A 71,302-nucleotide genomic window follows, 5' to 3' on the forward strand; every position below is an offset into this window, starting at 1 on the left:
TCATGAATGTGCAGTTCTTTCACTTTTAACACTAACCTTATGCATTCATTCATTGTGCACAATTTAGGGATGTTGGCAAAACGATTATGGGAAGATTTGTTTTCTCTTTCTATAAATGGGAAATTGTAAATATTGGTTCATGTCACCCACAGGCCTGTGAACAAAGCAGACTATCAGTAGATATAACTTTAGAGCTTCAACTTTTTCATTAGCACCAGTACTGTTACATACCTACCTATCGATGACTATTTTTAAGAATAAACTCTGTAGGATAGTCTGTTAGCTTCCTGTCAATTGTTGCCAGTTATACTTCATAAACTAGCACAAGAGTAGAATTCAATCACCAATTCTTCAATCCATATAAAAGAAGCTAAATTTGGAAGTTCTAAAGCCAGTCTATAAAGCCAGTCTCTAAGCACCAAAACACAAGACAAGTTCTGTTTGAATTGTAACATTTTAATGATATGTTGTACTATGTTAACATCATAATTACCGCCAGAAAAATAAATTACAGTGGAGCCACTGAACTGAAAACAAAGAATTCACACACACACACACACACACACAAGATGGTCACAATTTAACCTAAGCTACACATGTTTAAGTCTCATCAATTTCAATGGGAGAGTTAAGCATGTGCCTAAACCCCTTTATTTAAGAACAATAGGATCCAACTTTGATTGAATCTTGCCAATTGGCTCTTGGGCAGAGCCTCTTTCCCTTTACTCTTCATCTAAAGAAATAGATCTTGGAAGAGATAGGACCTTATGCTATAAACCAGCAATCTCCAAACTGTGGCCTGTTACGACCCCAGGTTACTTTTCTGGGCGCAGCAGTGGCGAAGGCTTTCTGTTCCATGCCACAGTATCCACTTTTTGCAGCTGATCCTCTCGGAAACTCACACTAGGCAGGTATTTCCACTCACAAGTGTTTCCTGTCACCCTGATTTCCTGGATGAAATGACTGCCCAGTGTGAATTTTTGAGAAGATCAACTGTGAACAATGGAGGCTGTGGCATGGAATGGAAAGCCTTTGCCACCACTGCACAGAGAGGTAATCTGGGGAAGCTAGATCTGATCCACAGGCTGGGGTTTGGAGGCCCCTGCTATAAACAAAATGTTGGGGCACAGTCCAGTCAAAGTTATGCATTTTTAAGCCCCCTACGAAAATTAAATATGTGCTGCATTTCTCCTTTTGAGGTATGGGACCTATACATAACTTTAGGCAGAAATGGGTTTTAAGGAACAGAGAGCTTCCACTAAAAGTAGTAGCCCCATATTGCATTTTCCCCTTCCCGATTCATATTGTCTAGCATGGTTTCCCCTGTATGTGATCATCAAGATGCTGGATGCCATTGGCAGTAAAACACACAACTTAGAGCTGGGATAGTAAAGAATTGTGCAGTAAAGGAATTGTGCAGTAAAGTGATATCGGAATATAACATGTGCTCTATAAGACACTACAAAGGAAAGAGTGGAACTCAAAGGGCTATGTTTTGGTGGCATCCCCATATTCCTTGTAATTTTGATTTCTACCCTTTGGCCAGATTGTGTCCATATGTTTCCCAGTTTTGTTTCTGAAATCACTTCTACTTCAGGTGGTATAATTAAGCTACAATCTGGAATATCTACTCATAGGTTCTATTATTTTAGTGGCCACAATTGCACTGTTAGAACTCAATGCTTTGGTACAGGTGTGGCAGACAATTCTTTGCTTTCTGTCAGTGCCCTTGGCTGATGAATGAGAACACTAAATCTAACTCCCTGGTTAGCTGCTGCCCTCACAAAGCCACTGTTTGCAGTCATGGTGATAGCCTTTAAAGCATCTCCTGTCCCAAAGATGGTCAGAGAACGGCTATTGATTTTGGAACTAGGCACTAGTTTTAAGGCACGCTCAGAGGGTTGGTCTGGCACCACATTGATTCTCTCCATAAGCAGTGCAGCTCGATTTTTCTCCCCTGGTCCCCCTAAAGTTTCTAAGATGACTTGAAAGTCTTTCACTGCTGATTCACAAGCAAACAACTCCTTATCCTTCATGAATTCCTCTAATACTGGAAGAACTCTTTCTTCTCTCTCTTGAATGGCCTGCTCTGTTAAGACTTTCTCCTTGAAAATGAAGTAACATCCTCCATAGCTAAGGGCAGACACATATGTAATCAAAGTAGTAATATCCAAGTTAACCCTATTGCACGTGTCTACTCTGATTTCTGTAGGAAAAGCAACTGTGGCTATTAAGTTGTCACGATCCACTTTCGTCACCTGCAGGTGCTCAACACCTTCTTCATCAGATTCACTAGAACTTACGTACATGTCTTTGCTAGCATGTTCCGTCAATGCATTCACAGCCACTATGTCCCCCCGCACAGATATTCCCATCTGTTTCAGCCTCTTTGCCATCGGACAGGATATTCCATTGTAGAAAGCAAAGATAATGTGCGGGTTGCTGTATTGCACTGGTTGCTGGCAGCTCGCCTGCAGGAAGTCTTCTGCCTGCTCAATTATGCTCTTGTCTCCATACTGACCCCTGCCTAGCCAAATATTGTGCAGGGCTTCAGCCTTTCGACCAATAGCTTTCACCCATGTGTGGCCATTGTTTGCAACAACATCCACCACTAAGCTTTGCTTTTCACCAAAGTTGTCCTCATAAGCAAAGACATGAAGAACACCAACAACTTCTTCCAAGCTTTCTGCTGACTCGATGATAGCTTGCAAGTGAGTGAGATTTGTACTCTGTAGATGAGAATCTTTAACGGCTACCTTACCAGCCTCCACCTTGTGCAAGAATTTTAACTCTGATTTTAGTTTGCTGCAGAGCTTTGATCCCCCTTCTATTCCACCTTTCCGGGACCCGGAAAGAGCTTCTGCTCTTTTGATTAGCTCCTTAGCAAAGGCAATTCTCTCACACAACAAGGACTGTGTAGACATGTTGATAACAATATTCCTGGGAGAGAGAGAAAAGAAAAATTGTAATTACTGCAAGGTAATCTATGATGCCATAGATGAAGATGCTTAATGTTTGAAGAGGAATTATCCCAGTGTAACAAAAGTCATTTAAATTCAGCAAGAAGAAAAGCAAGAGCCTATAATCCAAATAAATTTTAGGATATTGGTGTTCCTTAGAATAAGTTATGTTTTCTAATAAGACATTACAGTTATGCACCTGAGCTTTTGAAAAACAAGGCCTATTTTTCCCCACTGAGAAAAAGGCAAGAAATTTAGGAACAAGACACATGAAAATAAGACAGGTGCAGAGAAAGGGACAAGACAACATACAAGTGGGGTAGATTCTTCTATTACATTCTCTTAGAAGAGTCTAGTCATCTAACCTATGCAACAAGCACACTGAAGCTCAGTACCCTATAATCTTCCTACATTTGCTTTTAGCTTCATTTAAAAACACTACATATACTTACTGAAGCTTTATCTTAACACAGTCCCTCCAAGATGCATTTCATGAAATATTAGTTGATTATTTTAAGCCCTGATACAATAATAAGGGTTGCCCAGCTTCTCCATAGTCTTTTAAAAAATACATTTAAACCTTTAAAAGTTGCAGGATAGTAAAAATTTAGTTTGGTTTGCCACTGGATTCACACACTGGCATCCTTCATTCTCGAAAGACTATGGTATCGCGCTCTGAATTGCTGCATGGCAAAACTCATACATGCCAGACCTGCTTTTAGTCACACAAAACACTGCCATCTGCTGTCCTATTATCAGTCCAGCAATGCAAACTTTTTTTTAAAATTCTAACCAGTTGTCTATCCCAGCAGCAGCATAGCTTCAGTTCCAAGCTATCTCTACACTGCTATGCACCTTCCCTCCCCCCCCCCCCGTTGAAGCACAGGCAGAGGACTTGTTAACCCACTCACTTGCATGGAGAGCAGTAAGAAACTTTTGCAGAACCCTTCCATTATGCCCCTTAGTTGTTTAGTCCCATGCACAAGCCAAGGGTATTCCTTGCAGAGATGGGGGGAGGGGAAAAGAGAGAAAGCAATGTACTGTCGCTATATCTACAGAATGCAACTAGGATGCAAGGATGTAACAGTGATTTCTTAGACTGAATCAAACCATTGGTCCATGTAGTTCTGCAAACCCAGAGTGACAGGCAACAACTCTGGAGGTTACTGAAGAAATTTCTCACCTCTGTTGCCTATTAATGTTTTTAGAAGTTGAATCTGGGCCCACTACAGGGAGAAAAAGCACCATTACCACCAAGTGATGACTTCTTCCTAAGACGCATCATTGAGTGGCCTCAAATCATCATCCTGTAGTAATTACCAAAGATATTGGCTCTGCCCACTGATCCCAGCAACAACTTTATCAGCAGGATCTGTGGAGAGTTTCACTACAAAAGAACAAAGATTTGCATTATTCAAAATTATTAAATTTCAAAAAAGTAGTATGTTTTTGCTGCTAAACATTCCATAACATTATTGCAATGTTAACACTGGTCAAATGCTCATCCTCCTTTCTGCAAAACAAAGGAATCTGCACCTTTGGTATGCACGCCTAGGGTTGCCAATCCTCTAGGACTGGCCTAGAACCTTCAAGAATTAGCATCAGTTTCCAGGACACTGCTTCAGGCAATCCTGAAGATTTTAACAGGACCAAATGATATCATGTTGGGAAAAAATAATCTCCAGAAATAACTTCAGTTACAAATTGGCTACAGTATACAACTCTACGCATACCTGGTGCAGCAAACTATAGGATGGATCTTAATCAGAATTCTGTGTGTAGAACCAGAGACTTAGCCAGAAATATAGGTGGCCATGAGAAATACTTTGTGTGGTTTGAAACACAGAGGGGAAAGCTAAAGGGTACCTCTACCATGTCACAGAAGAAATAAAAAAAAAGCACTACTGTGCTGTGCCTAAAGTTACCAGAGAGGCAGCATTTGCTGAACTTTTCCTCATACAGTAACACATGTCAGAGACCATACAACAAAGAGCAGGAAATCTTAGTGCATTGGCAGAATAGAAGCTGTGCAGTGGAAGGAACACCCACATTTGCAAGGTCTAAGTGGTGATGTGCACAGTAGCTGTTATGCCTTCCTGAAATAATTCCATTCAAGTTGGGGGGAAGGAGAAAGTTTAATCATAGTGAAACTTGCAGAGAAGAGAGAGGCAAGGTAGGGCAAGGTCACACTACAAATACAAGGAAACACAGGGGGAGTTTCCATTTAGTGTTCAGTGTCCCTTAAAGTAGCCATTTCCCAGTGCCTTTATAGTTCCATGGGGGAGAAAAGGAAGAGAAACCTCATTCTATCTGACAGCATCCACAGTTGCGTGAGCAAAGTTTAGGCAACCCCCCCCATGTTAAGCAACAGCACAGATTCCTTCACTCCAGGTAGGTTTCCAATGGAACTTAAACATCTCTTGTACTGCAACAGGGTTTCATAAAAATAAAACTGCTTCACATTCATTAGTTAATGGGGGGAGGAGGGAACAAGAAAGACCTACATTTGTACTTCGGCTGGGATGACTAACTAAAGCTTTCCACCATCCCCTCATTTCATGGGATGCAATGTCTCTCCCAACTTTCCCAACGCAAGGGCCTCTGGTACAGTTAATAGAGAAACCTGGATGAAAGAAGATGCACAACTGCTGAAATTTCTCATTTACAGGCACAACACTTTGTCTTCCCGGATCAGGGGGACCAGATGTCCTCTTCTTCCAGGATATGTCCTCTTTTTTAGCCTCATGTCCTGGAAAAGAACTTAAATGTCCTTTTCCCTGACAGCAGACCCCCGCAGGCAGCCCATAGCCTTCTTGTAAATAATAAATTATATGTAATGTAGTTTTAATTTTAATAATAAAGTGTTTACGTTAACCCCATGAAAACAATATACAAGTGTTTTTAGCTTTTATTTTGTCATACCCTACATTTTTATAGTATGTCCTACATTTTGGGGTACCTTGTCCTCTTTTGCAGTTATGACATCTGGTCACCCTGTCCTCAATACTTTTACAGATCACCAGGAAATTAACACATTATTCAAAGCTTAGCCTCTTTCCCCTCCCTCCTTGCTGAGTTTAAGCTATAATAGAAAGATCTGCTTAAAAAGCCCTACTTGGCATACACACCATTCACTACAACCCACAAAAGTCTCTTTCTTAAGCACTCCTCCCCCACACTCACTTTCCCCATAGCTGCTGGCTGTAGCAATACTGTACCTACAATTAAGCCAGGAGACCCTTTCTGTATTGCATTACATTGGAAAACCCACTCCCCCACTCTAGCTCCAGCTACTTCCTCCTTACATTCCACAGGGAAAGGACCTGCAAGCTCACCAGGACAAAGTGATACACTGCAAAGCACACGCATTGCAGGCCTCTCACTTCCGGCTCTCATTGGAACCCCCGCTCCTTTGTGCGTGGCAGAAATGCACTGAAATTAATGCACAAACTCGAATAAACTACTCAGCTCCTCCACCTTAAAGCAAAAGTATTTTACTCACTGTGGAACTCTTGAGACTTTAAAAAAAAAAAACTGGTTGGAAAATGTAGAAAAAAGACAAAATGTTGAAAAATCCAAAGGTGCAATTCAGTGAGAGTTGGATTACATTTGCTCGCAAATTTGCATCGTCGTTCCTTTATTTTTTCCCCTGGTTTAGCTCATATATAGAGGTTTCTGCCGGATGCAAGGCGAACCCAGAAGTCTTTCTAGGGAACCACTAAGACTGTACCCCTTTGCATTCTCATGTTGCATCATCTTCCTGGGGTTGAAATCAAAACCCTTCTCCTGACCGCTCTTGCGCGCCACCACGTGGCCAAGGAAAAGGTGCCTGCCTCATCAAATATTTTTCATATAGTCCAGACTACATTATAAAGCACGCTCTGATTTATAGCCATGAGGCTGTTGCTGTGCTGCAATGTAGGAAAAAGCAGGCAAGGGAGCGGCTCACACTGGCAAGTACATTTATTTACGACACAAACTCAACACCCCACTGGCTACACATGTACAAAATATTACTCTTTCCAAGAAAAGAAAGCTAATAGAATAGCAATAAATCAACATAGAAGCAAAGAAAAAAGCTGTAAGATGTCTAGGCAAATAATCCTCACCTGGCACTGAAAAGACATTTGACACTAGGTGAGCCTCTATGAGAAGTATTCCAGAATCTGGGTACTGAACCACTCCTTAAGCCATTTCTACCTAACCTTGCATATATGCAACAGGGATAAAATGTGTACACCTGTGGGCTGGGCAGAAATGGGTTAAAAGACCATAATTGCTGAGGTAAAACCTCCACCAGCTTCACTTTTCAAGATAAGACAATCCAGAAGAGGGCCTTTACTTGCTTGTTGGCAACCTTCAGTCTCAGAAGACTATGGTATCGCACTCTGAATGGTGGTTCTGGAAAAGCATTTAGTGTGGCTGAAAAGGCCAATCGGGAGTGACAATCCCTTCCACGCTGGGAGCAAGTGCAGTCTATCCCTGGTGTGTTTCCCTGGCTGTGGGCCTTCCTTCTTTGCTTCTTTGCCTCAGTCCAAGTGTCAAGTGTCTCTTCAAACTGGGAGAGGCCATGCTGCACAGTCTGCCTCCAAGCGGTACGCTCAGAGGCCAAGGTTTCCCATCTGTTGAGATCCAATCCTAAGGCCTTCAGATCCCTCTTGGAGATATCCTTGTTTCACAACTGTGGTTTCCCCTGTGGGCTGGGGATAAGAATAGGCTCTCAGTTTGGCTGTACTTGTCATAAGAGGTGACTAAACAGCCACCGGGTAGATGGGACTCGATAGCCTGGGAAGACAGCTCATCTGAGAGAAGGAAAACTCTGATCCCAAACCTCCACTGCCTTGTGGCTACATCCAGTTATGGAAAAGGCTTCAGGAGTCAACCTCAAGGCAAAAATCTGGAACCAGAGTCCCTGAGGCAGTTCATGGCTGAACACAGTCACATTCTGGCAACTCCTGCAACGCTGTTGGAACCAACTGTATTGGCTTCTGCCTTTCCGTTGAACCATTTCAGCGATGTGGAGAGGGGGGATTTGCTGCATGGGTAACAGTCTATCCTCCATATCTACTTTACCCAGGCTTCGCACACTGGAGAGGACACTCTGTTCCAGAACACTATTCAGAGCACGCTACCATAGTCTTCCGAGACTGAAGTATGCCAACAACTGTGGTCTACCTGTAGAGCGCTTTCCTTGCACGAGTTCTCCGTAGAGAACCTTTGGGATTTGGCCGTTGCCCAATCTCATGACATGACCAAGTCAATGCAGGTGTCTCTGTTTCAGAGGGCCTTTAATGATATCAATACTAAGACAGGTTCACATGGGGGCAGGAAGTCCTTTGTTATGTGCTTACTCAACATTTGATAACTTTTGGCTGAATTCATTAGCAGTTTCCATAGAAAAACATTGTGAAAGTTTCATCTGTGGTTGCTCACTCACTCATGGTTCTCAAACCATCAGGATTTCTCAAAACTGGGGGAATGATCAGTAAAATGGCAGATGCACTTCAATGTAAGTGTAATACAATACACATTTGAGCAAGAAATCAAAATTTAACATTATATGCTGATGGGTTCTGAGAGGTCTGTGATGGATCAGGAGAGAGAACTTGGGTCGGTGGTGGACAGCTCAATGAAAGCGTTGACCCACTGTGCAGCAACTGTGAAGAAGACCAATTCAATGCTTGGAAATGACTTTAAAAGGGACTGAGAATAGCCAATATTATATGCCATTATATAGATAGATCAATGATAAGGCCACATCTAAAAAATGATGGAACTGAAAAAGGTGCAGAAGAGAGCGATTAAAATTCAGTGTAGAAGCGAGGAAGTGGGACTTGCCTGCCTCCACCTCAGACTATATGCCACTTGAGCAACACTGTACCTGCTTGCACATGCTGTCATTGAAGGCCTGACATATGCCAGCGTTCTGCTTTATTCACTTCCTTTATTTTGCTCAACACATGAAGAACTCTCAAGAACTCAAAGACTTGCTCACTACTTTATGAAAACGGAGTTAGTTTCAAAGGTATTATACCACTGTGGTTTTTCCCTAATGGACATACATGGCTGTCCAGCATTTCAGCTCTATTATATAAAAGATAATAAACATGTAGCTGAAGCTACCAGTGAATATTTCCCCACAACCAACAGATGAAATTCTGCATCAAATGATATATAACATGATGGTATTATACCTAAAAGCAATGATTTCCAGAATTTTGGTCACTAGTGTGTGTGTGTCCCCCCCCCCCCCCCGAATGTCTAATTGACCTGTTTTGAGTTAAGGCACTGGTTCTCAAACTTTTAACACTGGGACCCACTTTTTAGAATGACAATCTGTCCAGGATCCACTGGAAGTTATGTCATGGCTGAAAGTGACATCATCAAGCATAATAAATTATAAATAATTAAAGAAAAACAAATAATTAAATAAGAAGCCAACCCTGTTCCACCAAGTGAATTTTCTCTGTAGCTTGCCTACAATAACACCCCACACACACAAAAATATCAGTGAGATTTTCAGCCCTCCCCAGTGTCCAGTTCAGTGTAAATTCTTGTATTTCAAGCCTAGCACTATCAGGACCCACCTGACTTTACAAGTCTAAAAACAAATAAAATGGACCTTACCAGCTGAAGCCTGTTTTATTCTTTGGGGGATGCTGCCTTCTGGAGCATTTGTTGAGCCCTTCATCAGATTGGTACCATGCAGCTAGCCTTGCATCACCTTTGCCTGACTTAAGCAAGGAGCCAAGGCATGTTTGCCTACTCGTGAGTAAATGCAACCATGTGGCTTACTTTCACTTTCCATAAGGCTCAATACATTTGTCTGCTTGGAGTGGGGGTTCCTTTTTGGGGGCTACTTTCATTGGATAGGAACCATTCTGGTGTCATTGGATCCTTCTCAGCCTATAGCAAGTTCACTATGGCAAGTTCACCTACACGCAAGTAAATGCGCGATATGGCTCGGTGTCATTTTCCATAGGGTTCCATGCATTTTTTTGATTGAGGTATCTCCTTTCCATCAAAAGTTATGGCCAAAAAACCATAACTTTTGATGTAAAGGAGATATTTCAGTGCGGTTTTTTGCATTGCATTCTGCTGGAAATTCTGCATCCAACAGTATATAGCATGATGGGGTCATTCCGAAGCTCTGCGATGTTAGCAATGTTGGGGCATTTGCGGTGTCACCTAAGGGTGGTACCCAGGGTGGACCGCCCCCCACTAACTACACCACTGGGGCAACAAAACACAGAAGTGGCTGGCCAGTGCGAGTCTGGGGGCAATCAGAGGCACCTTAAGGAAACTCCCCAGTGGAACAATTAGCTCCATTCACCTGAGGGAAGGATCGTGACAAGCACTGGTGCCACAGGCTGGGGTTGGGCAACCACTGATCTATATCAATAAGTTACATGTGCCATAAGCAGATTTCTTACCCTGTTGATAAGTTATTGAAGAATTCTATCAAGTTATGGGATGGAATTACTACATAGGCCATCTAGCCCAGTACCATCTGCTCTGATTAGCAATGGCTTTCAAACTTGGTGAAGTGTTGCAAGCTCATAAAACTTCACCAAGTTTGAGCCTAGGGTCCCATTTCATGCACAAAATTTGCCCCTTTTCACTACTACAAAGAACTATGGCCCAACTATTCTCACCAAGGTCTACATATCACTAGAAATGCTTGTGTGCATAACCATAAATTTAGGAAGCTTAGAGATAAACTGTTGCTTTACTTAAGCAAGTGGCTCCAAGAGATTTAGACAAGAGTTTCTCAACCAGTGGTACTAGTACCTCCGGTGGTACTTGTGGTGGGGTATTCATGGGACCCACAGGCCCCTGCCACCTGGCAGCAAGACCAGCAACACAATATGGCAAGTAGCAGTAGGAAACTTGGCTCAGCAGGCAAAGCTCCAGCATGCACTTTGTGTGTGCTCGAAAAAGCTCTCCCATCCACCCTTATTAGTGTTTGGCACATTCAGTGCAGATAATCACATAATCACCAGTTACTTCCAATGGTACTTCCAACAGGCAGACCATGCAAAGTGGAACAGTGAGAAGCACTGATTTTGATTACTAAACAAACTGAAGAAACTGTTTCTAAACAAACAAAAGTACTTCAGTAAAGTTAAGTTTTCTGAAACTTTACCCAGAAAGTATACCACACTTTGTAAATTTTTATTTTTTCAGATTGTGTAAACTTACATAATATTTTTGTACAATGCGTAATATTTCAAGAACAATCATTTGACATTTCAATATCAGAATAGTAGGTTTCATGGATCCATAATATTTGTTTAAAAAAATCTCAGTGAAACAGAGTAGAAATTGAGAGTACAGAAGCCCAATATTTAGATGGCTGAAATTAAAAAAAAAAAAGATCTTTGCATGTCTCCAGGTAATCTTTCCTTAACCTCAGCTAAGCAATTGCAGCCAAGTAATCCTTAACCTCAGTTGGAGTCAGTCTCCGAAATCCTGCCTCATTACAGATGCCAACTTCTATGTTATCTTCTGTCATTTGTCCTTCAAAACTTTCCTGGGGGAGAGAGAGAAGACAGTTTCCTTACATAAACAAAATGTGTTTCATGTGTAAAAGTCTGGCCAATTCACTAGGAATATTTCTCACCTTTAGTGTCAAGATAGCTGTATGAATGGCATCTTCAAGCTCCAAGTCTTCATTGTACCTAAAAAAAAAGGAACAGAAAATAGATATTCTAACTTTAATATACTATTTCAAAAACCACTGTAACTAGAATAGCAAAACTCTGAGCTACACAAGTGCCACATTCCCAAGAAACGCATTTTGCAAAGAGCTCCCTATGTTGCATGATGAATTATGTTTTAAAACAGTGGAATTTCAAGAAGACCTTGACAGGGAATGGGGGGATAAGATCTATTATTCAAAGAGTAAAAAATCTAACTGGGCATACACAAGCTCTTGGGCATACTTAAAATCTCTTTGGATGCCAATCAAAATACCATCATGTATGAACTGCATTATTTATTCCCTGACTTACAGAAATGCAGCAAAGCATCTGGATAGTACCAGAGATAGACAGAAGCATTCCACCTGGTATTCTTATATCTCCTTGCCAAGTTTCTCATGCCTTTGTGTAACATGATCTTTCAGCAAAGCAAGTTTATAAAACCATTTAAAAGAAAGTAAAAATTCATCAGATTAATGCAAGACTGTATGATTTATTTTTTCATAAACACAAAGAAGAATTCCATGTATCTTAAAAAGGTGTTTCTGGTTATCTTCACACTTGCTTTGTTTCTTGTCATAGGGGACCACCACACGTACTAAGATGCTGAATTACACCACACACCCCTGCCCTGCACTTGCACTGATCAAGTCAAATGTTTTTGTTAGCAATCTGAAACACTTGTTTCCAACATCTTCTATTAGTAATTTTGAAATTGAAAGTTACCCAAAAACAGAAAAGGGACAATTTAGAAATGGGAAAGTTATTGACAACATATTTAGTACAGGTTGGTCCTTGGTATCCATGGATATTAAGACCTGTGGGGGTGCAGAGGACCTCTGGACACAAGAGGAAGTGACTTCCTGTCACATACCAAGGTGCTCTGAGACACCGGGAGACTGTGCATGGCCTCCACACACTTCAGAAGGCCTCTCAGAGGCTTCTGCAATGCATTTCCAGTTTGACAAAAACCTGGAAGTGCTTCTCAGAAGCCTCCGGGAGAGTTTCTGAGGTGTGGGGAGATCACATGCTGACTCCTCATGTCTCAGAACGCCTCCCAGATGTGACTTCCAATCATGTCTGGGAGGTTCAGCGAGACCCTCCAGATGCAGGTTGGGACCCAAGTCAAGTCAAATCCGCAGGTCCCGAACCAGCAGATAAGAAGGAGCTACCTGCATAAGATTTATATAGTATTAGCCTGAATTCAAATCAGAAGCTGTATAAAAAAAATACTTAAAAGTATAGTTGATGACCCTACCTCTTTTCAAGGAATGTCTTTCCATTCACATAATTTTTTCCCATTGCAGTTGCTTTCCATGCAAAATAAGCCCCCTAGAAAAATATATGAAACTAAATTAAAGAACATATTTTATAACTAAGTTCCACTCACTGACTGTGTAGTAAACCAGTCAGATTTATGCAGTGCCACCTACTCTTGGAGATATGTTAACTCTTAACACCTATATCAGAATTTTAATACCAAGATCTGGAGTAGGGAGTGCGGATGAAGTCTATGGCCACAATCTTTGTTTGAGACACCAATATACCAGAGTCTTCCATTTTAGTAACTTCCCCTGCTGAAACCCCACGCTGTTAAAATTTTAAGTCATTAAATTAGTGTGAGAGTTGCTGAAATGCAAAATGAAACAATCTAGCAGTGCACAACATAATAATAATAAAATAATAAAACTTTATTTTTATCCCGCCCTTCTCCCAAAAAGGGACCCAGGGCGGCTGGGTCCCTTTTTGCATGCATCAACATGCATCAACCACCTATATATCCTATGTTTCTTCTGCTCTTCCAGTAGATATTCTTTTGTAGGGCCAGAATCCAAAGGATCACAGAATTAATTATATAAACCCAAGAGGTCTAGATGTTCCCCACACCAGGCTAATATAGAAAAACTGCTTTTGAAAATGAGTTTCAAAAGCAAGCTCTGATACAGGGGTGGCAGGGGTCAGTTGTTTAAAGGGGGGGAAGTAAAGTACTGTATTTTACAGGCTAGGAATAGTTCTCCTGCGACTCTGGAGAGCCACTGCAATTGGAGTAGATAATACTGAGCTAGACTGATCAATGGTCTGATGCAGGATAAGGCAGCTTCATAAAAGGATGCCAGACTAGATGAACTCTGATTCAGGAGTGTTCTCTTTTTGTACTCATACAGCTGGAGAAATGGCAGAAAAAAAGGAATCAAAACAATCATGAGGTTGGAGCACTTTCCTTTTGACAACAAGAGTATCTGGGACTTTTGCATTTAGAAAAAATCACTGGGGAAGGATGGAAGAGATTCCACTTCACAGTCAGCTACTGAGACTTATTAGCTTACGTGGAGGAGGGCATAGCAGCCTCTTTTTGGCTGTATTTCTAATGGTTTTCAGTACTTGCAGTAGACAGGAGAGCTAAGCCAACAGGATCTAGAGATTTTTCCCCCCTTTTTTCTACAATTGTTTTGATGTGAGTAGTTGAGAAGTTTCTATAGGGGAAAAAAGGTGGGATCTTAACTGAATGTATTATGCAATAGAAGTTCATAACATTATGAATGGTGTGGGGAAAAACACAGAAATAATTTTTCTCCTCTTTCATAATGTTAAAACTTGGGGTCCCTCAATGAAACTCATTAGCAGTAAAATTCGGCTAGACAACAGAAAGTACTTCTTCACACAATACAAAATTTGTTGCCACAATATGGGACGACACCTATTGGCTTAAACAAAGCATTAACCAAAGTTACTGGGAAGAGGTAGCTATTACTCATAGTAGAACTTGCAAGTTAAGAAGCATTGCATGTCTGGTTGTGGCAAGTAGTGGGGGAACGGCTATTACTTTCATCTCCAGCTTCTAAGTTTCCACTGTCAGGATACTAAATGGACTTTGGCATCATCCAGCAGGGAGGGACCTTCTGAGGCTTTTAGAATTTTAAGACTGATCAGCCAAAGTATCTTAATAGAATGGAACCTTACACTGTTTTCAGAGCTGCTGGAGCACTCTCCACCCACCCCCTTTTTTAAAGAAGAAAGAGCAAACATAAGAAATGTTTAAGAGTTTCTCAAATAAACGCCTCTGCAAATACATTATTTAAGGCCACCAAGATACCTATTTTAATACTTACTGATGGATCAGACTGGAATAAATAGGGTCGTCCCTCATTCCACCCACATATTAATAATGATACTCCAAATGGACGTACACCCCTATAAGACAAAACATATTCAAAAACCGCATCAGGTGTAATTCTGGGAAGTCTTGAAGAGACTGGCAGCAGCATCCATAACACTTCTGGGAACAGGCATAGGCACAGACATTCTTCTCTTGATAATTTGACAAATTACATGGAAGCTTATCCAAATATCTTACGATTTATTTCTAAATCTTTTCTCAAGACCGCTAACCATTACACTGTCCTGCTCTTAGCTCTTTAATAGCAGTTTGACATGTAAACATTAAGCAGGTGAAGATTTGATGGCTTGGTGATGGAAAGAGATCATTTGCTTAATTCCAATATGTCAAGCTACTGTTATATCCACAGGGGCTGGAACAAGGAAAAGATTGGCAACTATCTTTTCCACATTCCTAAGAATGAAAAGTTACAAAGAAAAACTTTAACCCACATCATTGACAACATTCAAAAGGCATTCATTATGGGAAGCAGTTAGCCCTGCAGACGGCTGACAACAAACCTATTTCCTGCTTTTTGTTCTCCCTTATAAATGGCTCCCCAGCCATTTATTATAACGGCATCCAAGATTGTGTGACATACACCACTCAGTGTCCAGGATTAAATTAGCAAGTTTAGGTATTACATAGAGCCAAACCAATACTCCTGCCACAGTCTCCCGCACTTTGTTGCTCTCTGCTCCTGACTAAAATGAAGACAAACGTCACACCTGACACGGAAATAGAGGTGGATGACAGAAGAATGGCAAACATGCATCATACTTTGACACATTTATCAAGATGGCTAGCACAGGAAGAAAAAGTCAAGTATACCCAGACTGTGTGTACTCTTGCATCACTGAAGCAATTCTCTGTACTAGCTGAGCTGTTGGAATCGGCTCATGATAAACCAAATAGTATTGCTGGGCCAGTTTGCGTGCTCTGTGGACAAGTACTCTGAGAAACAAACAAAAAAAGATGAAGTTAGGACCTCCATTAATACTTAAGATCCAAGGCAACAAAATGATTAAAACAAAAGAAATTTTCAATACTAATTACAAGCGTGCCCCCATATCCACAAGGTTCCTTATAAGATATTAAAAAGTTTCTCCATGGAACTGGAAGTTGTGTTATTTGAGCTGCTGAGCTCAGTCTGAGCTAGCAGAGGCACAGACAGATGTGAGCAGCCTCTGCAGGGTTCAGAAGACCCTCCAGAGGTGAGGTGAACAGAGCGGAGGGGGTGTGCGCAGGGGGTCCCACAGACATGGGGGCCCCCATACTAAAAGCAATGAAGGTATTGTGCTGGAATATAACAACTGCTGATCCTCAGAATGTTTTTTTCCTGCCTACTGGTACAATTTTATAGTGCTTGCTCAACAAAACTATGGACTGCACATGAACTGTAAAGAACACAAACAAAAAAGAACTCTCTGTGGGATATTAGAGAGTGTCCATGTAGTTTAGTATCCTATTCCCAAAAAGGTCACACAGATGCCTACAGGAAACAAGACCAATAGCACTACAGAATTAAAAGGAACCAATAGTCCTGAGGTATTCAATCTGTGCGTCCCGCCTCCCTAGTAGGCGTGGCTAGCCTCCAGGGGCATCACCAGGCATCTTAGGGGGAGAGAGGCTGGGCTGCTCTGCTCAGCTGCACATGCTGCCTCCTGACTTGCTGCTTTTCCAGTCAATCAGTCTCTAGGTCTCAGTTTGCAATTAGCAGATACACACAAAACAAAGTCTTCCCCTCCCCCAGCAAATTCATCACTTCCCCCCCCTCCCTTTCCAAAACTCTCCAGGTGTGCTGCTAAAACTCAGGTCACAATCCTAACCAGGTCTACTCAGTCCTATTTTGTTCAATGGGGCTTACTCTCAGGTAAGTGTGGTTAGGATTGCAGCCTCAGAGTGCTGGCAGCCTTGTTTCTAGTGCATAATTATAACACCTTCATCCCCATTTTGGGGGTAACTGAGGTGAGGTGTTGTAATGGGGAGCCATGGCCAGTGGCTACAAGGATCAGGGGAGGCGCAAGCCGGAAATGTTCGAGAACCACTGCAATAGTCTAAAGACAAGAAAGCATTGAACTGCCACAGAAGTGGTGTAGGAAAATATCTATCTTCTAGGTCTGCCTTAAGGGCTAACTAGTTTGTAGTCACCTTTGGGCCACTGGCAAAAGGTTGGATATAAATAAAAAATAAAGATGTGCAAACTCTTAGGCAACAGCTCACTGCAAGAAAACTCACAGGATGATAAACTAGTTTAAACATGAAGGTGACAAAGCATGCTGTCACCTTGCCAATACACAGCATTTTGCAAGTACAGTGCTAAAGTGCTTTGGTATCTTGCCTAGCCTTCAAGCAAGCCCTTTGACTTTCATTTTCATGAACTAATAATATGCTACAATTGGTGAGCAACTATTCTGGAATTCACAGTTTCTTGGAAATTGGTAGGTTATGATTCTGAGCACAATTCAACAACAGACATTACTTCATGAATTGATATCATGAGCCCAGCTAGTTCACAAGGACCCTTATTACCAAGGCAAGGGATGTGGAAAAGCACTCAATATCTTCATCCTAGGTACAGATGAGACACTTTGGAAGCACCCAGCTGTTGTGGATAGAGACCTTTCTATGTCTCCATTCCTATACTGCTACACATTGCGGAAGACACTTGTTACCACATTCACACTCAGAATCCTGGCAAACAAGACAGAAGTTACACTAATACTAAAGAATTGTTTTGGATGCGTCCTACAGTGACAATCATGGTGCATTTTGCCAGGTACCTGTAATCAGGGCCCATGCCACTATATACCAAGCCTATGTGTTTGGTAATGGATTCCACTTTGTGTACGCTCCGTTCATCATACAGAATGGACTTCTGTTTTTTCTCCGTTGCTAATACCACACCATTTGCAGCTGTATGAAAAAAGCAAATATTTTAGTTACCAAGACCAGGTTTTTCTCTTTTCAGGTGTACTTCTTCAAATCTTCACAAGCAGATGATCTTACACTTCATGTATTTATTTGCAAAAACATATTTGAAATAACTGACTCTAAAATGTTATACACTCTACTTAAAATTCTACATCTAATATTTATTATGTTTCATACATTATTCATTCATTATTACATTTTATCTAAGTACTGGCCAGGCACAAATTGCTTAGCTTTAGCATAGACATGACAGAAACTAACCTAGTTAACCCATTTTTGCCTGGCCCACAGGTGTACACATTTGGTCCCAGTTGTGTATATGCAATATGGCAGAAATGGCTTAAGTTCAGGTCAGTTGATCTGAACAAAATGCCTGAAAAGCAGGGCCGGAACGGTGAGGCTTGAAGCACATCATGGACAGGTAGAGGGGGAGAGGCAAATCCTCCCCAATCAAGCTTCCCCCACCCCAATACACATAACAAGCTTTTTAAAGGTGGTTTTTCCTCCAGTGACAATATGTGTATGTTACTTCTCATTACTAAGCCTCCACCACGAGAAAAAAAGTTTTAAAATACAGTTTTCAGCAGGTGTAGAAAGAAGCTGCGGGAAGGGTTCAGCTCCCCCCACCATCTGCCTACACTGTGCTTTAAATATTCTCTGCAACATATTTAGCAGATATTCAGGAAAAACTATCATATTGAGTTACAGTCTCAGAAATGGCACTTTCAGATCAGTTTTTCCCCATCATATTATACCTGTCTTAAATAGTGAAAAGAGACAGGAATTACTGCCTACAGAAAATCAGACAAGAAAATTTTTACAGAAGTTGATTTTCCCCTGATTTACATCAAAAATTAATAACACACATGCATGTTGGCATACAGATTAGCAAATATTTTATGGCCTTATTTGTACAGCCAAGAGAAGACCGACAACATCAGCATTTTTATACCTTTAATTCCAACTGACGGGGCTCCTGCTGCAACAGCTGCCAATGCATATTCAATCTGAACAAGCTTTCCAGAAGGGCTGAAAGAAATAATCCAATTCATTAAAGAAACTAATGAAAGAAACAAATTCATTCCTGGTGAGAAAACAAGCATGTTTCTTTCTTGGCCTCTTTATTTAAGGGATTTTGGACATTTTTGTGAACATAAACAAAATAAGTCAAAATTCACTAACAAAATTACTCTTTGAAGTTGCATGCTTTCTTGAGATGTAAGCACCGTTACATTCAATATGACATACTTTCCAGTATATATGTGCGTGTGTGTGTGTGTGGGTGGGTGTGTGTGTGTGGGTGGGTGTGTGTGTGTGCGCGCGCATGCGCTCTGTGTGTGTGTTTTATACATAGGGTTGTGCCCATTTTCTGCAGTGAATTCAGTGGGACTCACTTTGGAGACAATGTGTTTAGGTTTTCATTGCAGTTTCATGAAGCCACGAGCTCATGTTCAGGAAATAGGTTCATTATAATCATAAAGAAAAAAACACAGTGCACTGAAATAGTTTTGCTTTCATTTTTTCTTTCTGGAGAAACATTTGGTCAGAAAGTTTTAAATAACTGGTAGCCCAATCCTATGCATGACTACTCAGAAGTAAGTCCCATTAGAGTCAATAGGGTTTACTCCCAGGAAAGTGTGGATAGGATTGGGCTGTAAAACTGCAATCCTAGGCATGCTGACCAGGGAGTAGTGTGTTCTGCACTCAGTGGGACTTGCTTCCAAAGAAAGCATTGTATGGGATCAGGCTGCAATTTTATGCAGAATTACGTGGGAGTAAACCCCATTGAGTTTAATGGAGCTTGCTTCCAAGGAAACACCCAGTGAAGCCGAATAAAGGAAGAAATCTTCAAAAAATCATAGGTCAATAGAAATACAAGGAAGAAAAAGTTATTGGTTGTTGCATACATCATGAAACCTGTTTCTATCTGGCTAAAAAGCCCAGACAAACCACTGTGTAAGTGAGCTTTTAAATTACACAACTAATCAATGTAAGCACTTTCAATTTTCCCTAAGCACACTGTTACAGCTTAATGTTTTAAGATTATATACAAAGCCAACTTAAAGAGTTTGAATAAATTTAAAGAATTCAACAATAAAGTCTCAACACATATGTAAAGATTCAAAATGTCCACACGAAACCTGTAAAATCGTAAGAAATGCAATTTTTCCTAAACTAGTGACCCATTTTATAATGTAAAATTTTTTGCATGCATCAGTTCTTAATTCTCTTACTAAGGGAACCCATTGATAATTTTTTTTTTCTTTGCTCAGACTGCTTTTCAGCACTGATGATTCAGCAGTCATCAATCCCTTCAACTTCTGGAAGACAACCCAAAACTTACTCTTTTAGAAGCAAACCTAAAGAAATGCACAGGAAAAGGCTATTCACTGGTCATTATAATGATTAACAGCCCAATCCTATCCACCCTCTCCTGGGAGTAAGCCCCATTGACTCTAATGGGACTTACTTCTGAGTAGACATGCAAAGGACTGGGCTCTAATTTAATAATTAGTTATTAGAGTTACCGCAGATTAACCTGGCATACTATGCAGATGCCAGTCATTTATCATGTTAGCAAGATAAAAACAAACAATAAATTAAATGGTTTATTACAACAAAAATTGTATTGATCCTTAGAAAAAGTCTCCAAACATCAGTAGTGCAATACCTTTTATTAGGACAAACAAATATCATCAACTTGTGAGCACAATCTATTTATTGAGACCACAACATACTCATGAGTAGCTAGCCACATTAAATACAAAGGCTGAAGACTGAAAACAGATCACTGATAAGGCAGTATAATTTATTTATTTATTCGATTTATATTCCGCCTTTCTCCCCAAAGAGCACCCTATAACACCAAAGGAAATCATTTAAATCAGTGGTTCTCCTGATTTAAATGTAAGTCCCATGAACTATCCTTGTTCAAGTATAGTAGCCTGTGAAAAGTACAGATGTGTCACATTACCCCAAATATGGTCACATACCAAGGTAGCATCAAGTCTGATATATTAAAAATAGAAGATTGAAATCAATGGGGACCCAACTGAAATTGCCTCGCAAACCACCTACTGGGCCTTGACCCACAGTTTGAGAAACACTTACTTAAATCAAAATGACAGATACGCCATCCCATCAGATGGTTTGTTATTTATGTGACGTTTTAATTGTTTATTGCGTGGAATTTCATTTCTTGGGAAAAGGAATAGTTGACAGCAACAAATTACGAGGCCAAATTGCTACCCAATAAGAGATTGAGTTATGATCAACCTTTATCCCCTTTATTTTAGTTATGAGCATAACCTTTAGTTATGATTAACTTTTTAAAGTTATAATTATCACCCTTTCACCAGAGGGGGGGTCTATAGAAGACAGTGGCAGACACTGCCAACCCAATCTTATGCGTGTCTACTCAGGAGTAAGTCCCATTAGAATCAATGGGGCTGCCTCCCAGGAAAGTGTGGATAGGGTGGCAGCCTCTGAGCCCATCCTATGCAGGTCTACTCAGGAGTAAGTTCCATTAGAATCAATGGGGCTCCCTTCCAGGAAAGCGTGGCCACGACCGTGCTGTGAGTCTTGTGCTTGGTCTCTGGCCACCCCATGGAACAACAGCCCTGGCTTGCGGGAGGGGGGGGGCCGCAGGAGGCTTCCTCGGGCCAGTGACTCGCCCAAGGCCGCTCAGGGAGCCCAAGGCCGCTCAGGGAGCCTCCACCTGGCCCTGCCCCTGCCTCCCAGCAGGTGCGCATCCGCAGCGGTGACTCCACAAAACTTGCACCTTCCCCCCCCCCCCGGCACAGGCGAGCCCGGCCTGCCCCGCACTCCCTCCCGCGGCGCGGCTCTGCCTGGCCCGGCCTGCCCAAGACCGCCCGGCCCCACACGGGCCTCGCAGGCTCCGACAGTACCTGAAGGTGGTGAGAGAGAAGCTGTACCCGCGCTCCGCCATTTTGATTTCCTCGCACCCGGCTTCGCCTTCTGCGCCTGCGCAAAGCTTGAGTCCGGCCCGACAGCCGCCGAGAGGCCACGTGGTTAGGAGGCCATAGAGATAACAGAAGGATAGACTATCATGCTATCAGTCGCCATTGGGTTTGCTGCTCCTTTTTGGTCCTTTAGAGATTTGACACCTCTAGGTGGAGTTTGTGCTGGAAATTAGAGTGGAAATGAAATTGCGTTTTCAACTGGGTGTGCAATAATAAGGAGGGTGTGTGAGTCTGGGCTTCTTTTTTGCTATCTCTAGTCACACACAGGAGGCTCAGCTCCTTTCCCTACCGGTCCACCGCTGGAAGGAATCTAGAACTGCAATTCCATTGTCAGAATGACACTTCCCTGGCACTTTCTTTGTCACTTTCCTTTTTTCCTCTCTTTCTGGGCAATACAGAATTTGACCAACACCAGCTCTGAAAATCTGGGATTCCTCCTTTGCTTGCTACAGAGAAGAATCCACTCCATCGGAAGTGGCATCCATAGGATTCCTCCTTTGCAAAGGACAAGATTCCTCCTTTGCTTCCTATGCAGTCAGGGTGACCAGATACAATGGAGGACAACCTTTAACCATTGTCTGGAAGAGGGAATTTGGGCAGGTGCTGCTATTTAAACCCATCCATGTTGAGCTTATGTACAGGAAGGATAGAGTGGACAGAGAGATGCTCTTTAGACTCTCACATAACACCAGAACCAGGGGTCATCCACTAAAATTGAGTGTTGGGAGGGTTAGGACAGACAAAAGAAAATAGTTCTTTACTCAGCGTGTGGTCAGTCTGTGGAACTCCTTGCCGCAGGATGTGGTGACAGCATCTGGCCTGGACGCCTTTAAAAGGGGATTGGACAAGTTTCTGGAGGAAAAATCCATTATGGGTTGCAAGCCATGATGTGTATGTGCAACCTCCTGATTTTAGAAATGGGCTATGTCAGAATGCCAGATGCAAGGGAAGGCACCAAGATGCAGGTCTCTTGTTATCTGGTGTGCTCCCCGGGGCATTTGGTGGGCCACTGTGAGATACAGGAAGCTGGACTAGATGGGCCTATGGCCTGATCCAGTGGGGCTGTTCTTATGAGCTGCACCTGACAAAATTCCCTCTTCTACAGAATGATTAAAGGAATAGGCACTCTGTTCTCCATTGTATCTAGTCACCCTGTATGAAGTAATATTCACTCCATTGGAAGCAAAGGAGGAATTAAGATTTTCAGAGCTGATGTTGAGCAGCAGCAAGTTCTTTCCCACTGAATATAGAAGCAAAGATTTATTTATTTATTTATTTATTTATTTATTTATTTATTTATTTATTTATTATTGGGCACCCAAGGCAGTTTGCAAAATTCAAAGAAGCACCATAAAAGTAATAAAACATTTTAATAAGCAGGAGTAAAAACAACCACCATTAACCATAGAAACAAGGGATAACTCAGTGTTCTAACTCAGGTTTTATTTTAGGACAGCCTGCATTAAATAAAATGAATCTTTAAACTCTGGAATTCAAGCAGTGTGTGTCACTCTCGATATAATTTATTCTATGATTCCCGGCTGTGCATGCCGGGAATTGCAGTCTCCCCTCGATTCTTGGACTCCTGAAGTTCTTGAATTAACTGAGCGAGGTTGCTGGGAAATGTAGTCCAGCAGTTTCGCACAATGGACAAATAAAAGCGCTACAGGGAGAGAACGAACTTCGTTTCCCAGCATTCTCAGCCGCCGCCTAGCGTACTGGGGAGGCTGTGAACGTGAAGTGTCGGGAGGTGGAAGGATTCTTCCAAGGCGGGCAGCATGGCGGCGCTGGTGGTGCTTTCGTCTCCCGGGCCTTACCTGCGTGGGCTGCTGCGAAGGTGCTGGGGACAGCTCGGGGGTCCCAGCCCTCCTTGGGGTAAGAGTCCCACTCAGTGTGGGCCTGCTGGTCGGCCAGCCCTGCCAGAGAATCCGAGGTCCTCTCCTGTCCACACTTACTTGGGAGTAAGCTCCATTGACTGTAATGGTACTTACTTCTGAGTAGGCATGCATAGGATTGGAATGAGCATCCCAGCTTGCAGGGTACCTGTGGGGTAGAGGTACTTACTAGGAATCTGCAAAGGGCTATCTGATAAGGAGGGTGCAGGGAGGGAGCTCTCAAAGGGGTGCAGGGGGTACATTCTACTTGGGCCTGGGGTCAGAAAGGGGGCCCGGGAGCAAACTCACACTTAAAGGGAGAAGGGAGCCGAAAGACTAAGAGAAAACTACAGGTTTTGGCCCCTTTAAACCTCCCAGAGCAGTGTTTCTCAACCTGTGGGTTGGGACCCACTAGGTGGGTTGCAAGCCAGTTTCAGATGGGTCCCCATTCATTTCAATATTTTATTTTTCATATGTTAGACTTGATGCTACCATGGTATGTGACTGCATTTGGGGAAACGCTACACATCTGTACTTTGAACAAGCTACTATATATATGTTTTTGATAGTAAATGGGACTTGCTCCTGGGTAAGTATGGGAAGGATTGCAGCCTAGGATTGCTAGAAGTTTTCCTGCTTGATGATGTCACTTCTGATCATGACATCATTTCCAGTGGGTCCTGACAGATTCTCATTCCAAAAAGTGGGTTCTGGTGCTAAATGTGCTGCAGAGCTCTGGTCATCTCCAGAGGGTTTAAAGGGGTCTAAACAAACAGTTTCAAAAACCAGAAGTCATTTTTTTTTCCGCCTCTAGAAGGTATTCTGAAGCCTGCAGAAGCCACTGTTGGACACTTGCAGCTCCTACAGGCTTCAGAAAGCCCTCCAGGGGTGACTGGAGCTCTGCTCCAGTCGCCTTCGGCGAGTTCAGGTTGAGCTAGATTGGTAGATAGAAAATCCACAGATAAGTAGGCTCAATCTGTACTTCATTTTGTGCATGTGAACTATGTGGGAGTAGGGTGATTTTTTTTAAGGCTTCTCAACTATTGTGACATATTTTCTGGATGGATAACCTAAACTGCATATCCTTAAGGAGTAACAGTAAAGAGTTTCCTGGTGGAAGAACAAGGAGAGGATATTTTAGGGTGAAAATTGCCTGTGCTGCCTTGCAGTCCTATGTGTACTTATTTGGTTGTACACACATCTGTTGTACACACATTCTGAAGCCTTGGTGAGCACAGTAGGGCTTGCTTACAAATATAACATATACAGAACCAAGCTACTTGTGTCCAATCCTAGATGCTATTTATTTATAGCAAATATTTGCCCAAAAACAAAGCAATCAATTTTATATTAATGACTATGTATACAGGTATAATCTAATTATCCACAGATTTTTTTACTTGCAATTTTATCTCAACACAATGAGAAGGGCCCTTTAAATTAAAGGGAAAAAGTCATTTAACAATAGCGTCCTTAATGTGAGAGAGAGCAGCTGGCTGACAAACCTTCAATCCTTCTCTCTTCAGACACTTAGAACACCTTCTCTCCATGGCAAGTGACTCCTACCTTCCCACTGAGCACATGAAAGAAAGACCTTGCATTCTGAAGGGAGGGGTTGCTGGCTCAGAGTTAAGCCTTTCTAAGTGCCTGGAGAGAGACTGATTGATTGATGGATTGTCTGCCTAATGACTCTGCCTTACATCATAAAGGTCAGCAAGACTCTTTAACTCGCCTAGCAAAGGAATATTGTTTTTAAATGGATTTGCTTTAATGCGATTTTTGCCATCCATGTGATTTCTGGGAATGGAACCATCATGAACAAGGGTGTCCAAAGTTTTTGGCAGGAGGGCCACATTGTCTCTCTGACACTGTGCCGGGGGGGGGGGGGGGGCTGGGGAAAAAAAAGAGTTAATTTACATTTAAAATTTGAATAAATTTACATAAATGAATATATTAAAGATGATTTTGTATGAATGAAGGTTTTGCAATAGCTCAAGGCCTATGAAAGGCCTTGCACAAAGTAAGGCTGGCCTTTCCTTTGCTGCCACTACTGCATCACAGACATAAAACAACAAGCAGTGGAGGGAGCCCTCATCCAACAGCTCATGCGAGAGTCAAACAGTTGCCCTCACACTGAGAGCAGTTGCGTCGGGCCAGTGTTCGGCTCCAACAAATCTCCGGAGGGCCAGAGGCTCACTGGAGACTGGGGGCTCGCTGAGGGCCGCATTGAGAGGCCTCGGGGGCTGCAAGTGGTCCCAGGGCCTAGGTTTGGGCACCCCTGCTCATGAATAACAAAACTCAAATATCATTTTTTAACAAAAAGTAGTTCATATAGCAAAACAAATCAATAAATAGCTCCCTGTCCCCAAAGGGCTCACAGTCTAAAAAACGATAGAGAAGAGACACTAGCAACATCCACTGGAAAAGATGTCATGCTGGGGTAAAAGAGAGAGAGTTACTCTACTCCTGCTAAATATAAGAGGACACCATGTTAAAAGGTGCCTCTTTGCCCAATTAGCTGGGGTACTTGAAGGAACAATATTGAACAAACCTGTATGTTCAGTACAGATTGATAAAGCCAAACAAGTTACTGGTGTTCAATTATTTTATTTACAAAACTGCTGTCTGTTATCCCCTTTAAGCTCCTGCATTGGCTATACAGACCCCAACATCTTTGCTTGGGCCTGTAGGAGGTGAGGTTGAAAGCGATGAGACTCCAAGTTTTTTGGATAGCATTTTTTGGATGGCTGCTCCAAAGTCAAGACGGACCATTGAGGTAAATCGCTGCAGACGAAGGAATCCTAGGAACCTTATAAAAATAAAGGTAAATATTATTATTATTAACAGTATTTATATACCGCTTTTCAACTAAAAGTTCACAAAGCGGTTTACAGAGAAAAATCAAATAACTAAATGGCTCCCTGTCCCAAAAGGGCTCACAATCTAAAAAGATGCCAAGGAAAAGATGCCAGCAGACAGCCACTAGAACAGACAGTGCTGGGGTGAGGTGGGCCAGTTACTCTCCCCCTGCTAAAAAAAGGAGCACCCACTTGAAAAAGTGCCTCTTACCCAATTAGCAGGGGTAAATAATCACATTTTCATTAGTTTTCTTACTTTAGTTGTTGGGAATTTCCTTTGTTAAATTCGCAATGCCTCTTTTTTTTTCTTAAATACTAATAGAATTGTTGTATGGACATTGCAATAATTACTTTTGATGATTTCTTTAGAAACAGTAGTTCTGTTCATTTTAAAGAAAGTCACAGTGGTCTGAGGGGCCAATTCTATCCAATTTTCCAGCACTGGTGCAGCCTCAATGCAGCCCTGAGGTAAAGGAACAAATGTTTCCATACCTTGAGGGAGACCTGTGTGTCTGGCTCTGTACCACAGGTTGCAGCATACACCCTGTTGGCGTACACAAAATACAAATAATTTATTGATACAAAATTCCCTGAAAACCAAATTATTAATGTATTCTATTTTGTTTTACTGTAACTCTGGCATATAGTCATAAAAAGAGAATATAAACTTTTGAAAATCAGGCAGCGTATGTATTTCATAGCAAGCTCTTTCAATCAGTTTTTAGTAAATAGTTCCATATGTCACTATCTTGCATGTTGTATTGTATGCTTAAGGGCCCAATCCTATCCAATTTTCTAGTGCAGCCGTGCCAGTGGGGCGTACACTGCATCCTGTGGTGGGGAGATAGGCACAGAGGTCTCCTCAATGTATGGGACTATTTGTTCTCTTACCTTGGGGCTGCATTTCAGTTGCACTGGTGCTGGAAAGTTGGGTAGGACTGGGCTCTAAGTCTACTGTACGTCAAGTTAAATTGAGCTGCAATCCTATACATGCATACCTGGAATGGGCAGCCCAATCCTGTCCTGCATTGGAAAAGGCAGGTCAGTTGGCTTGCACTGTATCCAGCATAGGGTAGGAGGTGGCTGCTGCACAGTTTATTTCCCTTTACATCATGTAGCAGGGCAGCCACTCCAATGAAGCTACTCGGATCTGTACCAGCAAAATCACTGATGCAGATCGAGCACCTTGATGTAAAGGTGGGCTGCCCAGGAAGGGAGTTAGGATACAGCATTGGTTGCCCAGGCCAATCCCACTCCCTTCCCAGGCTCAATCCGCATACTGACCTTCCACTCCAAAATGCCCCCATTCTGCCCTCCCCCATCCTTCACAACCCCCTGTGCCAGGCTTCCTAGGCCAGCATGAACTCACTCTTCGCCGGCCAGGATCTGAAGTCGGGCAGCAGGTGCACATCCTCACACTGGCATCCCCAGCTTGAATGTGTTTGTGCCTATTCCGGGAGGCGCAAACTTGCCTTATGGCACATTTGCAACACTCCTGGAACAGCATAAGGCACTTAGGCCAACTGAACACACCATTAGAACCTTGCCGTTGAATCCTAAACATGCTTGCTTACATGCAAGATCAATGGATTTCCTGGGATTTGCTTTTACTGTCATTTTAAAAAAAAAACACCTCAATTTCAATATTTCTTTATCAGAGCTCAACTTTATACTATGCTTGGTTTTTTAGGTGGCCACTGTCATCATTCCCCTCCCCCCCCAGTCTGAAGCAGTTGTTCTTTTTAACACATATCTCCATCAATCTTGGAGATAAGATCCCGAAATATTATGTGCCCCTATACCCACATATCACAAAGCAGCATAAGCAATTGAAATGAAATTGCTTCTCATTTGGACAATTTCAATTCAGGGCTCTAAATGAAAAGCTTGAGTGGAGCAATATTCCAGATCTTTACATCTTTGCATTTATCTGCTTTTTCAGAAATGAAAATAATTTTAATTGGGGTGCCCCATAGAAAAAATCAATTTGGATTAGTCAGTCTGTCTGCCTGTGACTAAACGTATTTTTGAAAAAGAATTAAGCATGCAGAATCTTCAGTAATCCTATTTAGTTCATCTCCATTTTTATTTTTGTATGTCATGGGGCTGTGCATAAAATATGCATTATATAAAATCTGGAGCTCTTTTGTGCTAAATCTTCACTTTAAAGTGAGGCAATATTGCATGTTCTTTGAAAATTTAAAACTTGGGTATTAGCAGTTAACATGAAACTTGCTGGAAAACAGTATATCATACAAGTTGTTCTACAAATCTCTTTGCATCTGTGAAATGCTTCTCTTTTTTCTTATCTTGTTTTAAGTCTGTTCTTTTCTTTCTTGCCATTAGAGAAACATTGATGTCTGTCCTGAATGTGGCAACCTGAAGCAGAAGCATATTCTTTGTGGTTATTGCTATGAAAAAGTGAAACAGGAGACTGCTGCTATAAGGAAGCAAATAAGGGCCCAGGAGGGAGGACCCCATAAGGCTCCAGTTGTAGAGACTGTTGTACTGTATGAAGGAGAGAAACCTAGAGAAAAAGATGAAGGCAAACGGATTATAGAAAGAAACAGGAAGCGTCCATCTTGGTTCACACTAGACTGATCATGTAGCACAATGGAATATTTGGTTATAAAATACCTGATCCTACAGGATAAAAGTTATTGAAAGAGAGGTTTCTGAAAATACATATGTCTTTAAGGAGATTACATTATGAAATATTTACAAGATTTTGTTTTAATATTTTTTAATAAAGCATTGCAGTACAATATCGTTGTTATGTTATGTCAAAAAGATAATCCTAAGGAAGGAAGGAAGCTAATGCGATTGCAAATTAATTTTATGTTGGATGGTTGGAAAGCTGGATGGTAATTTCGTTCCCATGAGTTGAGTCAATCATGTCAAAATACTAAAGTTGGCCATGGAAGTCAGCACGTTTAGATGTAGCGCCAAGTCATAGTTTAGCATTATGTACATGAACCAAAGTGAAGCAGAGCTGAACATCAGGTATGGGCATTTCCTCCTGGTTTACATGCCACAGCTTTATAACTTCCTTGTTGTATGCCAGCAGGTCATAGTTTGCTGTTGTGTGTGAATGCAACAAACTATAGTTTGGCAAACCATAATATGCCCTTTGATCATAGTTTGGAATACTGGTTTAAGGGCAAATTATCATTTGAGCAAACTATAGATTTCACATCTGTATGGAAGTGCAAACTGTGGTTTGCCAACAAATAAGTCTGTCAGGAAAATAACTATTTCTGTTTGTCAGAACAAGAGGGGAAGTTGTCAGGAAACAGAGTGGAAGGGTGGCATTTATGCATCTAAGGGTGCAATCCTAGCCAACTTTCCAGTACTGACTTAGCCTCAATAAAGCCCCTGAGGTAAGGAGGAGGCCCCCTTGACTGCCTCCCCACTGCAGGATGCAGTGCACACCACACTGGCACAGCTATGTCAGTGCTGGAAAGTTGGTTAGGATTGTGCCCTAAGGCCCAGTTCTCCATTACTTTGCTCATGCAGGTAATGACAACTAGTGTCCAACCATGGTTTGAGTGGTGCCTGAATTTTGGAGGAGCAGATTCTTACTATGCACTTGAGTGTCATACTGTTCAAAGTGTGTGTTTTTAAAGTATGAATGTGAAATGCATTTATAAGTACAGGTGGAGCCTCTTTATTCGTGATATTTTTAACCATGAATCTGACTCAATGCAAAAACCGGAAGTGCCCTTTTAGGACCTCTGGAGGCCATTTTGAAGCCCGTGGAGGCTGCACGTAGCCTCCACGGACCTTAGAACAGCTCCAGACGTGACCAGAGAAAGGCTCCGGTCATGTTCGGAGCTGGGTGGATTTCACATGACTTGGTTCCACACGAAATTTGGTATTTGCGTGGGTTCCAGGAACAGAACCCTTGCGAATAACAAGGCTCCATCTGTAAAATAAAGAGCATCCAGCTTTATAATAAGAACTGTATCCTGCTCTTTGTTTGACATTCTAGACAATTTTGAGCTATAAAAAATATTGTGATGAGAAGAAATAATGTGTGACATCAGTTGAACCCGCTGTGAAATGGACTTGGTTGACTTAGGAGTTTCACTGAGTTAGTGCCCGATAGCTAAGACCGTTGTGGGTTTTCTCTCATTGCTACTGACTGCATCTGAGCAGGACCATCCTTTACCATCTGCTTCTGTTTAGAAGCTTGTAAAAGATCTAACTGCATCTGGAGTGTTGTTAAAGCTTGTGAGGCCATTTGAGACTCTCATGAAAAGAGCAGGCATATTAACAGTCTGAACCAGCAATAGAGTAAGCTAAAGTACTTAAATTTAAGCTAACTTCATCCCATTTATTCACCCTCCAGTGGCATGAGTTTCGTCTCATTGATTAGATGCTACCGAGTTGTATTCGGTGTACTAAGTATTCAACTGGATCGTAGACCTGAACTGTAAAGTGTTATATTTCATATATTTTTTAAAAAAAATATTGAGCTCATTAGTTGTAACATCTTTCACAAGGGCCAATCTTTTTCTTCTTTTATGTGAAGTCAAAAAAGAAAATTTGCTTACAGTGCAAGTAAATCCTCTGTTTACCCTGAACAAAGTGAAATTGTATGCTGTGACAGTCATATGATTCTCTGTTCTAGCTTATTGATGCAAAGTTAGGCCTTCGTGTACTCTGCTGGGAAAAAATAAGAACACTGCTCCTAAGAAAATACCATTTCTGTACCATTCCTGCAAATAAATATAACTGTATTTCATTTATTTTCTGTATTCTGATCAAAAGAGGTGTTCTGTATAATTTTGGAACTATTTAGCAACAATTAGAAATAGGATGGAACAAAGGATAGAGACATAAGACATAGTGGGGAAGGAGTCCAGAAAAGGAGGCAGTGACAAGGGAGATCCAAGGAAGCCTTATGAGATCCCTTGCTTTCAAATTCTTCTCCACAACTATGAAGACTAGCTGTTTTTAAAACAACCTGTTCAGATGTCACTCAGGTTCATAGTTCATATTAACTATGATTTTTTACAAAGGCAGGATTGGCAATCCTGATTTGTTTCATCTCATCTGGTTTGTAAGCTGATAACTAACTTTTGGGGACTTTTATCAGCTTTTAGCACTGCCAAGTGAGAAGTACAAAGCATGGTTCTATTCTCCCCCCCCCCCCACTCCTAAGCAAAGGTCACTGTTGTCTTGCCCACTTCCCATGATGAATGCATTAAAAGCACTCCAACTGTGATTATAAATGCACTCTAAATAATTCAATAAAACTTCATTCAATAGAACTTTATTTAGAAGATACCCATTAACTTTTGAATTTTAGGAGTTTAGAAAAATAGGACTTGGAGTGAGATACTTCTAATTGTGGGATGCGGGGGATGACTAACCAGTGACACCGCCTGCCTATTTTCAGTATAAGGGGGATGTATGCAAAGGCATAGCTAGCCCAGACAGAGATGGTGGGGACTGTGCCATTGATGGAAGCTTTCAGCTCCAGGTGTGTCTTGCTGCTGATTTAGGACCCAATCCTATCCAATTTTCCAGTGCCAATGGGGTGTGCACTGCATGCGGTGGTGGGGAAGCAGTCAGAGAGGCCTCCTCAAGGTAAGGGGACTTTGTTACCTCAGGGTTACATTGCAGCTGCTCTGGAACTAGAAAGTTGGATAGGATTGGACCCTCAGCCTAGTGCAGTATTACTGTACCAGATGCCAAAGCTATGAGGGAGAAACCACTGAAAAAAACCCACAATGAATCAGAATTCTTGGTTCAGATGTAATGCAGAACCATAGTTAGGACAAACTCAAGTTAACAGGCCATCTCAAATGGAGTTCAGATTGTGGTTTGTTTGACTGAAATAAGCTATGGTGAATTGAAGGCTCCCAGTTTGGACAATCCTACAAATCAAAGTGACATTAAACAAAGACTCTGTGTGACATGTGAACGAACCCAATGAAAGGTTGATTCTCAAAGCAATATCCTGAAATTCTCAAAGCAATATCTATATCAGAGCCTTGCAGAGGAGCTTAGAATTGCATGCAGTGCATAGCCCTAAACTGAATGTGAGGCTTCCTTTACATGGAAACACAGACCAGGTTGTCAATAAGCAACAGTAATGTCAGCAACTATTGGCTGACCATGAATATCTCTTATAGGAGTCACAAGACATACTGCTTTGAGTGAAAGATGGAAACTAATTGGCAGAAATAACAGGAGTGCAATAATATTTGAATCACCATAGGTCAAATTAGATGGTATCTGCTGGGGGGGGGGGGGGAAGAAGCAGATGAAGCTGATATACAGGTTTATTCACATTTTTGTCAGGTTAGAGAAATGCATGAACGGTATAATAATTCTTATGTAATATTTATACTATATGTCCTTTTTGGTAGAGCACATGTTCTTCAGTAATCCTTTAAACCATATTAGGCTAATATTTCAGAGTGTCAGACTGGGGTGAGCTGCATTCAATTTTCCACTTGTCTATGAAGCTCACTGACTTTGGGCTAACCACCATCTTTTAGCCAAACCTTTGGACAAAAGGGAGACAAGAAAGGACAGGGTAAAAGTAAAATGGTGGGATGCTGAGAAGTTGTGACTTTTCTAAGGTCAACTAGTGAGATGGTTCAGGTGGTATTTGGAGAAGGGGCGTCACCATCTTAGGCTGCATCCTAGCCACACTTAACTGAAAGTAAGACCCATTGACTATAATGGGACTTACTTCTGAGTAGGCATGCCTAGGATTGGGTTCTTAGCCCCTCTACTAGACTAGGGCTATAAATCACTTAAATTAATGCAGTATTTTGTGCATCTTCTTAATAAAAATATATGTAGGGAACAAAATATTGGAAGATCACCTAAGCAGCAATTGAAAGTCATACAGAACTCCAAATTATGGATTATGCTTGAGAGAAGCAATTGTATTGTTCAGAGAGACTCAATGGTGGACTTACATCCGTGTTTGACATGATGGAAAAATCTCAATAAAGGCTTCTGTAGGCTCCTTGTACACTGTAAGTATGTACACTGCACATACACTTTAAGTATGGTAACTGAAATGAAATACACCTTTCAAAGCAGTAGGTGGCAGTGCGTCTCTGGTTTTGTGATGTCATCTGTATAGTCCAAGACTGCAAGAGTGAGAAATGTGTAACTTACACAGGATACAAATTCTTAAAACAACACACCCAACTGCTTGCTAACAATGAAATACCCTGTTACCAAGGGTAGAGTGAGTAGGGAGTACTGGTGCTGGGCCCGTGCTAGTCAGGTGCTGGGCCCAGCGCAAGCAGGAGGAGGACGTGCCACTGCCAGGGGTGAAACCACCAGGTGCAGACTTTGGGTTGCAGGAGGAGAGAAGAAAGAGGGAGGGGGAGGGCGGAACAAGGGGAGGGGGAGGAACTGGGGTGGGAGGGGGGTGGGACCAGTGGAGCTCTGCTCCACCATAGCAAAAATAGCCAGCGCAGGCTTGAGAAGCCCTATTGCGGGACTTGGGATGTTCCCCAGGGGAAGGGGACAAAGGTCCCCAAGAAGACTCCTGGTGGCTTTCCAGCACCTGCTGGATACAGCAGTAGCCACTTTGGTGTCGCTGCTCCAGCAGGCACCAGGAAGCTCAGGGTTGGGCTGCCTGTGTGTTTATACCACTGTACTACCTCTTGGGTAGTATCTAGAGTTCTGGTGGTGCAGCTTGCACTACTGTAAGGCCTTCTCTCCACCAGCTTTGTCCTGCTGAAGCTTCCTTAGAATTCTGAAAAACTGTTGGTAAGGACTAGGGGCATTGGGCAGTGTTGTGAGATACAGTGCAGGGGACTTCAGGGGAACAAGAAATACCCAGAAACCATGAGAAGAATGCCCTGCAGGTGCACTGTTCTGCTGGCGTTTTCTGGCTATTCCTCCTGTGTTGCATGCCATGACGCAGGTTTTCAAGGGGCTCAGGAAGCTTCAGTAGGGAGAAATGAGTGGGAAAGTTATGTTCCACAAGCACACATTGTGTTGGCCCATAATCTGGACACCGCTCACTCTTGGGTTTTGTTATTCATTGCTAATTACTTTTTGTAAGCTGCCCTGAAAAGCTGTTATTACTATCCATAAATACATCAAATTAATAATAAAACACTGTGAAGTTCTTGCTGCTTTGCGGTGCAAACTTCAGTGCAGAGCTCAGGGATTCCCTATGAAGGAGTCAGGAAAATACATTTCCTGTCCCCAGAGAACTGTATGAAGCAGGGCTGAATTAAGCTGGTACGTAGCATATGTCATAAAATAATAAAATAATAATAATAACTTTATTTTTTACCCCGCCTTTCTCCCCGAAGGGAATCAAGGCGGCTTACAACAGATTAAAAACATAATTTAAAAACAAATAAAAACATATTAACACATCATAAAAAAACAGCAGTCAGAGTAAAAAATAGGTAAAAAGAGCATAGGGCAGCAGCAAGTCATAAAAGAATCAGGCCTGTAAAAAAATATTAAAAGATGTTAAAAAGATGTTAAAAGGCCGAGAACTCAGAAGGCTTGTTTAAACAGAAGGGTCTTCAGGCCTCGCCGAAAGGTCTCAAGAGAGGGAACCATTCTTAAGTCAAGGGGAAGGGAGTTCCATAGTGTTGGTGCCACTACTGAGAAGGCCCTATTTCTTGCCAACGCCCCACGTACCTCCCTAGGTGGCGGCACTTGTAAAAAGGCCTTCTCTGATGACCTAAGAGGACGAGCCGGATTGTACAGGAGTAGGCAATCTCTAAGATACCCTGGTCCAGAGCAGTATAGGGCTTTAAAAGTCAAAACCAGCACCTTGAATTGGGCCTGGAAATGAATGGGCAGCCAATGCAGCCGCTGGAGAAGCGGACTGACAGAGTCGAACCACCTACCTCCAGTAACCACTCGGGCCGCCGCATTCTGCACTAGTTGCAGTTTCCAAACCATCTTCAAGAGCAGCCCCACATAGAGCACGTTACAGTAATCTAATCTCGATGTCACCGAGGCATGGATCACCGTGGCCAAGTCAGCACGATCCAAGTACGGCCGCAGCTGGCGCACCAGCCGAAGCTGAGCGAAGGCCCCCCTAGCCACAGCCGCCACCTGGGAATCCAGGAGCAGCTGCGAGTCCAGGTGGACCCTCAAGCTGTGGACCTGCTCCTTCAGAGGGAGTGCAACCCCATTCAGCGCAAGCCGATAGTCCAGCACCTGCATCGAGGATTTCCAAACCAGGAGAGCCTCTGTCTTATCCGGATTTAATTTCAGCTTGTTAGCCCCCATCCAGATCCTCACTGCCTCCAGACAGCGCTCCAGGCCCTCAACCGCCACCCTGGAGTCTGGAGAAAAGGAGAGATAGAGCTGGGTGTCATCGGCATATTGATGGCACCCCACTCCAAAGCCCCGGATGACCTCTCCCAGCGGTTTCATGTAGATGTTAAATAGCATGGGGGACAGAATTGAGCCCTGTGGCACCCTGTATCTCAAGGGCCAGGGTGTCGAACAGGCATTCCCCAGCACCACCATCTGGGACCGACCCTCCAAGTAGGAGCGGAACCACCACAAAACAGTGCCTCCAGCTCCCAACTCGGCCAGTCGGCCCAGAAGGATACCATGGTCGATGGTATCGAAAGCCGCTGAGAGGTCCAGCAGGACCAACAGGGACGCACTCCCCCGTCCAGTCCCCGGCGTAGGTCATCCACCAAGGCGACCAAGGCGGTTTCCGTCCCAAAGCCCGGCCTGAAGCCAGTTTGAAAAGGATCCAGATATTCCGCTTCATCCAAGATCCTCTGGAGTTGGGACGACACCACCCGCTCAATTACCTTGCCCAGAAACGGGATGTTGGAGACTGGCCGGTAGTTATCCAACACGGTGGAATCCAGGGAGGGCTTCTTCAGGAGGGGGCGAACCACTGCCCGTTTCAAAGTGAGTGGTAACGTCCCCTTCATCAAGGAAGAGTTGACCACCCTCCCTGTCCACTCAGCCAGCCCACCCCGGGCAGCTCTTATCAACCAAGCTGGGCAAGGGACGAGCAGGCAGGCAGATGGCCTCACACTCCAAAGGAGTCTGTCCACATCCTCAGGCTGTACAAGCTGAAAAGAATCCCACAACACAGGACAAGCAGTTGCCAAGGGGACATCGTCAGACACTGTCAATGTGGCATCCAAGTTGTGACGAATACGATCGATTTTATTTGCAAAATGTTGCACAAACACGTCACAGCGACTGACCGTGTATTCCTCCTGGTCTACTGGGGGGGCCTGATGGAGGAGGCCCCACACCACATGGAACAGCTCTGCCGGACGGTTGTCAGCAGACGCAATGGTAGCAGAGAAGAACGATCTCTTTGCTGCTACCACCGCCACGGAATAGGCTCTGTAATGGGCTCTACTCCGTGTCCGATCAGATTCATCCTGAGTTTTCTGCCACCGTCGCTCTAGACGCCTGCCCTGCTGCTTCATCATTCGCAGCTCCTCAGTGAACCAAGGAGCCGCTCCGAGTCTGCGACGTGGCAGAGGTCGCTCCGGAGCAATCTCATCCACTGCCCTGGTCATTTCCCCATTCCAGAGGTCAACCAGGGCCTCAGATGAGACGCCAGTCTTGGCAGTGGGGAAATGCCCCAGAGCCCTCAGGAAACCTTCAGGATCCATTAGCCTCCGCCTCTGCGGAGGTAGGAAGTTGCAACAAGCCTAAACCTTACCAGGAAGTGATCTGTCCATGACAACGGAGTGATCTTGAGCTCCCCTACGTCTAGATCACTGCCCCCGTGCCCAGCTGTAAACACCAGGTCCAACACGTGTCCTGCAGTATGTGTCGGGGCCAAGATCTTCTGGGACAGGCCCATGGTTGTCATGGCGGCCATGAAATCCTGAGCTGCACCTGACGCAGGGGCCTCGGCATGCACATTGAAGTCGCCCAGCACTAATAGGCGGGGGGCCTCCAATGCCACCCCTGAGATCACCCCAGTCAGCTCAGGCAGGGAGACTGTTGGGCAGCAGGGCAGGCGGTACACCAACAGAATCCCAATCCTGTCCGGCCCTCTCTACACAACATGCAGGCACTCGAACCCAGCAAACTGCTGGACAGGGCACCTGGTGAGGGAGATGGACTCACGATAGACCATTGCAACTCCCCCTCCCCGTCCCTGCAATCTTGGCTGCTGCAACACCTGGAAGGGCCCCCTCACTGCCATCCCCATCCCAGTAAGACCCTTTCCCTGTCTCTGTTCCACCCTTCCTCCAACCCTACATGCGCTGATTTTCTGTGGGCACCAGCAGGCTGGCGTAGGTCTTCCCATCAGCACCTTGAACTCCTCCGGTGTCACAACAGGCTTTCTGGCATGTTTGCAACAGCCAGCACTACTACAGCATGCGCACAATAGGATAAGACAGTGAAGTTAGATGAAATTATTTATTTATATTATGTTATTAATGACATCTTTAATAATTATGTACCATGCAGTGCATGCAGCACCCCCAACATGTAAACAACAGAGTTGCCAGATTGTGGGATGCTTATTTCACCAGTGACAGCTTGCAAGCATTAAGTGTGGGACCCTAAAAAATGTGGGGCCTGTAGTATATGCTACTTTTGCTACTATGTTAATCCCGGCCCTGGTATTAAGAACAGAGTGATGCCTGTGGATGGTGTTGTATATAAAAATTCTGCAAAATGCAAGAGTTGATCATCTTGAGCTTTTGGAAAAGCGGGGTATAAATGTTTTAAATAAATAAATCTCTCTGGCACAGATTTAAACCATCCAGGATGATTGTGCAAGTTGCTTTTTTTTTTTTTAAGGCGCTCGCAAACTCTCAAGTTTCCATATAGAAACAATGCAAGAAGTATAAACAGGTTACCCTCTGATACGATATTTTAATGGGATTTATAAATGATTTTTTTTAACCTGGTTTTTTTTTTAAGCTAAGATTTTTCAAATCTTAGCAAAGCAGTGGGCTATACACTTAAATCAGTTAACCCTCCTTTATTCAGAGGCAGCAGCTGGGAATGGACAGTTCAGGGAATAGAAATGACACAACGGTTTCTTTGCATTTTCCTCTGAATTAAAGAACGTCTTAGATCACCAGAGTATATCTTTCCCACTATGCTGATTTGAGAAATGCTGAAATAACAACATCCAACAAACATCCAGCATTACTGCTCATAAGAGTCGGTGGGTAGCTGATTTCAGCGGCTGGTTTTCATTGCCAGTAATTTAATTTGGCCCACTGTATTGATGATTTAATGGATTTGATAATGTTGACAACATCTATCCAACCGCACAAGAGAGAGCTTTCTGATTATTTTTCTAGTGTTTGCCCTGATCCAGCAATTTTCTTTCACGCATGATAGAACCAGTGTACAGAACTGTTGTTCATACATACAACCCTTAATCATACCCCATCTCATCCATGGAATCCAGATATATGCAGGGTGAAAAGCATGGGCTTCTCGTGCTACTATGCACACAGTAGCATAGTAGCATGAGCAGGGGAGCAGATCAGGTCTTGGCCATGATCACCATGGCAAACAATATAGTATACACAGCTGTCTTTCCAGATGGGTTGCAAACAGGAATCTCTGGTCGTAGGACAACCTCATGTTTTTGCTAATGCATGCCCTAACACTACACATGCACTGCAGATTTTATTTATTTTGCATCTGAGCATCTGTGGACTGAAGCCTTAGCCCAGAGATCTCCAATTTGAGGCAGGGCTCCAGGAGCAGCATGGCAAATACATAGGGTCATTGTAGGACACCCAATGGCTGGAAGTGAAACCACAACATGACAATATAACAGTGGTAGGAGGCTCAACTTGGTGGATTGAGCTCCAATGTATGATTTTTGGGTGCTTGAAAAAGCCTGACTGCCTGCCCTGAGCCTCTTACCGCTATTTGTAGCATTGCATCACTGTCTCCAAACACAGAAGTGATGACATCATCGCCAGTTACTTCTGGGAACTGTGTTCTGCACTTGCAGGGCAGGGAGGAGTATCACAGGCCAGGGAACTTGGGAAGCCGTGCCTTAGCCTCTACTGGCATTATAGTATAGAACCTCTATGGAGGGAATACAAGAGGAAAAAACATTCTCCACATATATACAAAAAATGTGCCTCTACACCCAGAATTGTTTTTTGTATCCCCCAGGAGCATATCTAAATAAGAAGGAGTGGACCCAACTCCACCTAACGGGTCATCACACCATCTGACTGGGAAATAGAGTTGCCAGATTCAGACCTTGAAACTGGTCTTGTAGCTTTCAGAGTTGCACCTGGCAAAATTGTAGGTTACATAGTATTATGTGCTGCTTAGCACTTTGTGCTTTGCAACCCAGGGAACACAAGGCAGCTGTGGTCAATTGTTGCTTTCCAACTCACCATGTCACCATGTCTTTGGGGAAGTGCTCACTGAGGACAATGACTGCTTTACTCAATATGCTGCTAAGCTGTGTGGCAGCTCTTAAAGGTACAGGGAGCCCTTTAAGAGGCCCAACAAGTCCTCTACCCAAAATCTGTTCTCACAGACCCATGCTGCCTGGGCTCTGGATGTGATTATTAAGTGGAAATCTGTATGTATTCTGATTTGCACAAGGCACTCTGTTGCTACTTTCATCACATATTTCAAAGCAGAGGATGGAGACAGTTTCCAGAGCAAACCTCTCAGAGTGACTGACTGAAACCTCAAAAGATTTATATATTGTACGTAAACAAGTTGGACAAAGGAAGGGTAAAGACAACAAAAAAATATATACATACATTATCTTACAGATCAAATGACTGATGTGATGGCTGCATCTGCCAATCACCCTGTGATGAGCAAGACAGAACAGAGAACAATTTAGGAACTACAGCCCTCATTCAGAAGCTAATGAAAAACACTTCCATGTGAAGGTGGCTCCATCCAGAGGTTGGAACTGCTCATGGCATGGATCTGTTCTACACAGGCATGTGAAGATTCCCCATGCCAATGTCAAGACCTGCCAAGAAACATTCAATTTTGATGTGGAGACTGTCCATGGGATTGGGCCTGCTCAGATAGGAAACAATTTAACACAGAGAAGTGTTTGTGGAGAGCTTGACATTTGAATGGCTGGACATCCTGTGAGTTGGACATCCTGAGGAAATAAGGGCGCAACCTTAACCCACTTTCCAGCACTGACATACGGGCAATGCAGCTCTGAGGTAAGGGAACAAACATTCCCTTACTTTGAGGAGGCCTCCGTGAGTGACACCCAACTGCAGGATGCAGCACACGTCCCATTGGCACTGCCACACCAGGGCTGGAAAGTTGGTTAGGATTTTGGCCTTTTTAGTCTAATATGAAAATTAATGTTTTATTATTTATTTTAGCAGCATGCTATTGAAACCTATGAACTGCTCACTGTGAAGTTTGGCCATATTAATTTTGTATAGAACAATTATCTCACAGAGAAATTTTATCTATCTATTCCTATCCTGCCTTCTCCCCCCCCCCAAACCAAAGGAGGCTTGCCTTTAAAGTTACAGTAAAATGCTTCAACAATCCAATAAAAACAAAGGAACAATATGCTATACTATTAATAACCAAAGAGCAGCATAAAATATAAACAAACCTAAGGCAGTAGAAGAAGCATAAAAATAGTCATGGTTTTGATGAAACAATAAAACGTGGAACCATAATGCCATAGGCACAAAGGTCTGCTTCAGATATTCTGCAGTATATATAGTCAGTAACAGTCTTCCCAGAACTAGGGGCAGACCTGAGCCTTTGGAACATGCACAGTGGGTATCACATGAATTACATCATGCATGAGCGTAGAATTTGCACCCAAAGGGATGAAAGGACCATGGATATCACAAGTCATGGTTACACTTGTATGAAGCTTACACATATCAAGGGTTGGCCCATCTATGAGGCCCACTAAAGTGTCACTTCAGGCAAAAGATGGGTGGGGGAGCACCCATCTCTATCCACCTACTTGCTGCCACATCTCCTCCTCCTCCTTCTGCTCTCTGGATTGAAAATAAAGAGGGGACAAGGATGAAGGCGAAATGTGGATGAGAGAAGATTGCTGAGCTAGAACAGGGGTGCTCAAACCACAGCCCTGGGGCCACATGCGGCCCTCGAGGCCTCTCAATGCAGCCCTCAGGGAGCCCCCAGTCTCCAGTGAGCCTCTGGCCCTCCGGAGATTTGTGGAAGCGCACACTGGCCTGACGCAACTGCTCTTGGCGTGAGACCTCTTGCATGAGCTGTGGGATGAGGGCTTCCTCCACTGCTTGCTGTTTCACATCCGTGATGCAGTAGCGGCAGCAAAGGAAAGGCCATCCTTGCTTTGTGCAAGGCCTTTTATAGGCCTTGAGCTATTGCAAGACCTTCATTCATTCATATAAGTTCATCTTTAATATATTCATTTATGTATACTTATGTAAATGTATTCAAATTTTAAATCTAAATTAATTCTTTTTTCCCCTGACACAGTATCAGAGAGATGATGTGGCCCTCCTGCCAAAAACTTTGGACACCCCTGAGCTAGAACATCGGCGAGTGGGAGGAGCAAAGGTTAACTCATCATTGAGTAAGTAGAGGCAGCATTTTGCATGCCACCTCAGGCATTGGGAGGTCTTCGGCAGGACCTGCATGTGACACTATACACATAGTGCATGTGCTTTCAAAGGTCAGGCCCAATCTTCACCATGAAAATGATGTTGTTACCAGTTCAAATGTCTGAACCAAACTTCAGTTCTGAAGTGATTACATTAAACCTGCTGACACAGCTGATCACTACATTGTTCAGAATTAATTTCAGCTACAGCTGTCACTTATTTTATTGAAAGGTTTCATGAACTTCTAACAGCTACAAGCAGACATGGAAATAACATTGATTTTTTAAAAAGTGCCTCTTGAAATGTTTTTATGCCATTCTTAAAAGACATAGAGCCATAGGGCAGGAGGTCTGGTCTAGAGGGTAGAGCCTCCATTTGCCTGAAGATAACATCCACAAGGTTGCCAGTTCAAGGCTACCTGCACTGTGCGACCTTGAAGCAGCTGACAAACTGAAGCCGAGCTATTCCATCTGCTCTGAGCGTGGGAGGATGGAGGCCAGAATGTGAAACCAGATCAGAATGAAACACCTGAATGTTGTGGTTCTTGAAAGAAAGAACCTTCTTTCAATTGTAAAAATCCCTATGGGGATTTAAATAAGCCTGCCTATGTAAACCGCCTTGAATAAAGTCTTGAATAAAGTCCAAGAAAGGCGGTATATAAATACCTGTATTATTATTATTGTTGTTGTTGTTAGAAACACAGTTTGTGACATTAGCACCCAACACAAGTATCTTAGGGAGCAATCCGAACCAACTTTCCAGCACTGGCATAGCTGTGCCAGTGGGGCATGTGCTGCATTCTGCAGTTGGGGGGCAGTCATGGAGGCCTCTTCAAGGTAAGGCAATGTTTGTTCCCTTACCTCAGAGTTGCATTGCCCTTATGTCAGTGCTGGAAAATTGGTTAGGATTGTGGCCTTAATCTTACAACACAGAAGAAAGGAAACTTCGGCCCACAGAGCTTTACTCCAGATTAATCACAGTTGGCCTATGTGTCAAATAATCATCTTGCTAGTTTTGCCTAAAGCCCTGTGCCAGCTTTGTACATTGTGATTTAATGATGGCAGACAGCACTCCTTTGCAGTTAGTTGGGGTTCAAAATACTTGTCATAGGTTCACAGAAGAAATTCAGTGGTTCTGAATGAAAGCATTCAGAAAATAGCAATGAGCAAAGTTCAGTGAGGGCTTATTCCCAAGAGAGTATGCACAGGAAGATTCCCCTCCCATATCTAGGAGAGGCTTTGTCTGTCCTGAAAATTGGAGGGTTTATTGGCAGCCTTTATCTTCTTTACTTCCCTTATTTAAGCTCCTTTTCTTTTTGGCTGCCTGATTTATGTTTATAGATAGGCAGTACGGCGTGTATGTATATAATTATGCACAAGGGCAATGAGAAAAGCCCTTTAGACATGGTTCTCTACCCAGCAGGGTCTAGCATCAGTTCTATGCACTCTAGAGACCAGAGACATAACTAGGGTTGCTAATCTTCCGGGAATGACCTGGAGCCTCTAGGAAGCAGCATCAGTCTCCTTGAAATTACCAAAAGCAACCCTGCAGATTTTAATAGGGCCTCCCTGGCTAAATGACATACAGTAAAACTGCCTGTAATGCTGTTTCCTTTAGCATGGCTTTGTTGCAACAATCTTTGTCGTGGAATGATTGACAGCTACGCTGCACAATGCAAGAGCTTCTAAGAAGAGCAGGGCCAATCAGTACTAATTTCCTGCTTTATAGACACTGTTGAACTCAGTGCTTAACATTCCTGAATGTCCCCGGGATGTCACTGTACCTATTTATTATGGTACTTGCTGCTGCTCCCTGCTGCTGCCAGTTTTCCGCTGCACGCCATGGGCTCCAACTCTTGCCTATATATGTTCCTGCCTATGGAACATACATCGTTCCAACAGGAACTAAGGAAGACTTGAACATAGTTTTAGAGATATCAAGGCACAGATGCTGGCACATATATAGTTTCCCAAACTATATAGCCTCGAGCAGCTATTTTCAACCACTGAGCCATGGCACATAGTGTGTTGTGAGTGGTCCACAGGTGTGCTGCAAGAATTTGGGGGAAGGTCATTTATTAATAGGGCCAATGGGAGATGTGAAACCCCCCCCCCCCCCGGCATAATAGTGTGCCTCGTCTGTTGTCAAAAACCTGATGGTGTGCCTTTACAATTTTAGTGCCTTATCAGTGTGCCATAAGATGAAAAAGGTTGAAAATCCCAGTCCTAGAGTTTCTTGAACAAGTTCCTTCTGAGTTCTAGAGGAGGGTGTAGCCCAGCAATTCTCTTGAGCAGATTTTGTAAGATTATGAGAAGTTTGCTAAAGCCAGTGAGAAGCAGTTTTAGACCAGAACAAGAAACCATAGAATGTGTGTTCTAGCACTGCTTTCGATTGGCTCCAACCAATCTCACACAGTTCTCTCCATGTATTTCTAAAGTCCTCAGCCCCATGCCAAGAGGATTGTATTTAAAACAAGACCACAAAGAAGACAAAGAGCAGGGGTCCTGTAGAGCGGGGGTGTCAAAAATAAGGCCCATGGGTCAGATGCAGCCTGCAGAAGATCTTTGTTGGGCCCACATTTTAATTGGCCTCTCCCAGCACCACCATCAGCTGCTCTCGTCTACTGAGCTGCAAAGTGAGAAATTGGCAGAAGTAGCACTGCTAAATGGGTGGTACTGGGGAAGATCTTTCAGTTGTGCCACTTCTACTGAGGTGCTGGGGGGGGAGAGAGATGGAAGGAGGCCTCAGAAGACCTCCATTTTGAGTAATATAAGACAATTGAATCTGGTAGAACCGGCTGAAATTGGACAGAGGTTGGGCAAAAATGTTTGCATAAGAGACATATATGGACATATTTGTTTGTAAAAATGTATAAAAGGGAATGACACAGCCCAGGAGAGCAGAGCAGTTACACATAAGTATCTTGTGCTGTGTACTGTTTCTCTTATTCCAGAATAAACTTGGTCGTGTTGATACTCCATCCTGTTGAGTGTATTGGCTGAGTGCACCAGGCATGAACCGCACATTAAGTTCATAGTGGAATTAGGCTAATGCAGGGAAATGCATCAATCTGACCCAACAACAGGAGGGATGGGGTGGCCAGAGGTTTCTATCTCTGGTGATGGGGGGAGTTATTTGGCAAGAAGCAATTCATACCGATCACATTAATATCACAGTCTCTGAAGCACATCATTTCGGGAGAAAAAAGAATTTCATTCATTGAATAAATTATGAGGAGCTTGTGTGTTTCAGTACACAGCTCCTTAATAGTAGCTGGCAGAGCTGCAGCTTCTGAAGCTATTCTTAATGTATCTGCTACTGAATAAGTAATAGATTTTCCAGCACAAATCCACAGCTCTTCTCAGTTCTTTTTTTCCACGCAGGGGGTTTAATTTATTGAAATGATCTGGCATCATAACTCTCCTTCTCTGCCCCCTCCTCTCATGTATTAATTAGCATTGTACTATCCGGTTGAGGGAACTCTGTTTCATCAAAGCCCCTGTGGAAATTAGAAAGATAATATCATTGACATCAACAGAGTTACTCTTGTGTACAATTAGTGCTAGGAATCAAATTCAGGTTGTCAGCCTTTTGCAAAGGAGATGGTTAGCTCAAACCTTCCCCACAAATATGGCTCGTATCTATAGTATATGATTGTATATTATTGTGGATTAACCATATTTTGGTTGTGGGGTTTGTGTGATTTAGAGCCCAATTCTATGCATATCTACTCAGAAGTAAGCACCATTATAATCAATATGGCTTACTCCCAGGAAAGTGTGGATAGGATTGCATCCCAAAATATTCACTCATTATCTTGCTGACTGGACCACATATGGATGAGAAAGAGATTTCTGGTTCTGTGAATAGTCCCAAAAATATAGTACTATTTGTCCCAGGGTAGATAAAGAAATAAAAAATCAAGGTTCAAGGGTATTTCTCAGTGGACAAGAAAATCTAATGAATATCAGCCTTGTCTTGTGGAATGTTCTTACATTTACAGATGAATACAGATGTTAGAGGTGTTTTTTTTAAAAAACATACAGTGCTCCTTCACTGACCTTGCTGCTGCACGTGCATGCGCTCTCTCTCGCTCTCGCTCTCTCTGCAACATGGGGCCCTGCCTTCCTACTTCTTTGTACTAGGGGTCTTCTCCTTCAAATGTTTCTCCAAGATACATTGCCACAAAACCCTCTTTAGGGAATTTTCGCCAGTTCTCTCTAAGTCAGTAATTAATTCAAGAACAGATCTGGAGGCAGAATGCATGGATAACAGAATAGTCTTACAGTGGCAAATCTTTGTAGCGATGAAAAACTGGCCACTATAAGATGTACTGACTGAACCTCAGTCCCAGAACTGTTGGATAGTGGGCATTTTCTCTGAGGGCATAGCTGCAAGACAAAATGTATATGTATCAGATTTATTATAATTTAACTGTCATGTCTTCCCCCAAAGTGTCCTGAGAAATTCAATTTGATTAGGTTGCTGAAACTTAAAGCCCAATCCTATCCTTTTCCTGGGCCCCACAGATGAGGTGCATCAAAAATGAGCACACTGTATCCAGCAGTGTATGGGGGGGGGGGGTGTAAGAACATAAGAACAGCCCCACTGAATCAGGCCATAGGCCTATCTAGTCCAGCTTCCTGTATCTCACAGCGGCCCACCAAATGCCCCAGGGAGCACACCAGATACCTGCAACCTGGTGCCCTCTCTTGCATCTGGCATTCTGACATAGCACATTTCAGGAGGCTTTTCAGGAGGTCAGGAGGCTTCAGAGGGGAAAGGGGAATAACCCCTTATCCCTCCATAAGCCTCCTGCTCTGCAATGGGTCTCCTTGGGCCTGTGCCAACTCTGTAGCTGGCATAAATCTGAGGAGATAAAGAGGGTACAAATGCTTGCAAAACAGGTGATAGGTCTGGTGTGCTCCATTGCCTCTGATCCAACCCCGCAGCCTCCCCACCCCATTCCTCCCCCCTCCTTGCCCAGTTTCGCCCCCTCCCTACCCATTCCACCTCACCACGGCCTTATCTTCTCTGGTGGGTGCCGCAGGTTCTGATGGTGGAGTTGGAGCACTGCTGCCTCTTGTGGCATTGCTTAAAAATAGCTGCCAATGGAGCTCTGCACACTATTGGCCATTTTGCAAGTGCCTTCCCTGGATGGAATTGGGCTGTTTGAAAACCTAGACCCCCCTCCTTCACAGAACTACAGTTTCAAAGGTCCTTTGAGGAAAGGAAATTACTAGCCTAGTTTAATACCACTATTGATTAGGATTACCTACTGACCAGTATTATATCTATCCAGACCGATTTTGTCTTGTATCAGGTATTTTATTTAAATTAACTGGATATTCTGGACTGGGCAGAAGGGTTAACAGTTTTTTTCTGCTGACTTCCACACAATGATCCACCAGGGTTCACTCATGACCTGGCCCAAACATACCAAGCTCTGCCTCCTGATAATCTCAACTTGTCAGACCCCACCATCCATCTGCCAAAAAACACTAAGCATCAGCGCCACTCCTGAACTCACCAGGCTCTACTGTCTAACCAGTTAAGCTTAGTGCTAGCATCATCCACTGACCAATATTTTTAATAATACAGATTGGCAAACCTTGTTTAGCTATGACCAGATCATACTATGCTACCTTGCAAGGTTCTACAGCAGTGGTTCTCAAAGTCCTACTCAGGCTTTGAGACTGCAGTAAGTATTTGTGGGGCTGGGGTGGGGGGCAGTGCCAAAGCAATAGCAGCTATTGCAGTGCAGCTGGGAACAAGGGGCTTTTTCACATACCTGGGGGGTTGTGCTGGCTTCTGGGAGGGTCCACGAGGCTTGCAGCCCTCTCTGTGGGCCTCCCCACTGCTGTAAATAGCTTCAGTTGATGTTGCAAGCCTCTCAGACCCTCCCAGAGGCCAGCATGACCTCCCAGGTACATGTAAAAGCCCCTTGGTCCCAGCTGCACTGCAATCGCTGCAGCGCTGTTGGGGCACTCATTTCCAAGCCACTCCCCTTAAGGGAAAATGGTCCCCCTTCCAGTTCCCCAGTGGGTTGCGACCCACCAACCTGGGAAACACTGTTCTACAGGGATAGCAATTCAGGGTTCATTAACAGCTCAGATAGCTCATGGGCTGGTAGGAACAGCTGTTGAATTTAATTAGAATCATAATAGCTTCCCCTACTTTCTTGCTCCCTCTGTTTTACTATCTGCAAACTTCATTTTGTCTTCATGTCTATAGTTGAGAGGGAGACCCACCTAATTCTCAGTACCTCTTAAGAAGATACAAAACAGCTGAGGAGCAGAGGCAGGAGGCAGTGCTATGTATCCCTGACCTTTAAACTTGTGCAGAGAGACATTTTAAGACACCCTCTCCGCCTGCCAAATTACCCAAAGTGATTTGCCAAATTGACACACATATATACAACCAAACAGTACCTTTCCTGTGATTGTTAAACCAATCTACTGTTCCGTAATAACACCCTTAACCCTTTTGCCCTACGGTAAGTAGCTGCTTCATTCCATCTCCAGGTAGGGCTACCCTGGAACCTCTGGGAAATTAAACATTGGCTTCCTCTTTGTTCATAATAACATAATTATGAATCTGGATAACTGGTTAGATGATCTGCAAGAAATGTACAGTCTTAATACATTCTACCCCCCCCCCTCCACCTTTAAAAATTTATGGGTTGCATGGGATTGTTGATTAAACTCCCATTCTTGAAAAAGGTGGGATGGGGCATGTTCATTTTGTCTGTGCTTCTTTTTTTGCAGCTTTTCATGCAAATTGCATACGTATAGAAAGGTGAAAACTGAGGTTTTTTTCAACCCTGTTCACAAATGGGGCTTATATTTTGAATAATGCACGAGAGAAAACATCCCATTATCCATTTATTTAGTCCTCCCTGCTTCCCCTGTGTGGTAAGTCATGCTTTGCTTGTAAGGTTGCAGCAACTCTCTTCTCATTTCCAAATTAGCTTGGGTGTGTGTGTGTCTCTTCCAACTCAAAACTCTCCCATTGATACAAAACAAGGGGAGCTCAGGAAGTGAAACAGCACCAGGCATGTTAAGTGCTGCCGTGTCACACACTCTCTGAGAAGCACAGATGGGGCCATCAGCTGCAGCAGGTGCTGCAAAGACAGATCACAACTCAAGCACAAAATTATTGTGAATCATCTGTATGGGCCCTATTGTCTGGGGGCATCTAACTCAGTCACATGCTGTACAAGGCAGTGATGGCGCCAAGGCAAGCTGGCTGAATTGCTGCTTTTCATTAGGAAATGACAAAGTTGGTCTTCCGTTTCCCCCGTTCAGTGATGATGATGTGGTGCTCACATACAGTTTGCACCACTACTCAAGAGTAAGCTCGTGTATGGTGGGGCTTAGGGGAAATGGTGATGGGAATGGATCAGTTGTTCACTCTAATTTACTAACCTCCTCGTAAGAGGATCGCTGCTCATTTATACTGAAAATAAGTCAGGCTGAGAGAGTAGTAGCTATTACTGTGCCGGCTGTCATCAAAACACTGTTTTGGTGCACGTTAATTAAATATGGATCAGACAAAACACTGCAAAATGATTGTGCATGGGGGAAAATACCCACAAAAATGGACCAAGGCTTTCAGATGGAAATGTGACAGCAACGATTACCCATAAACTGAATCTTCTAAGGAAGATTCATGTTTAATGGAATTAACAGACCTTAATAGAACAGATCTGAATGCATACTTAACAAGTTGTCTTTAAATTACATGGCCATTTCAGTTGAAAGAAATGAATCTTAGAGTTTTTAATGGAGATGACAGAAATCAAAACACAGTAAAATGATGCATTTAGTAGTATGCAAGTGGTTTCATTTGAGATGTATCCACATGTTACAGGCCACTTTGTTCAACTGGATTAGAGATGAATTTAAAAATGTGTTCTGCTGCAAGTTCATGCCTTAAAGCCTGAACACTATTTTTTGTTCACAAATTAGGCCTGGGAGGCTGTAATTCACACCCCAGAGAAGCAAGGCCCTCAACCCTTTCCTTCCCACATTTGCCTCCTGCAACAACTCCTTAACCATCAGGGACATGCTCAAGGCAAGGAGTCCAAGTCACAAGTCAAGTCCTGTCTTGCGAGTTAAGTTAGTCACAAGTCAAGTCAAGTCAGCGACCCTGCGACTCGTCTCAACTCAAGCGTCATAGCATGCAGCCATCACAACTCGACCTGTGAGAAATTTAGTGTCATTTCTAGTTGAGTCACAAGTCATTTTGAGAAACGAGTCAAGGATAGGGAAAAAAACATCCTAAGCCTTCCTCCTTTCCTCAACCAGCCCCTGCCTCCTGGAACCTACCCTCCCACCATGTCTGCTGCCAACTTCAGAATGCCTGGATTCTGGATTCTTTTTCTGCCCATGAGGTCTTCGATGTGATGTGGAAGCTATGAAAAAGTAAGCAAGAGAATACACACATAAGAGAGTTGGGACTCGTTTTGAGTCCCGACTCTTTTAGAGTAACTGGGCTGGAGTCAAGTTGGAGTCTGTGACATCCATGACTCAAGTCAACTTGAATTGTCAAAAACAGCATTTTTGCACACTTCAAGTCAAGTCATCCCGAGTTGAGTGCCCATCCCTGTTAACCGATGCTTTACTCCCACGCAGTTTTCAGGCTGGCATTTCCAATAGAGACAGAGATTTGGAATCTAGGCTGGGAGAATAGAAACCGATGGGAGAGAGTTACTGGAGAAAACCAATAGGTGAAGGAATGCTTAAGCATCTTCCTGTTGAGTTCATAGCCTTGAAGAAAGTAGGAACACAGCAGGGCTGGGAACTTGGTGCTGCAATGAGACTCAAATTCTGAGTCTCCACCCCCCACAACTCAACTCATGCATGAGTCCTAGCGATTGCCCTTTGCTGATTTGCCCCCCAAAATTCAAGTCATTTTGACTTTGTCTTTTGGGTCAGGCATGACAGGGTGAGGCATGCCAGAGCACAGACCAAAAGGAACTGGGAGGTGTCAGAGCTCAGTAAGGTGGAAAGGAGTGGGACGGACAACGTGGGGGACAGAATTGGGAGAAGGGTTGTGCAGTTCTACTCAGAAGTAGTTCCATTGCCTGTCATTCAATGAGAGAGCTTCTTTCTCCCAGGTAACAACAGTCTGAGACATGAGGAACTGGCCAGAGTCATGAGGAACCACTTTTGAGCTTCCCTGCCTCCTTTTCCTCCCCTCCATGGGCTTCTCCAACCACTCCTAAGGCAAGAACCCCCTTAGGCTCCTCCTTCTGCCCTCCCCCATCCAGGGAAACAAAACCATCCATCATCCATTCAATGATCATTGGTTCCTTCAGAGATGGACAAGAGAGCCTGCTCCCACCTCCCTCTCCCACCTCCTGCTGAATGCAAAATGTTAACCCTTCCCTGCCTTCTGGCATAATGTACATTGTACCAGCGAAGACTGCTTTATGGCACTTCACAAAACAGCCTCCGATGGTGCATGCTGCTGGGCTGCTTGTGGGGAGGCCGAAGGGTCCTCCTGTGCTCTGGTGGATGGCTGAAGACCCATTAGTGCAGATAAGGCCATGCAGGGGGTGAGACAGGGTGAGAGAGAGCTAAATGGGAAGAGGATGCATGATGGGGTGGGGAGGAGGGCTGATCAGACCTGTGAGGCAGGCCAGTTCAGTGGTGGGGGTGCATGTTGAACCTTGACCTCCTTCCCGGGCCTGATCCACCTTCTATAGAGTTGGTGCAGGTGCAAGTTGACCCACTGGGACCACAGGCACTTATTTCAGGACAAGGAAACAAATGCTCCCTGCCCTGAGGAGGCCTCCCATGGTGAAATTTGCAGTCGAGATTCAGCAGAGCCCACATCAGTGCTGCTGCATCGCCACATGGGGAATTTGAGTGGAATGGGCTGTGCAACAGAGATTTTTCTCTGCCCTACCTGGAGATGCTGGGGATTGAACCTGGGACCTTTGCACGTGCTCTGTGACTGAGTTACATCCTCTCAATCACAAACTGCTTAGGAGAAACAGAGGAAGGAATTTAAAATCACAAGGTTAAGGCAGAACATGTAGTGCTAAGATATTAGCATGGGTCCGTTCAGATTCTTGGGTTATGAACATGGCTTCTAGCTCTCCTTTAAGCTCCTTCCTCCCCCATTACTTGCTCTTGCAGGGAGCTCTACAATCCTGGTTTGTAAACCCATGGCTTGTCCAAATCCAGAGCTGTTATTTAACTATAGTTTTCAAAGCACAATTAAATCAGGATGTAAAATCAGAGTTTCTGGACTTGGGAAAATTAGAAATTGCATTTATTCAGTCATTTAAACTGGGCCTATATATTTTCCTTCCTCACTGGCTACTATCTGGCTACTGATGTGATATTGAGAGCTGAACTACAACCTCTTCTTCTCTGATCAGACTATTGGCATGGCACCACAATCTACAGCAAAATCTTTGAGTTTGAGGGTGACACCCTGTCCCGTAGGAAAAATGTTGCATCTCCCAGTGCCCACTTTTTTTGGCTAATTAACCCATCCTTATCTCTAGAAAGAACAGCTGTGGTCTGCAGAGAAATGAACACAATTCCTTATCTATAGCAATTAATCAAATTTATTGCTACAAACACTGACACTCCCTGCAAGTCCTCTTGTCCAGAGGTTTTCCCTCCCCAAAACTCCACTTAACTCAGTGGGTAAAGGTTTGAAACCTACAGTCAAAGTCCATTCCAATCTCCAAAGCATAGTCCAGTCTTCTGAAGCAGAGTCCCTCCTCTCCCACAGTGTCCTCTCCAGCAGAGTCCTGGCAGTCCTCTCTTCTGTGTCCTCCCAGCAGAGTCCTGGCAATCCCCTTCTCCCGTAGGTCTGGATCAGATAGTGTCTGGTCTGGAGTCCCTCTGGTCAGGTAGCTTTGCTCCTTCTGAAGCTGCCTTTTATCCTTGTGTGTCCCATTAAGTCCAAATTAGGCTCAGGTGAGCCATCTCTTCAGTTCATGTCCATTCAAAGTCCCATCAAGGTCAAATGAAGCTCAGGTGTCCAACCAGGTCTCCATTGGCCTTGATTGATTACAGCTGTGGAGCCAGCCCTGCCCTTCCCAGAGCTGTCAACCAGCTGTCAAAACATGGGATTGCTGTCAACACCACATCATTCACCTGATGATCTTCTGATCTTCCATTACACACCCCAGCCACCATGTTGCAGACCAATAAGAACACCCGTATCTTATCATAATATGCATTGTTCAAGGTGTCATGGGATAGAACAAATGAGAAGGGGAGAAATACTTAACTTGGACACTTGAAATACTCTTGGACACCAGTTCTCCAAGTTTTGCCCAGCAGCTTTCAGTTGTCATTTTTTTCATATGTAGGCTCTGAAAGAAATGGTAAGCCATGCTTGGGGGAGGGGGCGGATATCTCAACTTTAAATTGCTTTTCTTTTCTTCTGGCTATATAGTAGAATTAGTATTAGTATTTATATACTGCTTTTCAACAGAGAGTTCACAAAGCAGTTTACAGAGAAAATCAAATATCTAATGGCTCCCTGTCCCAAAAGGGCTCAAAATCTAAAAAGATGCAAAAGAACATCAGCAAGAAAAAACACTACTGGGTTGAGGAAGGCCAGTTACTCTCCCCCTGCTAAATAAAAGAGGAGCACCCACTTTAAAAGTGCCTCTTACCTAGTTAGCAGGGGTTATATGTCTTCGACAAATGATTGAGCTGCTGGTTGTGTTGACTGCTAACAAGTGATAATACAAAAAAAAAAATCAGGGATCTGGGTTCCCCCTTCCTTCTGCCCCTCCTATATCTGTCAATTAAATTAGCACTACTCAGACATCAGAAAAATTCAGATTTGCTTCACCCCTCTGCTTTGTTCATTTAGATGCAAGAAATACTTCCCTGAGACTAATTATAAGTATCTTATGTGAGAAGAAATTCCTTGCTGGTTACTTTCTAGGTAGTGTTTACCAGGTAATATGCCATCATAGAACACTGGAGGGAATACCAAGAGATTGAGCTGCATGGAAATTAATGCTGCTGTTCTCCAACATTAAAGCAGCGATGAAAAAACCAGATATACCAATAAGAATTTTAAAACAGGCCTCCATATTTTGCAAAACTGTAGACTCACTTGATGAAATACTGGTTTGGGTGGGGGACAAAGCTGGGCCAGCAAATGATAAGATTGTTTTATTTATTTACAACTACACTTCAAATTATTACCACATGTTTCCAGGATGATGCCAGGAATAGGAGAATGCAGAAACTAAGCATGGCAGAACATGATTGTGTGAGTCTAGAGACCTGGCAACCTGTTTGATTGTTAATGGACAGACCAGACAGATAAATCCATGAACATACACGGAATTTATTAAAGCCTGAGAAATCAAAATAGTGGATGGAAAGGGGACAAGGGATTAATGCAGAGCACTGACCAAATGACTAGAAGAGAAGGAGGATGAGATGGCAAGAGTTGACAAGGAGTTAAAGAGGCAAGCAGGTGTCCTCGCATCTCAAAAAACCTCCCAGACGCGAGCGGAAGACACTTCTGTTTGCATCTGGGAGATCCTGGAGTCCCTACCAGTGGCTTCTATTATTCACAAATATCAGTATCCATTAAGGATCCGGGAACAGGTAGTGTACTGCTTTTGCTGAAGCTCAAAGTGGTGTGTACAACAATAAAACAGCTAAAACATAAGAATACAATTAGATAAACAAAAATGATACAGGAATAGGTAAATGAGCAATAAAAATATAAAAATAGCACAGTATATATAGTAGATAATAAAGAATAGTGACCTATTTCACAGAATTGTTATAAGGGTTACTGAGATAACGTACAGAAAAATTGGGACATGTAAAGCTCTATATATTGTAAATGTGTAGTGGTATCCTGTTTATTCCTTATATGTCAAGAAGGATCACTACATAATAGAAACTCAAACAGTTTGCTTTGCCAGCTTCAATGTGTGAGGCACTGTCTGATGAAGACAAAGTCAATTCAGCCAACAGGTTCTGCCTATCAGCAAGCCCTGGGAAACAGAGCCATGCAGTGAGGTCCAGGCCAGGGGAGGCAGCACATACTCACTCTCCCCCCTTAAGCTCAGTCTCTGAAACACACTCCCCCCCCCCCCAAATAAACAAATAAAGCTCAGTCTCTGGAGCACACACTCTTTCTTCCCCCTCTCCCCATAAATTTGAAAACAAATCCACCTCTTCCCCCCACTCGGAGCTAGAAAGAGCTCAGAACAGGGCTCCTGAAGCAACTAGAAAATGGCTGCTTCAGCTGCATTTAGACTGATCCATTGCACAGGCTCCATGCTTTTCTTCATGGTGATTGGGTTTTTTTTTTAACAGAAGAGAAGCAACTCCTCCTGCTGCCTCCCCAGAGCTTAATGATGCAGATGTCCTGCTGCTTTTTGATTGGTTAGCCAGCAGGGATGGGCAAGTCCAGTGCAGCTTAACCCAAGTCAAGTCACAAGTCTCTGCCCCCATGACTTGAGTTGAAAATGAGTCCTAATGGGTAGACTTTCCGAGTTGCCCAGAGCATTTTTGCAACTCAGAAAGACTTGAGTCATGTGTCTTTCCCTTTAAAAAGCTAGCCTTTGGGGAAAAAACAGAGCTGCTGCTGGACTCTGTGTGTGTGTGTGTGTGTGTGTGTGTGTGTGTGTGTGAGAGAGAGAGAGAGAGAGAGAGAGAGAGAGAGAGAGAGAGTTCTCTTTAAACCCCTGCTGTGCCCATCCCATCTGTAAACAAGGCAGAAGGGGGGCTGGGATGGACTGCAAGCAGGGACAGAAACAGCAAGAGGGAGGAGGGTCATGAGCAGCAGCTGCAAGTCTTACCAGTACAACCCAAACCTTTGCAGCTCTACTCAGAAGTAGTTCCATTTGAGCCAGTCATTGAATGAGGCTTCCTCCTCCCAAGAAACAACGAAGCCCAAAGGAGCAATGTGGTCAGCCAGTGTGATCACTATGAACTGCCTACCCTGGCTTCCCCACTCCCTTTCTCCCCTTCCCTGGTTCTCCAGTCAATTCTAAGGCAAGAACTCCCTTGGGCTCCTCCTTCTGCCCTCCCTCATTCAAGAAAAAAATTAGACCACCCATCCTTCATCCAATTATCACTGGTTCTGTCAGAGATGAACAGGAGAGCCTGCTCCTGCCCCCCCCTTGATGCAGAAGCAAAACATTAACCCTTCCCTGCCTCCTGGCTGGAACTTCCCTGCTGCTTGCCCGGTCTGAATGATGGCCGCATGAGGTCTTTAATGCTGCGAAAAAATGTCAGTAAGCACACCCAGACACAGACTCAAGTCTGCAAGCATGGAGACTCAGACTCAGTGGCCTCAGACTCGAGTCAGTGCCAGAGTCATCAACACAGGTGACTCAAGTGTACATGAGCCAGCACAAAACACGTTTTTGCAACTCGGACTTGAGTCACCGGACTCGAATTCCCATCCCTGCTAGACAGCTTCCCCCCCTTTAAAGCTAAGTATGTATATAGCCTAACCTGCTAGAGACAATTCTTCTTAATGCCTCCTCAGAGACTGATGACACAAGCGTCATCTTTTTTTATTACTGGGCAAATAGAAGCAGCCCTTCCTGGTGCTCCTCCTCTCCAGTTAAATGCATAGGCATTCCTATCTATTTTATCTCTTGCAAGCCACCATAGCAACTGGGATGATTGGCAGCTCTGTTCCCTCCAAGTTTATGTTTGTGTGTGATGCTTTAAACCAGGGGTGTTCAAACCCCGGCCCGGGGGCCATTAGTGGCCCTTGGCGACTCCCAATCCGGCCTGCGAGGAGCCCCCAGTCTTCAATGAGCCTCTGGCCCTCCAAAGACTTGCTGGAGTCCACGCTGGCTCGACACAACTGCTCTCAGGGTAAGGGCAGCTAACTGCTGGCCAAGGGCTCCTTCCACTGTTTGCTGTTTCTTATCTGTGATGCAGCAGTGGCAGTGAAGGAAAGGCCAGCCTTGTTTTGTCTAAGGTCTTTTCTAGGCCTTGAGCTATTGAGAAACCTTCATTCATTCATATAAGTTCCATCTCTAATATATTCATGTAGGTAAATTTATGTAAATGTATTCAAATTTGAAATGTAAATTAATTCTTTTTTTCTAGGCCTCTGACACAGTGTCAGAGAGATGATGTGGCCCTCCTGCCAAAAAGTTTGGACACCCCTGCTTTAAACAGACTGAGTTGAGCAGAATGAAGCAGCTTTGGAAAGAAAAAAGGTACTTTTTATTGTGTTCTGCTTTTTTCTTGCTGAGTTAGGTGAGGCTCTGCCTCTCTTGATTACCCTGACTGCATGTCACCACTGAGAAAGCAAACCAAGCATCTAGGCCCATCCTCAGGGAATCAGTCAAGCAGGCAAGCATATGAGCCATCCTCGAGGGATCTGGCAGTCAATTTCTGGAGATGCTATTAAGATTCCACTAATAATAAGCAGCTTATTAACATTCATTTTGTTCCCAATTATTAATAATTCACACGTTGGCTAAACATGAATGTGAACAGAGATTCTATGTAATGTTTATTTTTGGTATTAACGCTCTTCGCTCAATTATGTTAGAAAAGACTTCATTGAGATGTTTGTCAAATGACCAAGGGAATTAATTGAACCATTTCAATGGCCGCAATCCTAATCAATTTTCCAGCACTGACATAAGGGGAAATGCAACTCCAAGGTAAGGAAACAAACATTGCCTTACCTTGAGGAGGCCTCCATGACTGCCCCCCCCCCCAACCGCAGGATGTAGCACATGCCCCACTGGCACAGCTATCGCAGTGCTGGAAAGTTGGTTAGGATTGCACCCAATGAGGTACAAAGAGATAAAACAAATTAAGAGTTTTTGGAAATCTTGTTTACAGAAGGCATAAGGGTGCAAGCATTACAGTCAAGCTACATGTTATGATTAACATTAGTTTGGTTCAGCACTTTTTAAAAAGTTAAAAGTTAAATAGGAATGAATTGGGTGATGCAATTAGGATCAGGACCACAGCATGAGGAAAGGAAGTATTTAAATTTTTCTCCCTCATGTCATGGATCCAAGAAAAAGTGTGGTCCTGAAGCTGCTGTTAGAAAGAAGCTTCCATTAGCACCAAACACCAATAATGCAGGACCAAACCACATATTTACACAAGCTGTATTGTGTAGTTTTATCCTTAAGTCAATCAGTTGATATGGTGAGCCAGTTAAAGTTTTGCCTTGTTCATTGGTCTTCCTAATTCTCAGCACAAACCTATAAAGTCTGTTTTCAGCTATGTTCTACTCATTTTTTATTTTCTTTGTGCTTTAATGATATAACTCTATACATTTCATTTCACTGGCTTCCTCAACTAAGTTTAAATGCCAATTAATCTTTACACCTTTTATGGTCTTGTCTATCTGCACTACTTATCTTCTTATCTATCTGCACTACTTTCTCTCTGTTCTCCTCCTTGTCCTCTCTGTAATGTTGGGGACTGTCAGGCCAAAGACGTGCAAGGTGTCCTGGACCATAGAGGGTGCAATTTGCACAACCCCTGAACTTAAACAGCCCACATTCCCACCTCCATCCAACATCATTCACTCACAAGCCACTGAACACTTCCCCACTACCTCCTTCCTGCTTCTGTATGTGCCTTAACAGCTCAGCTAGCAGCAGAAGGAGGGGGCATTGCTGGGTCCAACCTTCCCCAAACTTTCCAAGGGTCCTTTTAGGTGGCCCAATTCCCTCTGGCAACCAAACAGCCCACACTCCAGTATTTTACTTGAAAAGTTTATTAAGGGTGCAATCCAGCCCTTGACTTGGGCCAGTGCAAGTCCCTTGCGCCGGCCCAGGAGGATCGCAAACATGCCATAAGGCATGTTTGCACCTCCTCAGGAGGTGGCTAGGCCAACGCGCAGAGGCTGGAACAAGTCCCCACGCCGATGGAGGCACTGTGCCGGCCCAACTGGGCCAACACAAGCCTCTGAGGTAGGCAGGGAGGGAGCGGGGAGAGGACAGGAGGGAGGTGTTCCTGGTTGGAGGGAGGACGAGCGGTGGGTGGCCCCAGGGGCGAGCAGAAAGGGAGCAGGAGGCAGGGCTGGGATCCGGTAGTTATGTTGGATCCCAACCCCCTTTCCCAGGGAGATTGGAGCAGCTTCAAGCTGCTTTGTTCTCCTCGGACTTGCACCACCTCAAGAGGTGACACAAGTCCGAGGAGACCCATAGGGGAAAAGGGCGTCTTTCCCATAGCTAAGGGGAAAAGTAAGGGGAAAAGTTGCCTGGCTGAGCCACTTTTGGCCCCTATCCTGCACTGGATACTGCGCAAGCTCTGCTTGCCTGTTCCAGCGCAGGGTAGGATTCCACCCTAAAGTTATCACATGTTAATAAATAAGAGGGACACCTCTCCACCCCACATACAGGGTTCTGAAAGGAGGGTCCAAAGCAGTGAGTGAGTAATACATTCAAACACACAAGAAAACAACAAACAAAACGAGCTACTTACCAAGAAAGATTTTCGCATTTCATAGCAGCATCCCCATTTCCATTCACTGTCCTGTAAGAGGGTGTAACCCTGTAGCAAGAGGGGAGGGGACCTCTGTGACACTCTCCATTCATCAGAATCTAATCTTATTAAACTTCCATTGTTCTGTTTCTCATTCTCGTGCCTTGTCTCTCATGGCCCCCTATATGTGGGAGTTTTGCCTTTTAACTATTTGATAAAAGATTTCTCTCTTGCATTTCCCTTTTGATGTTCTATTTGGTTGTTGTTGTTTTTGAAATCTTCCTAAATTAATATATACTTTAACACTTTTTCCTACTGTAATTGCTTCCGCTTTCCCTCCATCTCTCCTCCCCTCCAGTCTCATGCTTGAAAAAAAAATTATTGTGAGGCTGCGGACAGGTTTTTCCATTTTTGTCCAGTGCCTTGTGCTTATTAAGCACTTTTATAAATAATAAATGATGATGATGATAAAGTTTTAAGTATAGATTATAATCCATTCACAATCAATTAAGCAAGATAGAACCCAATCAAAAAAAAGAGTCACAGGATTAATATTCTTGCAAGACTTGCCACCAAGCAGCCACCCGGATGTGCTGTCTTTTGTCCCTAGATTTGAAATGTAAAGATAGCTTTGCCCTTGAATTTGTATGCAGAACCAGCAGGAGATTTATTTTTTTCAGTGTGAACCTACTCTGGTTTTTCTTCACACAATATCAAAAGCAACATGTTGATTGTGCCAATTTTGTCACTAAATTATAGACCTTAGTAAGTGTTCAAATCAAGCCTAATACACATTTATCCATTCACTCAGGCTCTTCATAACATCCTTTCATTGCCAGCTTTCTTTGCCTTTTAGGAGGTTGGGACAATCATTTCAGCTGTCAGACACATCTGCTTTTCATATGACAGGATTGGCATGTGTCCATCTCACAAGCAGTGGCTCAGATCTTCTCAGTCTTGACTTTGCTTACTTTTGGGGCAGAAGGTCAACTCCAGCATTCCTTGATCTGCTTCAGTGAAGCCAAATGCAAGCACTTTGTAGTGGGCAACATAAACATCTGGCATTAGAAAGCAACTGTAATGGGCTAGATCTGCAGGCAGTTCAAATCTGTATAACGTGGACATCAATGGAAGTGTACAGATGACGCCAGCTGAGGATGTGGTCTTTGGAATATTAAATCTTTACCATTCTTCAGTAGTTTCATTGACTGTGATTTTGTGGCAGATGCAGTTTAATTTGAGCCAGGACTCACCAGAGCTTAGCTTTGGAACATGTGAAATAACACAATAGAATGCATCTGAGTCAATGGAGAGGGCCTTTCCTTTATCTGATCACCCCCAGCCCCCATACATCTGGGATTTAAAAGAAGGCTTCTGAAGGCTTGAGCTCCAGCACTGGTCATTTTAGAAATTAATCACTCGACCCAAAAGATTATCTCTGAACCCAAGAGAGATCTGGTTCACCAACACATGCACATCACTTGATTTCTCTGTTCTTACTGTACTCTTACATTGCTGTGTCCTTGTTTGGCTACTGAAAATGTGAATTAATTCCACTGAAAAGCAGTACATTTGAAGTGAGGATACATGAAAGTACTATCTCAGGTATTATATCTGTGATAGAATTCACGCATGCAAGTTATCACCTTACACTGCAGTCATCAAACCATACATACACATGTTTGAACCTGCCCTAAGATGAGATTCATACAATACCTGAGTGGCATGAGAGCCACTTTACATAAGAGGAATGATTCATAGTGTTACTTCTCTCAGCAATATTACCAGAGCTAATATATCTCTTACATCATCATCTCATACAACTGTACGGGAATGTAAATGTTTTCCTTACAAAGTCACAGTTCTTCAGTGCCTTTATTCTTTTCCACATCCAAATTGCTCTGGAAAGTGCATCGTTGATTGATGTCTTAAGTGCCATTGTCCTAGAAAGCCTGTGCAGAACTGCCATACTCAGCAACATTGTGAAATGTTTCCCATGTGCAACAGCTACTGCTGAAAGAGGAGGTGCTGGTCAAGCGGGTGGTGGTGCTGGAAGCTGACTGAAGACAGTACAACCTAACGTTTTAGTCTCAGGTGGTTAAAAAAAAAAGGCTAAAGTTGGCCCTGTTAACAGAACCCCAGGTCATTTGCCAGGGCCACATTTCTGATCCTGTAGATCAGGACCCACTTGGTGGGCCTGTACCCAATTTCTGGTGGGTCCAGCAGACCCTCCAATGAAAAGAAGGGTGATGGAAAAATCAGATAACTAATTGCTTCAAGCCCTGAGGTTATTCAAAAATCAGATGGGGCTAATTGACCTGCAAAGAGCTGAGCTCCTGCAGTTTGCAAGCTTGTGTAAATCTAAGACGATAAATGTTTGAGCATCTTTTTTTCTGGTGTGTCTTTTTCCAAGTCTGTCAGTGACAGGTAGTGCGGGAAGGTGAAGGCTGGGTCACATAACTAAGCCCACAAGCCTTGAAACTATTTATTAGAGCTGTCTCATTATGAGAAATGGATCAAGTTCTTTGCAAATAAATAAAATATTGTTTGTAAAGAAATATAAATAAAAATATTATTTATTTTTGGCTCACCTTTTTTAAAAGTCTCGTAAAGCTAGATGGGTCCCAATGGAGTTCATTTTAAAAAGTGTGTCCTAGTTCTAATAAGTTTGAGAACCACTGCTCCAGGGTATGATGTGCTTCTGCTAACACAATTTTCACAAAGAGCAAGTATGATTCTGATCATGTGGCAACAGTCTTTCTCTGAGTTGGACTACACATGACAACTGCAGACCTGGGTATCGAAATCTGCGTGTCCTAAACAGCAGTAAAGCAGTGGGTGGGGTAGTGTCCTGCAGTGATGGACAGATAGTGGATAGTGAATACTTTCGCCAGTTGATGGTTTTTCCCCCCCTCTGAAGACACCACCATGGTATTTTTTTCTCTTACCTGGCCTCAATTTCAGTTCCAAAGCCCAGCTGGGAGAAAAATGACTGGGGAGCAGGGTGACAAAGGAATTGTATTAGAATACTAGGTATTGATGCTCCTTGTACTTGACAGTCAATAGACATAATTTAAAATCCTGTATTAAATTCGGTTCTGGCCGCAAATGTTCTACCACTGTGTGCTTTTGCCATGGCATCGTTGTTATGCTTATTTATTAATAATGTCATTTAATGCAGCCTTCATCACATCTTACACAGAAAAACAAAAACAAAAAACAGTTGCTTGGACCGGGTACCAGCTACCAATGGAGAATTTCAAAGTAGCTAATCCAAGTGGGAGCAGCACTTCACAGTTCTGTGGAGTTTTTCAACTGCTCATGTTTGCAAAGCTTTTAAAATCAGTCAGTAAAATCCTAACTTGCACTGGAGCATGCAGGCCAGTGGGCCTGCGCTGCATCCAGTGCAAGTTTGGGGCCAGAAGCAGCACAACCTGAGACAAGGGGAAAACTTTCCCTTACCTCGTGTTGCACTGCACTGACCTCAATGGGTCTACTTGGATCTATGCCACCTGATGAGGTGGCGCAGATACAAGCAGAATGGAGCAGCCAGGTGCTGCTCTGCACCGCCTGGGAATGGGGTCAGATCTGGCATAACTGCCAGATCCTGGCCCTGCTTCCTGCTCCTCCACCTGCCCCTAGGAACGCCCACCGCCCGCCCTCCCCCAACCCCAAAACACCTCCTCCTCACCCTCCCTACGCCCCTCCCAGACCTCTGCGTCAGCCAAGCTCAGCCGACACAAACATACCCACTGGGCCTGGATCGGGCACAAGGAGGCCAGCGCAACTCCTTGCACTAGCCTCCCTGATGCCTGAGTCGGCACAAAAATGCCTTATGGCATGTTTGCAACGCCTCCAGGTCAGCGCAAGTGACTTGTGCCAGCCTAACCTGGGGGCACAAGTGCATCCTGTGCACCGGTGCTGGAAAATTGGGCCCAATCCTTAGCCAACCTACCAATACCAGTGTAGCCGTAATGCATCCCCAAGGTAAGGGAACAAATGTTCCCATACCTTGAGGAGGCCTCTGTGACTGCCTCCCCACCACAGGATGCAGTGCACGCCCCATTGGCACGGCTACACTGGTACTGAAAAATTGGATAGGATTAGGTCCTTAGTCATCTGCCTCTTGGACAATATACTACTACCTAGTGTATACTAGGTAGTATACACTACCGCCTAGTGTCCTGCAGGTGGTGCTGTATTCAGTTTCCAATAATTGTGTCTCAGATGTTACATGCTGGAGAATGCAGTATAATCTGATGAAACTGAACAGCTGCTTCCAATATGGGCTGTAGTCCATTAATTGTCTACTGCAACATAACCACAAAGCCTAAAATATAGGCTTAGATCCCACCCAAACAGCTTTTTTAAAACAGGCTGGTTTGACCTTGAGTGAAGTTCTTAGTTTGGTGGCTGCTGCAAGAGGCAGCTTCACAGGATGCCAGCCTTCAAAACTGCCTACCTAGTGTTCAGATTTAATGAAATATCAATGAAGTAAAAATACCCAATATTTTTTTAAAGGCCAGGGAAATCATTTTCTTTATTTCTGATGCTATGGCAAAAGATGTTTCCAACTTGGCTTGGTGTGTTGTGTTTCCGATAGTCTAAGCAATCTTTCAGCAGCTTGGTCAGCAAACAAGCTAGGGAGGTGTATAGAGTTAACTGTTACCAATGGGCACCATGTACTCTTCTTCTTGAGGAGAGTATACAGGAGCTACAGGGATATTGGTCTGTGCCCTTGTAAATTGAAGAGTATGCTCTTGGGCATATATCAAGAACCTACTTCTACACTGGAAGCCCTGCTTGGCATCAGGCTCAAAAGCAAATTCTTTAAAAGAGTAGAACAGAATTGAAACCATACCTTGGTGAAGGTCACAAAGCCGGCACATTTTGTTATGTTCTCTTACAAGCAAAGGAAAGGAGAGTCAAGGGGAATGTCTTCCCTGAAAGTTACTATGCTTTTATCTTGTGGTTTGTTTTTAAGTCAATATATTTGTAGCTGGTGGTCCTATTTTGTTGCAATGTTCCCCTATTAGAGCCACATCCTGCACTCTGTACGCTTTGGATTGTTTCATGGCAATGCATTGTGTTTAGGAAGAAATGTCTTTGGTTTGCATTCTTGGCATCTCTCACCTGCAGTGTCCAGTCAGGTACACAGCATAACTCTTGATTCCAAGAAGCACTCAAATGTGCCACAGGAGTTTTCAAACACATAAACTGAGATTACAAGTACCATCCCTTCCATCCCCAGCATCAACAGCAGCCAAAAGCAATGGAACATTCCCTAGGTAGGCAACTAATCAGCAGTTCTCTCCCGGTAACATGCTTATTTACCCCCTCCTCCTCAGTAGGAACAGTAACCAAATGTCTTTCAGGGTCTTTTTCTCCTCACCCCAGCATGGATCTTATCTGCAGGCCAAAAGCAAGGAAATCCTACCCTTCCTGACCCCCACTGGTGCAGCTGCGCTGAAAAGGAGTGCACTGTATCCACAGGGGATGGACGGACCAGGAGGCTTCAGAGGGGAAAGGAGATTTAAATCTCCTTATCCTTTGGTAAGCTTCCCACTCTGCAATGTGTCTCCTTGGACCTGTGCCAGTGCTTTAGCTGGTGCAGGTCCAAAGAGAGAAAGGGGCAGGGAGGATGCTGACAGAAGGGATAGGAACCAGCATGCACCATTGACTCCAGATCCACCTTGTACTCCAGCTTCCTGCCCCCATTTTGCTCTCCTCCCTCCCCAGTTTCACCCTCTCCCTGCCCCCTTTCTGCCCAGTTTTGTACCAGCCTCACTGCTGCCTTATCTGCTCTAGTGGCTGTGAGGAATCTGGCAAGGACAGGGTATGCTGCCACCTTCATGGCAGCATGAAGCAAAATGGCAGCATGAAGCAAAATGGCATGGCAGCATAGTGGCAAAATGGTGGCAAAAGTGCTCCCAAAATGGCCACTGACAGAGTGCTCCATGCTCTGTCAGCAGCCATTTTACAACAGAAGCCTCTTCCACTGTTGTAAATCCCTCCCCTCAACAGCCCACTTAAGAATAGGATTGGGCTGCTAAGGAAACAACTGAGAAGCAGATGAGGAGTTGAACAGCCTTTGTTACTGACTGTTCACATTGGGGTGCAGAGGGTTAAGGAATCCATGCCTGTATCTCAGCTTGTTCAGAGAGGGGACGGCCAATATTACTGACCATTCAGCACTTGCTCATAACAAGACAGCCTGTGTTAAAACATAACCAGAAGCGTATGAAATGTGCATTTATCATATTGCCATGATTTTGCCCGGAGTTTACATGTCTGATAATTCTGGCATTAAAAACATTTACTTCTACAGCTATTTTGGGTCCCGGCCTGTCCCCCCTGGAAATGTTCTACCCTTAATTTCAAGATGTAGGTAGCTTAACATAGCAAATAAGACAAGTAGCCCTAAAAAACTCTTCCATAAACTCTGCTGATATTTAATTTCAATTGGGGCTTATTGGAAAAAATTATAGGCAGTGCTAATTTACATGACATTTGTGTGTGTGTTTGCTCTTTCAGTTGTTTATTATTTTTATTTATATTCCACTTTTTGGTTTTACAATTCTCAAAGTGGTTAGAGCAAACCAAGAAGCAAGATCAATAATAAAACTCATCCATAAAACGCATAAAGTTCAGCAAGCAATGCTATAAAACATGTACAACATATTTCAATGGTTTCATGACAATAGTTCTCCATATGCATTAAGACAGACAATAGTACATAACTTCAGGGGTTAGAAGAATGGAACATTGTGAGAGTTGAAAAGTTATACCTCAGCATTACTTGAAATATATTTGTGAAACAGGAGCATAACTATTGCAAGGCTGTGGGCCCAATCCTATTCAACTTTCCAGCACTAGTGCAGCCTCAATGCAACCCCGAGGTAAGGGAACAAATGTTCCCATACCTTGAGGAGGCCTCTGTGACTGCCTCTCCATCACAGGATGCAGCACATGCCCCATTTACACCAGCACTGGAAAATTTGATAGGATTGGGTCCTGGGTCCCCACTTCTTACCAGTGTTCCCTTTAAGCTGTGTGGCTATGCCCTGGAAAAGCCAAGCTGTGCGCAGCTCGGAGCTTAGCATGCCTGAAAGTCCAGTGATGACATGTGATGTCATCTCCATGCATCAGGAAATGCCGTAGGGCTCCAGCATGGCAGCTGGAGGGGTTTGCGCAGCAGCGTGGACCCCTTTGAGGGATTATTGCTTCTAGCCCCTGTAGTGATGTACTCATGTCTGCTTCAAGGCGTATGGAAGTTCCCTTTCCCTCAGGGAGGCATTAATTATTATCTGGCTTCTGTTCAGAAATCCCTTATGCTTAGCTAACACTAGCCAAGATGGGCTTGGATGGATCAAATGGACAGGCTGTGTAAATCTGCAGCCCATTGTATCCCAGTGATCAGATCTATTACTCTGATATAATATATTTCTTCTCTAGGGCTTTGGTGTGTGCTGGAAGATATGTGAAACAATTATCATTATGCTTTGTGTTTATCTGTGGCTCCCCTGCCAGATGGTGTTTAAGGAAGTAAGAATAGGGATTTTTATAGGTACCCCAAGGGAGAGCATGATTGATTCTGTCGTTTTGATAAGTTTAATACCATATCTGGCAGGGACAAACCTTAGTCCTTTGAAAATGTCAGTGTCTTACAGCCAGTTTGACATCTTACTTTGATAAAGGAATGAAGTGACTACTGAACAGATTTTCAAAGACTCTGGAGGTAGATTTGCAGTAGAATGTGATAATCAGACAGTTGTAGCATTGAAAAGGGAGAGAGTGGAACACATAGACCAGTCTCTGGACCTAAGCTAAAGGCTGTTTCACACAAGCATGCACATAATTTAAGCCATTTCTGTCCAACATTGCATAGATGCAACAGGGACCAAATGTGTACACCTGTGGGCCGGGCAAAAATGGGTCAAGCTACAATACTATGGTCACTTCTTTGGGAGTAAACCCCATTTAAGTCAGTGGGACCTACTTCTAAGTAGACACATATAGGATTCCTAGTAGAAGGGCATCTTTTAATCTAAGCCAATATGTCAAATGTTCACAGAATCTTCTAGTTACTCTGTTTTACAAGACTATTAAGCTGAGAAGTGTCATACTCAGGTGATTTAGAAGGCTTGATTTCCCAGGAGCCACAATCGTTCATCGGCAAATAATGTCAACTTGACTCCAAATAATCATTTGTCTCAATTAAATGAATACAGTACTATTGTTTCCCTGCAGAACCAGCTTATGCATATTTACTCAGAAGTCCCATTGTCCTCAATGGAGATTACTCTCAAGTAAGAATGCATAGAACTGAAGTCTTAGCCTGGCAAGTATTATCTTATAACCTTCTTTGCACAAGAGAGTGACCAAAAGGAGTTTACTCTACCTACAAAATACACTGCTATGCCCTGGGAATTCCTAAAATATGTTTCCTCCTGAGTTGGCAGCCTCAGCAAGGACTCACATATCTGGAATTAAGGAGCAGGACTTCCCAAACTGTAGGCTCAGGCAGGGCCTCTGAGAGGAATTTTATCAGGGGTACAAAGTTTCATTTGGGTCCCTTTGCAGAGGGGGAGGTGTGAAAGAACAAGAGAGGATGGTGACGGGCAAGCAGAATGTGGGCATACAGGGGCAGAAAAGCATGGGGAGAGGGTAGAGACCGCTAGAAAAGTTTTTGGAGCCCAGGTCTACCCACCCATGTGGCATAAGTAGCTAGATACGGTAATACAGAAAACTAAACACATTCCTAAGTCTCTTTAAAATCTTTTAAATATAGAAAATCATTGCAGAAAGTTCGCATCATCATATTGAGGCTCACACTAGAATGGAGAGTGTCCTGTGCATGCCAAAATTTGCTACTTCAGCAGCTGTAGTCTTGCAGCTGTGTCCCTGAGCTCCTATACACTCCTTCATGGTAAGCAGATCCACAAACCAAAGAGCTCATGTAGCAGTCCAATTTCCTCCCAGATTTGACACTGTGTGAAGGAGTGTCATGTCTGCATTCCTCGGCCCAGCATATATGGCCTGCCAGTAGCTGCAGCCACATACTCGTGGTAGCATCCTGTGCGGGCAACACATCTGAATAGATAGGAAAATGTCAGATCCTGGGAAATTTCTGGGCCCCCTCCTTTGCCTCCTGGGCCCCCTTTTTGACCCTGGACCCGGGTACAAATTACCCCTTTTACCCCCCTCTCCTAGGCCCTGGGCTCGGGCAAGTTGAGACTGATCACTTGCCCTTTTAGAAATTATAACCTATGCCAAATTTCCAACTTTTTGGTCTCTCCAGCCCCTTACATTCTCAAAAGGAGGGAGCCCCACCAGCACATGCGCAGCGTCTTGGGGAGCCTGAGAGCTTTGGCGCATGCATGGAGTGGTACAGTGCTGGTTCCAATCCCAAATAGCCTGCAAAGAATCCGAACAGAAAGGGGATGAGGAAGGAGTCCCACTAACAGCTGAGGCAGAAGGGATGGATGAACAAACAGGCAGGGGGCTGATGGCAGCTTAAGGTGTGCTTGTGGAGCCCCTGGGGTCTCGGGGAGACCCAGGGCTCCTAGGAGAACCCTTTGAGAAACACTCTCCTGTGCTCTGTGTTAGGAGTAATGGGTAAGTCAGTCATCTGCTTCCTTAAGGAAAATGACTTATAAGCCACGCCTTGTGTAAAGTGTAGTAGGATAAAGCAGCTGGGATGGGTGTTTGGCACCTCAGCACAACCCTATTGTGTTTTATCTTTTAAAAAAATCATTAAAATGGAAGTGCAGTTTAAAGAATGCTAAATTAAGCCTCCCCAGAAAAGTTGACATGTCCTCCGGCTTTAGAAGTAGAATGTTAAGGGAAACAAACACTACAGTAAAGTTTTCCACCACAACCCGAGAGACCAAATCCTGCCTTTTCTTGCGCATTTTCCTTTTACTTTTCTCCAGGCAGTAACTGTTGCCTCTGTTCTGCTTTCCTTCCTGCTTTTGCTAACTCTAAAGAGTTTAAGGAAAGCAATGAATCATTCATTCTGTTTTTCTGGAAGCCCGTAGTTATTTCATGAATGTCTAGGTATATTAATTTAAGGGTTGTTGCTTCAGCAGCAAGTACTAATTTGAAATAATTGCAAAGAAGCCTGCAATCCTGAACTTTCTAAGAAATTCCTTGCTAATGAGTTACCTGCAAATAATCCTCCTGAGGCAAAGTAACCACCATGGAAACTTGCCTACTGACAGTGTGTGGGCTTGGGATTGTAGTTTTGATTCAAGTAATGAGTGTGAGGGCACTGCCACTTTAAGAGAGTTGTGCTTAAGTGTTCACCCTAGTAAAGCCTCTCAATAGGAAGTAACCAGACAGAAGAAGCAGTCACTTCTGCTTGCTCTTCAATAATTATCTCATATGCATGTTTTACCCAGACTTTAACAATGCACCTTCACATATTCAGCTATTGCAGAAATTCCCAAACCGTGTGCCATGAGAAATGCATTAATTAAATAGAGTAAGTCTTCTGCAAGCCCAAAAGTATCCTTTCACAGAGGAGGCTGCCTGCTACAGATGTACCACTCTGGCTTTGCCTCTTCTTGAACAACCAGTAGAGATGCCCGCTATTTCTCTTCACTGGATATGATTGAATAATTCAATCATTCCCAGTGCAGAAATGCAGCACAATTATTCACCCGCTGAGGGGTTGGAATATGCAACAATATGTGTTGTTACTTCTGTAGCAGCAAGGGGTAGTAGTCAAACATAAGGCCCGTGAGCCAAATGTGGCCCCCAGAAGCAGTTTTCCAGCCCCCATTATAATTGGGCTCTCCCAACTTGATAATTGAGCTCTTTCATAACTTGAAAATATGAACAAGATTAGCACATTTTCTCTTATGTCATTGACAATGAGTTTCTAAGTACTTATTTCTGGCCATCATCTGCTTAATGATGTCACTTCCACCCCTCAGCAGGCACCATGAATACTAACTTTGGCTCTCTGTATTAAATGACATCCCTGAGCTAGATAGTGGTAGAGGACAAGGTCTTCTGACTTTTCTATTCTGGAGTAATGCATGCTCTTTGATTACCCAGAGTACTATAATTAAGCTTTACTTCTGCTCTCCCACTCTCAGGAGATATGTAGCTAGACTAGTTGGAGGCTACACTTCTATCCTTTCCCATAAGGGTGTATTTTCGGGCACAATTCTCGCCAGGTCTACTCAGAAGTAAGTCCTATTTTGTTCAATGGGGCTTACTCTCAGGAAAGTGTGGTTAGGATTGCAGCCTCTCTTAATTAAAACTATCTTTGACTTTTGAATGTCAGCTGCATGCAAAGCTTCCTATCTGGACTTTCTTGCACAATGCACCTTTTGGGGTGTTCTCTGCCAACAAGAGGAAGCTGCTTGTCATGTCTCTATGGGAGTTACAGCCCTGGGTTTGCCTCCTTCCCTTTAGCAGGCACGGCCAGTTCCAGTGATTCCTGCAGAAACACAGCATGAACTGAACACTCTAAAAGTAAACTTTTGGAGTGAAATGCATGTCATGTTCATTTTTGTAACAACTCTCAGAATCCTAACTCTCATAACTAGTTACAACTCTCAGGAAACCTACAGCTAATTTCTACTGGTTGTGACTATTCAGTTATACACAGTTATTGAATAACTATTGGAAAAAGCTTTTTTAAAAAACATTTAATAAGAAAATACACATTAACACAATATAAAATATCAAATATGGAAAAAAATTATAGTGATGTAAATTCCACTAAAAAGAGAAATTCTAACACTGATGGACCATTTTAGGACATCAGGACTGGAGGTAAGTGGATATGGTGGGAGGAAGCTATTTTCTGTGCAGTTCTATACCTTCCAAAACATGTAGTTCTACC

The 71,302-nt window shown here is 43.5% G+C and overlaps 3 protein-coding genes across 8 annotated transcripts; 1 reads left to right on the top strand and 2 right to left on the bottom strand.

Annotated features, from left to right (window-relative positions):
* Positions 1 to 470: 470 nt before the first annotated feature.
* C5H7orf25 (chromosome 5 C7orf25 homolog) lies at positions 471 to 6,294 on the bottom strand. 6 transcript variants are annotated; one of them, XM_066628345.1, is made up of 4 exons: positions 6,266 to 6,294; positions 5,465 to 5,583; positions 4,144 to 4,347; positions 471 to 2,940 (listed from the first exon to the last, which is right to left on the bottom strand). In XM_066628345.1, exons 3-4 carry the CDS (start codon positions 4,206 to 4,208, stop codon positions 1,677 to 1,679), a joined length of 1,329 nt encoding a protein of 442 aa, XP_066484442.1. In that variant the 5' UTR covers positions 4,209 to 4,347; positions 5,465 to 5,583; positions 6,266 to 6,294; the 3' UTR covers positions 471 to 1,676. The 6 variants fall into 6 exon arrangements, with proteins under 6 accessions (XP_066484442.1, XP_066484446.1, XP_066484445.1 ...); XM_066628349.1 differs by having other exon boundaries at positions 4,281 to 4,347; positions 6,183 to 6,266; XM_066628348.1 differs by having other exon boundaries at positions 4,212 to 4,347; positions 6,183 to 6,266.
* A 4,820-nt stretch (positions 6,295 to 11,114) lies between these two features.
* On the bottom strand, positions 11,115 to 21,747 carry PSMA2 (proteasome 20S subunit alpha 2). Its single transcript, XM_066628643.1, has 8 exons — positions 21,662 to 21,747; positions 18,706 to 18,782; positions 17,603 to 17,735; positions 15,651 to 15,773; positions 14,773 to 14,854; positions 12,921 to 12,994; positions 11,584 to 11,641; positions 11,115 to 11,493 (listed from the first exon to the last, which is right to left on the bottom strand). The coding sequence occupies exons 1-8, from the start codon at positions 21,700 to 21,702 to the stop codon at positions 11,377 to 11,379; spliced, it is 705 nt and encodes a 234-aa protein (XP_066484740.1). The 5' UTR covers positions 21,703 to 21,747; the 3' UTR covers positions 11,115 to 11,376.
* Positions 21,748 to 23,493: 1,746 nt separating this feature from the next.
* On the top strand, positions 23,494 to 31,219 carry MRPL32 (mitochondrial ribosomal protein L32). Its single transcript, XM_066628570.1, has 3 exons — positions 23,494 to 23,611; positions 26,253 to 26,434; positions 28,815 to 31,219. The coding sequence occupies exons 1-3, from the start codon at positions 23,515 to 23,517 to the stop codon at positions 29,067 to 29,069; spliced, it is 534 nt and encodes a 177-aa protein (XP_066484667.1). The 5' UTR covers positions 23,494 to 23,514; the 3' UTR covers positions 29,070 to 31,219.
* The last annotated feature ends 40,083 nt before the right edge of the window (positions 31,220 to 71,302 follow it).

Source organism: Tiliqua scincoides, chromosome 5, assembly GCF_035046505.1.
Source record: "Tiliqua scincoides isolate rTilSci1 chromosome 5, rTilSci1.hap2, whole genome shotgun sequence".
In the NCBI taxonomy this organism is placed as follows: Eukaryota; Metazoa; Chordata; class Lepidosauria; order Squamata; family Scincidae; genus Tiliqua; species Tiliqua scincoides.

What these genes read in the sequence shown, in the direction of transcription:
- C5H7orf25 (XM_066628345.1), bottom strand. Translation starts at nt 4,208, where the DNA reads ATGGTGCTTTTTCTCCCTGTAGTGGGCCCAGATTCAACTTCTAAAAAC. An exon ending in AACATTAATAGGCAACAGAG is followed by an intron (nt 2,941 to 4,143) that starts GTGAGAAATTTC and finishes TCTCTCTCCCAG; the next exon opens with GAATATTGTTATCAACATGT.
- PSMA2 (XM_066628643.1), bottom strand. Translation starts at nt 21,702, where the DNA reads ATGGCGGAGCGCGGGTACAGCTTCTCTCTCACCACCTTCAG. An exon ending in CAAGAGTACACACAGTCTGG is followed by an intron (nt 14,855 to 15,650) that starts GTATACTTGACT and finishes TTTGTCTTATAG; the next exon opens with GGGTGTACGTCCATTTGGAG. An exon ending in TATTCCAGTCTGATCCATCA is followed by an intron (nt 12,995 to 14,772) that starts GTAAGTATTAAA and finishes ATATTTTTCTAG; the next exon opens with GGGGCTTATTTTGCATGGAA.
- MRPL32 (XM_066628570.1), top strand. Translation starts at nt 23,515, where the DNA reads ATGGCGGCGCTGGTGGTGCTTTCGTCTCCCGGGCCTTACCTGCGTGGG. An exon ending in GGGTCCCAGCCCTCCTTGGG is followed by an intron (nt 23,612 to 26,252) that starts GTAAGAGTCCCA and finishes ATCCCCTTTAAG; the next exon opens with CTCCTGCATTGGCTATACAG. An exon ending in GGAACCTTATAAAAATAAAG is followed by an intron (nt 26,435 to 28,814) that starts GTAAATATTATT and finishes TCTTGCCATTAG; the next exon opens with AGAAACATTGATGTCTGTCC.